Source organism: Gymnoscopelus braueri, assembly GCF_963280865.1.
Source record: "Gymnoscopelus braueri genome assembly, chromosome: 22".
In the NCBI taxonomy this organism is placed as follows: domain Eukaryota; kingdom Metazoa; phylum Chordata; class Actinopteri; order Myctophiformes; family Myctophidae; genus Gymnoscopelus; species Gymnoscopelus braueri.
In genome coordinates, this window is record NC_137624.1 from 6604035 (window position 1) to 6676123 (window position 72089).

The 72089-nt window shown below is 42.0% G+C and overlaps 1 protein-coding gene across 1 annotated transcript; it reads left to right on the forward strand.

Moving 5' to 3' along the window:
* Positions 1–3513: 3513 nt before the first annotated feature.
* On the forward strand, positions 3514–45910 carry grin3bb (glutamate receptor, ionotropic, N-methyl-D-aspartate 3Bb; the record flags this gene model as incomplete). Its single annotated transcript, XM_080420137.1, has 15 exons — positions 3514–3966; positions 20405–20861; positions 21823–22045; positions 22752–23039; positions 23596–23865; positions 24689–25049; positions 26426–26641; positions 31826–31971; positions 33823–33938; positions 34983–35134; positions 37808–37972; positions 39670–39737; positions 40260–40407; positions 45371–45399; positions 45796–45910. 15 exons carry the CDS (start codon positions 3514–3516, stop codon positions 45908–45910), a joined length of 3207 nt encoding a protein of 1068 aa, XP_080276263.1.
* Between the last annotated feature and the right edge of the window lie 26179 nt (positions 45911–72089).

The window sequence follows — 72089 nt, forward strand, 5'->3', positions numbered from 1 at the left end:
AATTCTATTATAAATCCTATTCCATAATCCCAGAAGGATTCATTATAGAGGGGTCAATGTAATGCCTATGATTTATGAACCATCTCTCTCTCTCTCTCTCTCTCTCTCTCTCTCTCTCTCTCTCTCTCTCTCTCTCTCTCTCTCTCTCTCTCTCTCTCTCTCTCTCTCTCTCTCTCTCTCTCTCTCTCTCTCTCTCTCTCTCTCTCTCTCTCTCTCTCTCTCTCTCTCACCAGGTCAGGTCTGTTGGTCCAATGGCTTCTCGCTTAAGTGTGTGCCTTAGAACATCAAGGTTGCCAGTTCAAGCCTCACTTGATGCAGACTTCATTTAAGTTGCATTGCACACAACATGATTGTGTCAATTAATGCAAGTGCAATTGTTAAAGATAACCTGAAATGCTTATTTGAGAGTATGTCTTTTCAATGTATGACATACTTCATTCTGAAAATAGCCGATTTACAATCTCAAAACTTTTCAGATAGCAACGTGTTTCTGAGCTTGTAGATCGGCTGCTTTCACTGGTTCACTTTTATCTTCAACAGACAACCTCAGCCTAGACAAAGCTATAGCACTATAGGTAGTGTTGCAGCCTGTCAATCCGAAGGTTGAGGGTTAGATTCCTGTTAATGGCAATAGGTTGAGACGTCCAATCAATCCATTCTGCTTCCATCTTTCTCTCTCTTCAATCTATTATGTTTCCATGTCTCTCTCTCTTCAATCTATTCAGTTTCCATGTCTCTCTCTCCGCCCTTAGATTGTCCGCAATTTTGAGCAGTTTGAAAAACACTTAAACCCAGGATTTTTCAGTTATTTGCGTGAAATGGTATCATCTGTCTGACCTCCGTTTTCACTGGATCAGGTTGGTCCAATGGCTTCCCACTTAAGTGAATGTTTCACAACATCAAGGCTGCCGGTTGAAGCCTCACTTGGTGGAGACTTCATTTAAAGTGCATTGCAAACAACAAGACTGTATTAATGAATACATATGCAATTGATAAAGATAACATGAAATGCTTATCTGAGAAGGTAAGTTTTTGCAATGTATGACATACTTCATTCTGAAAATAGCCGATCTACAATCTGAAAACTTTTCAGATAGCAACGTGTTTCTGAGCTTGTAGATCGGCTGCTTTCACTGGTTCACTTTTATCTTCAACAGACAACCTCAGCCTGGACAAAGCTATAGCACTATAGGTAGTGTTGCAGCCTTTCAATCCGAAGGTTGAGGGTTCGATTCCTGTTAATGGCAATAGGTTGAGATGTCCAATCAATCCATTCTGCTTCCATCTCCCTCTCTCTTCAATCTATTATGTTTCCATGTCTCTCTCTCTCTTCAATCTATTCTGTTTCCATGTCTCTCTCTCTCTCTCTTCAATCTATTCCGTTTCCATGTCTCTCTCTTCAATCTATTCCGTTTCCATGTCTCTCTCTCCCTCTCTTGCGGAGCGGCCATAGCCAGGCCAGCAAATGCGTCGATGAAATGAAATTTGTCCCTGAGCAAGACTCTTAACCCCTAATTGCTCACAGGCCCTCATTGGAAACAAGACCGCAAGGACTTTCATGAACGGACCTGTTAAAGGAATAATCCTTATCCTTATCTCTTCAATCTATTCCGTTTCCATGTGTCTCTCTCTCTCTTATTGTGCATATTACTTATAGTTTTGTCTCTCTTTTAATGTATGACATACTTCATTGTGAAAATAGCCGATCTACAATCTCACAACTTTTCAGATAGCAACGTTTTGTGAGCTTGTAGATCGGCTACTTTCACTAGTTTTCGTTCCGAGGAGACACAAAAATGCCTTTATTGGTAAATGGTTTGTGAACCAGTGATCTAGAGTAGTTCGGGACACAGAGGCCTGGTTCAAAATGGACGTAAATACTTATAAATATCAACAGACACTATCAGGGAAGCCATATATCTAGCTCAATGAGAAGAAAGGCAGTCTTGGAGTCCGTAGGTCGCTGGTTCGATCCCTGTCCGCGACAATGTATTGAGGTGATCATGATTTGGCAGCCTTGGGTTTACACATTGTGTTTCTTGAGGATAGGCTTAGGCGTTGTTTTACTGAGGTTAGGGTTAGTGAGGGTTTAAAATGCTCATTTGTTAATTGCATGGTCTTCTTTCTCTCAAGTTCATTCTTCTATGTTTCTATGGCTTATTGTGCATATTACTTATCATTGCTTCTTTCTTTTTTCTTTCTGCATTCCCTGGCCCCGCTTATCGCTGCTTGCAGCTATATTTATTATTATTATTATTGTGACGCCCTCCCACTCTGTCTACCAGTGCTAGTCTGTTGTGGATGCCTGGTAGGTGGAGCTGGGAGGCCATCAGCTCTGATCTGGAGCACCTGAGCCTATTGCTCTGAGGGCTTTAAAATCAGTCCTCTTTCTGTCAGAGTCTCTCTCCTCTCTCCACAGTTTGTTTGTTAACCTACCTTGGTTTACACCTTACAACATTCACACTGCACATACACTCGCACCCATACGCTGCTTACACACTGATGATCATTCATATTTACTGACATGTTATGTTTGCTGTTGTTTATTTAGTTTATCTTTAAGTAAAGACATTTTATATACTTTTAACCCTGCCTGTGTCTCACTTTTGTTGCAACCCTGAGTCAGGTTGTAACAATATTATGAATCATTCATGTGTGTGTTTAGGCTATTGTACTATTTGGAGTAAGAGTATATTAGGGTACAGTACCTGATTTGATCTATTAATATATTAATTTAATTGATTGATTGAATACTATATTAGTCAGAAATGTAAACAGCACGTGGTACAGTAAAACATTAAGGCTAAAAGGATAACACCAAAAAATCCTGGGGACTTGTTTCCATTGTCGACCTACGCATTCAATTCATCAACATATCGTTGCTGTCCGGCAGGAATCAGCTAACTCCATTTTTCCGCTTTTGTATTTTTTTTCACCCTTTACATCTGTGTGTTGGTAAAAAACAACCTGCAATGAAATTAAAACATTAACAAGCTGCCAGCTGTTCTTATCAATGATGAACAAAACCTCCTAACTCCACTTTTTGTTTTGTTTTTTTCATTTCCTGAAAAATGAAAATTTTGGAGTTAACTGGTTCCTGCCGGACAGCAGAGATATACAGCATATACAGAAAGGTCTTGATTGTTTATAGTCATAGTACTGGGAGCTGAAATAATCTAAATATTTAAAACCTGTGTGTGATGCGCCACTTTGGTGGCATGACTAAAATGATCCATCCATTCATTAATTCGGGGGGGGGGGGGAGAGAGAGAGAGAGAGAGAGAGAGGGAGGGGACACACACACACACGCGCGTGCGCGCCTCTCATTCTGACTCCTTCGCTCCTCTAATCTGCAGCGCTGCACTCACTACACCAAAGCCATCGAGCAGCAGAAGGAAAAGAAATCGAGATGAATTTAAATTCTATCATGGTGACAGGAGAGATGACTTGCAATGTCATTCAATGATACTTAAAGTTTGATGTGAATGTAATGCCAACTGGCGTCCGGGAGAGATGGATTCAAATTATTTCGTGTCCTCCACATGTTGCCTGGGATTCCAACTCCTTCTGCAGAGCCTCATCCATCCGTCTCACCTCCACCCGGAGCCCTGCGTCCTGGCTCAGAGGAGGACCGTGCACGCGGTGCGCGTCGGTGCGCTGCTCCCCAGCCGCAATTCCGCCCCGGTGCGAGCCGCGCTGAGCCGAGCCCTGGCCGGGATCCGACAGGACCAGAGTGACCTCTTGCCCTTTAACTTGAGCTTGGAGCTCCTGGCCCGCCAGCCCGCCAGCGGCGACCCTCAGTCCGTGTTCAGGTGTGTGTGTCAGGGACTGGTGGTCCAGCGGGTCCACGCTCTGTTGGCTTTCCCGCAGAACCAAGACGAGCTGCTACAGGTGGACCTCATGGCTTCCGTTCTGGAGATCCCATTCATCAGCATCGTTGAACATGGCGAGCCGCTCAGCACCCAGGTAGGAACCGTGCCTCTGTTCAGTTCCAACTGTGTAAACAAGCAAAGCACAGGAAAAGAGGGGAAGTCCGCACACCGTTTCGACCGTAACTGGTCTTCATCAGGTCTTCAGACCTGATGAAGACCAGTTACGGTCGAAACGTTGCCTAACAATAAATAAACTCTTCTACTGGGAGCTTAAACGGTGCTTAAATGATCCCCTCTTTTCCTAATGTACATATTGTTGTCCAGCATCCGATTAATTGTTTTAGGATGTGCGTGCTTACCACCTCGTTCCTAACAAACAAATCACACCCAGTGTGAAGTAAGCGGTGCCTTTGATGACTCTTATCGCTGAGTCTCTACTGCCTTATGCTCCCGTATCACTAACTCCCTACTGCCTTATGCTGCTGGGAGAGTCAAACTGTTTGACTCTGAGGAAGTCAAAACGTCAGTCACCCCTGCAACATAATAAATACGGGTAGACCCAGTCGAGTGCTCCAGTATTTTATTTGGGTAATCTCTCCTGAAGTGCCCCGGTATTTTTCTCTCTTATTCAAGTTGTCCCTGTTGAGCACCGAGCCCCTCTACCGCTAACTGGTTGAGACGCGTTGGACTTCTCTTTGTAACTTCATTCTAATTAAGGCTCTGTTCCATTTGCAATAGTGTAGCACATGTAACACTTTTCTTTGCTGAGGCCAGAGTAGAGGGAATCACAGCAATCTATGAGCGTGATGAGATTAAGCATGAATGACCTTTTCAGGATCTGGGGCCGACAGGAAGGTCTTCATTCAAAAAATGCGGGATGTAGAGCTGCGTGTCATTAGCATAACAGTGGTACTTAATGTGATAACAATAAAGGGCCCAAAATATATCCCTGCGGAACACCACATGTGAAGAGCAGTGGTGGAAAAAGTACTTACATGTGTTACTTGAGTAAAAGTATCAATACTGCGATGTAGAAGTACTCTGTTACAAGTAAAAGTCCGGAATTCAACACAGAGTTGAGAAAGCAGCAGTGGACAGTCCTCCAGAACTCTGGGATCTGGAGATAGCTTATTTATGAAATGGTGAAGGAACCCTTCACATCTTTCTGAAGAGGCTTCTAGTGGCTGAATGGCCGTGAGCTAAAGACAGTTTGCTTTAAATAACACCCTGGGGTTATGGGAGTGTGAGGTAATGCGCTTTGAAAAAAGTTGCATCTGGCATCCTTAACAGCAGACTCTAACATGGTTGTGTGAAGAAGTGAGCTTCTCCCATTGTCGTTCGGCCTTCCTGCATTGCAAAGTACTCAAATGTTTTACTTAAGTAAAAGCATCAATACTGCAATGTAGAAGTACTCTGTTACAAGTAAATGTCCGGAAATGAAAATTGAGTAAAAGTACAAAAGTATTGGTATCAAAATGTACTTAAAGTAAAAGTACAAAAATGTTTGAAAATAGCAGATCTACAAGCTCACAACGCCGTCCCATTTTCAAATAGCCTAGGTCTAAAGTGGTTAAAGAGGTGGTGCCATGGTTTTGCACTTTTTCTGTTTTTCATGTGTCTGTGAGGTTGATAGAACTCCATTAAGCCCCCTGGTGGTGTTTTTATGGTATTTTATATCTTCTCCGACTATTTTGAGTTTCTTCCTGGAGGCTGAAACCTTGAGGGTCAAACGTGCCAATAGAAAAACAGCACTTTAATGAGACAGTAAAATTATACCCTCCCCCTCATCATCATAACACAACAGGTGTGGGCATGAGGAGGAGGAGGGACTAGTACAGGTGGGTGGTGCTAAGGTGGTGGAGGAGGTGCTAAGGTGAGAACCAAGTATACTTAATGAACTGGAGGCGTGTCCACATAAAAACATAATTTTAACACTTTCTGTACACTTTTTTGAAAAAAATCTTCCTCCTAGTATAACCATAATACCTGATGATTATGTTTTAGGGGGGGGGGGGGGGGATCACTGAAAATCACGGCACCTCGTCTGTAATGTATGTTTTATAATGTAATAATCTGCAAAGTAACTAGTAACTAAAGTTTTCAAATAATTGTAGTGAAGTAAAAGTACAATATTTGCCTCTGAGATGTAGTGGAGTAGAATTAAAAGTATAGACAATTGAAAATACTGCAGTAAAGTACCTCAAAATTGTACTTAAGTACAGTACTTGAGTAAATGTACTTTACACCACTGATGAAGTGGGGAATTGAAAGGAATGACTGGAGATCCCTGTTGACAGCGCTGACTGGAATTGGAGATGCCTGTACGTGGCTTGGGAGGGTCTGAAAAAGCAAGGCTTTATGGTTTGAGGGCGGGCATTCTAACATGTCCAGATTGTCCAGACACCATGAGAGAGAGCACTAGGTCAAGAGTGTGTCACATTAAGTAGGTAGGACTATTTACATGCTGTACAACATACATGCTGTACAACCAGCAACTCCTATGGTGAGTTGCAATTGCAGCAGTCTAACTGGGATAAAATGAGAGCATGAATGACTTTATCCTGGCCTGGGAGGAAAGATTACATTTTGGCAATCTGCATGTGCTACCTTTTTCATTTTCTTCTGAAAATGCTCAGTGGATTTTAGGTTTAGAAGTCCACTTAGAATCCCATTGTTTCAAAGCAACCTCCTTTTCCAACTCAATTATCACGCTTAAACATTTCTCTGAGTTTTACAAGGGAATATAGCTCATGAATAAAACATCAGTTAGTTGACTCTACGGTTTGAGGGTCACTATCTATAATAGGGTTAAATATGTCTGATTAACAGTCAGCTTAATAAGACATGTTTGTCTGGTTTGACCTGGTGTTGGATAGTAGAGACAAACTCATTTGTTTGTTCAAATCAAGGGGTTCTCTACCTTTTCTGAGCACTGAACCCCTTCTGTCTCAAGTTCAACTGAAGTACCCACAACGATAAAAAAAAATGCAACAATACAAATAAATGTTAATTGCAGTTTGAAAAGGTAGGGAAGAAAGCACGTAGTGAAGAATCAGAAGTCTCAGTCTCACTTTAGACTCCGTCTCTCGCTCTTATTACACTTATTATTATTAAGTCATTACAACCACATTTTTGTACAGAATAAAAACATATATAAAAACAAACCCTCACAATTTTTCGAACCACCTGCTGTACCGTATATTGTACTGTACTAAAGGAATGTTATATCATATCGTTGCTGTCAGGCAGAAATCTTCTACCTCAGAGAGAAGAGAGAGAGAGAGAGAGAGAGAGAGAGAGAGAGAGAGAGAGAGAGAGAGAGAGAGAGAGAGAGAGAGAGAGAGAGAGAGAGAGAGAGAGAGAGAGAGAGAGAGAGAGAGAGAGAGAGAGATTAGAAAGAGGCTTACAGGACAAGGAAGATAAAAATACATTATTGTGTGAAAGTCTCTTCATAACTCTGCAATTTATGTTTCTTTATAAAGAAGTAAATATACACGTATAATAGCTCCTTAAAAATTGTGAATATGTCTTGAAGCCGTAAGGGCCCAAAATATCATAAAGGCTCTGAGAAGCCAGGGATCCAGGAGGCAGATGTCTACATAAGATAAGATAACATTTTATTGATCCCTGGGGGAATTCCCATGTGTGGAGCTTCCTGCTATATTATGCAGTATGTCTGATGTTTTAGAAATGTAACCGTTTTGAACCAGTGCTACTTTTGACAGCACATTTTGATTTAGTTTTAATCCGTTGAATAAAATGTCTTTAGTTTAGTCATATTTTAGCCATCTGAAACACGGGACAAGCGTGTCGGGTAATTTCTGTGTTTTTAATCCATTTCGAATAGGCTCTTTGCACAACAGCCATATTATGACTTCCTTCACAGGTGTTACCAATGATACTAATGAAGGCCCTGTTCCATTTTAGTGTAGCACAGTTCTCAGACGTTTTAATTTCCACGACCCCCATAACTCTGAGAGTACAAATGAAACAGTGGTTGAAATGGTTCCATTTGTACACTCTCGTTACACACCCGTAAGGGTCCATTTGGAACCCCCTCAAGGAACAGTTAGGGTCCCTGGACCACAATTTTAGAACCACTGGTGTAGCAAAGTGTTTCCAGTGAGCCAATATGAACAATATCAGCACCCTGACTCTGTTCCACCAGAATGGACCAGAGCCTTCATTAGTATCATTGGCAACACCTGTGAATTTATTCACAATATGGCTGCTGTTCATAGAGCCTATTGGCCATTTACTTAATTTGTAAAGTAGTAATTCCACAGCAAATGACCAACCATATTTCAACAAACACTGACGTTCTCTTATAAATAGTCCGGTGTGAATTAGCATTTCATTCATTTGGGATAAGCAAGGATTTTGTTTTCTCTGCACCTTTTGTCTGATAGTTTGGATAGTCAGAATGAAAATGGCTCACCTAGAGAGTAGAATCCAATCTGGTCTTATCAGAAGTAATTTTTAAGAGCATGACCCAATGAGATGTCATTTGCAATGTCAGTTGCAAGGAGTTGCATTGGTGTGGTTGACCTTAAAACTGTTTTGTTGCAAGGAGTTGCGACTAGTTGTATTTATAATGTTCTATAAAAAACATAATGTAACTAGAAAAAGTGCTTCTCGGAGCACAGGTCTCCGCCTGGTCAGGTAGGTTCTTGTGCACCAGCAATGTTCGGAAAATGAAAAATCCGACGGATCCATCTTAATCACTTGACTATAGAGATACTGTGTACCGATTTGCGTGATGTTTGGACAAAATCTGTAGGAGTACAGTGCCAGTGGCGCTATAACAGGCCCTGGTGAAACATTTGGGGCAGAGGTTCTGCTCTGGCATCCAGGGAGTGTGTGTGCACAATGTTTGCTGCGATCAAGCTAACGCCACAGGAGATTAGCTGTCCACAGACAGAAGGAGGGACGGACACACACAGACACACACACGGACGGACGGACAGGGAGCAAAACATAGTCTCGGCCATGCCTTACGGCCTGACGGAGACAAAAACTCATGGTATTTTTCCTCTTTAAAACCTTAAATAATGTGTTTTCATTGTGATACGAATCAATAGGAACTAGGAAGTATACTTTAGTTCCATTGATCTAGATCAAGCTGGAACAAAATCGATTGATTGATCATTAAAAAAGATATTTAAACATTTGGCTGCCGTGTTAAGTGGTCAGATAGGTGGGCCACGGATGCTTTTGAGATTTTCAAGTTGGCCCTGATCTAGTAAAGTTTGGGAACGGCTGGGCTAAACCTTGACAATTAGATTTAGTTATATTTAGAAAATATTTAGTTGCTGTATTTACATGAATCAGCACTATCTCCTACTATAAATGCGCAAACTCTCTGTCCATCTGTCTGTCTGTTTGTCTGCCTGTAGTTAACGTATCTCGAGAAACGTCAGACCGACCGACTTCTAACTTGGAGCGCACGTCGCAGAGGACCTGAGGGAGCGACGTGCCTGGCGCCGAGTCAGTCGGATAGCCGGTTGTCTAGAATCGCCAATTTGATACTCCCATAGATAGGCATAAACGGAGAGCCAGTTCTCCAGAGCCGCCGACCCAACCCTTATGCCCATATAGGCATACCGATATATGAGAAAAGAAACTCACCATGCGGATCACTGAGAACCTGAGGGTGTGATGTGGGAAGTCGGTGGATCAGCGGATCTCCCATAAATATTGATAAAACCACAAATCCCCATATGTGGAGAATGCATCATCAATATAACGTCATATACTGATCTATATCCCTAGAATCCATATTTTGGCCTGATACAGGACTCCATATAGGGGAACAATAGTTACACAGTGTAACTATTGTTAAGGCCCCAGGGGGCCACACGTGGTCCCTGGTGTGGCTATTCTGATCAGTCCCCTGAACAATGTTTTTACCACGTTTGGTGCGGATCGGATCAACGGTGCATCTGTGGCCCCTGGGCACCCTGATGTAGCCCCTGGGGGCCACACATGGTCCATACTAGTGTGGCTATTCTGATGGCGCAGTCCCCTGAACAATGTTTGTACCAAGTTTGGTACAGATCGGAGCAAGGGTGCGCCTCGCAAGCTACATTTGTCAACCCACCTTCAAGGCAATTTTAATATAGAACGACAAAGTGTAAATCTCTGAGAGAGAGAGAGAGAGAGAGAGAGAGAGAGAGAGAGAGAGAGAGAGGCCCTGAAAATAGCACAGAGATGTCTTCAGCTGCTGTCCATGGTCCTGAAATAACTACAGCTGCTGTCCATGGTACTGAATTAACTGTAGCTGATATCCATGGTCCTGACATAACTACAGCTGCTGTCCATGGTCCTGAAGTAACTGCAGCTGCTATCCATGTTACTGAAGTAACTATAGCTGCTGTCCATGGTTCTGAAGTAACTGTCACTACAGTTGCTGTCCATGGTCCTGAAGTAACTGTTACTACAGCTGCTGTACATTGGACTTGAAGTATTTATTTTCCTGTGTGCGGCCGTGAGGGCTCAACTCGAACCGCACTAACTACAGCCTTTCTCTTCCTGGAAACGGCCCCTCACACATTTCAAGGACAATATCAGTCACCAGAACCAAGGACGTGTCTTTTCAATGAGTCTAACTTGATTGAATATGGTTTACATAGGAGGTGTCTGATAAAATGAATATAACATTTCTAAGTATTGAATCAAGCAACTTCAAACTTGATGAATTCTTTTCACGTCTGAGTAGACGTGAAAATGAGCCCAGAAGTGTTTTAAAGAAGTGAATACCCCTTTAACCCATTAAGGCCTGGGATTTTAGATTTTACGCTTTGGCTATTCAAAAATAGCAGATATACAAGCTCATAGCGTAGATCTGCTATTTTTTTTTAATCGTGAAAATGTGTGCAAATCTCTGAATATATATATTTTTAAAGCGAACATTTTTAACATTCTTTTTCTTCTGGGAGTCCCTGAAACAAAATATTTTGAGATGGGGGTCGGCGGCCAAATACATATCATTTTGGGGGTCCTTGACATGAAAACGTTTGAGAACCACTGACATAGAAACAAACATCTTTCAGAATACTGTTGGGATTTAGAGGGCATTTGTAGAATCGGCTTCAGGTCTTAAATGAGTTAAGTAAAATACCTGAGTACTATCTTCCACCAACGACTCGGATCAGATAGAACTAATCAGCCGTGCTCCTGCTGCACCATTTCACTGTAGCTTGTACAGAGATCTGAGACGGAACATTCCAATCTGAGTGGAATCACACTGTCGTCCTCATCACAGCTGTTAGCTCTGATGAGGACGATAGAGCCTAAAAGTCTGACAGCCAAGTAGCGCTCATTAGTTTCAGATGTTATGGATAATAACTGGATAATAGCTGGATGATTCACCCCTAACGTACGTCAACCTGCAACGCCATCCACCTCTCTCTCTCTCTCTCTCTCTCTCTCTCTCTCTCTCTCTCTCGCTCTCTCTCTCTCTCTGCTTCAGTTTTGTCACATTACAAGTTTACAGAGTGGGTGAAATAATTTTTTGTACTACCTCCCAGTGCTGTGCTGTTTTAAAAATAATCTTCAGAATAGACAAAGAAACACAGTAAGGCAAGGCACGTTTATTTCTATGTAAAAATGGTTCGAGCAAAAGGACACATTACAAAAGGACAGTTGGACACTGAGCGCTTCCTCCCCGCATTTAGTTCTTCATTGAGTCTGGGGACATAATAAAGCAGACCTGTCCCACTTGACCTGAGAGGTCTGGATGGTTCAAAAGATCAGATCATACACGTAATTTGGCCCTAAGCCATTCAATGCTTTATAAACCAACCAGTACTATCTTGAAATAGATTATTTGACAGGGAGCCAGTGTGAAGATCTGTGGCCTTGTGGTTAGAGTGTCCGCCCGGAGACTGGGAGGTCGAGGTTCAATCCCTGGCCGAGTCACACCAAAGACCATTCTGTTGTTAAGCTGTGACGTTGCGCCCCGTCAGAACAACTTCCGGGTCCAAGTGTGTGTTTTGCCAATATGCGCAGTGCTGTGTCCCTTGCTGTTTTAACAGATCTGAGACTGAAATAACGACGAAGTGTCATTCTACCACTTCCCTGGCAACGACAAAGAGAAGAGGAAATCGTTATTTTATATATATCTATATATAAATATATATAAATATAAAAAATAAATATTATAATGTTAATCATAATAATACATAAATATGTACATAAATATTTTAGCCTACTTTTTTTTACTGTCTATGATATTAGCATTAAGACCCTTATTAACCCTCAATGGTTCATTTCTGAAAAAGGAGGTTATTGTAAAAAGATTTACGGGTTCCGACATGTTTGTTTACAATGAAGAGTGGACGGCGCTTGGTGCCTCTTGGACCCGGAAGTGACGTCGGACTACAAAATGACGTCAGACTTAAAAAACGAATACTACACTATAGACATACTCAAGCTACAGAAACAGGAGATAGGCTCCTGACCTAAGGGCCACATGGGCTCGGCAAGGCTACAGTTTAAAGATCTAAGAACTGGAGGGATCTGCTCCCCTTTCTTGGTATTAGTAAGGACTCGAGCATGCAGCGGCATTTTGAATCAACTGCAGTCGGCTGATTAATCATTTTAGGGAGACCTGTAAAGACAGAGTTTACAGTTGTTAGCTCTACTGAAAATAAAGGCATTGACAGGTCTTTTTTTCCTCTAAATCCTGCTGAGCCATAAGTCTTTTAATCCATGACTTAATTGTCTGAGTCCATGACTGCACCAAGATGTCTGGCTTGGCTTGTGTTTTTTAACATTACTCATTGAAGCCGAGCAGTGACTTTTAATCATGGCCTTCCTTGGCTGAAGAGAGACAATTCTGGCACATCCAATTATTTGTTCAATGCATTTACTCAGTGGTAATTGTATTGGACCGCCGTCCCCTGGTGATGTGGTTATGTAAATGTGATCAATAGTGTCCCTCAACCAGTGGTGGAAAAAAAGTACTCAAATGTTTTACTTGAGGAAAAGTATCAATACTGCAATGTAGAAGTACTCTGTTATTAGTAAAAGTCCGGAATTAAAAATGTACTTGAGTGAAAGTACAAAAATATCGGCATCAAAATGTACTTAAAGGACCAAAAGTAAAAGTACTAGAATGTTTGAAAATAGCAGATCTACAAGCTCACAACGCATCGCGACATGTTGTGAGCTTGTAGATCGGCTATTTTCAAATAGCCTAGTTATAAAATAGGGCTAAAGTGGTTAATGTATGTTTCTTAATCTCATAATTTATATCTGAAAAGTAACTAGTAACTAAAGTTTTTAAATAATTGTAGTGGAGTAAAAGTACAGTATTTGCCTCCTGAGATCGGAGTATAAGTAAAAGTATTGACAATTGGAAATAATCCAGTAAAGTAAAAGTACCTCAAAATTGTACTTAAGTACAGTACTTGAGTAAATGTACTTAGTTACTTTACAACACTGCCCTCAACAGAGATTCCATATGCCAACTGGTTCTCAACGTTCAGTCCGGGGACCACCGGGGGTCCAAATGTACCCTTACAGGTTTGTAACTCTGAGAGTGCACACATGTGGGTCCATTTGGTTGCATTTGTACACTCTGAGTTAAATTAAGACTTTTACGGTGTAGAGGGGTCCCAGAAATAACGATAATACCCAAAGAAAAAGGTATGAAATGCCTGTTTAAAAAAAGGTATGAAATGCCATTTATAAAACCGGGGGTTCTTGAAATGAAAAAGGTTGGGAATCACTGAAACTATACCGCAAACCCAGTCTACAATGCAAAATCCTCAGTGCTTATTTAACTCAGAGAGCACACAAATGGTCCATTTGGTTCCAATTGTACACTCTCAGAGTTACAGGGTCCATTTAGAGCGTTGGTTGTCCCTGGACTCGACATTGAGAACCAGTGCCTTACCAGTGGTGTGTTCTAGTTTTTTTTTCAGAGGGCATACTATAAATATTCCCTCCCATGCATGACACGTGCACGCGCATGGTCGTCGAATTAAATAATAGCTCTATTGTTAAGTAGTTAATGTGTGAATTACTCCAATGGCCAGCGGTCATTATCACTTCAAGACAATAGCCACATAAGCCCTAACCTCAGACGCCACATTATCACACGAAAAAGGCAATTTGAACTGAGGTTTACAGTATTGCAGCCCCCCAGCCCCTCCTCCTGCGTATCAGACTTTTCCTTGGACGGTTTCTGGATGGCTACGCTTGGCTATGAAAATTATCTGCAGGTCACACTACGTAGCATATTGCGTAACACGGTAGAACACACCACTGTGCCTTACCCAATACCTCAACCCCTGAGAGCCTAGGTACCGACATAGTACCGACATAGGCATAGTAACAGTTACTCAAACCTAGACAGGCTGCACAAAAACTCCAGGAGTAAGTCAGGCCAGGCCTTAGATGATAATAGAATGACGAATATAAGATAATAAAAACAATCGCAAAGAAAAACACAATCAGTATACAGGGGAAAAAAGACAAAGGCTTAAACTTGCAGTAAATATGTGTTTGTTAAAGTGTTAAATAGCTCTATTTTGATAATCATTGCTATAGAGTGTTTGTTCAGTAATGTCCCTGTCTCTCCAGCTCTTTAGTAAACAGAAAATGCTTTTTCAGGTTGGGATATACATTCTACCCAATCAGGAGAGAAAACTCACATAGCAGGATACAGTATATAAACAAGTGCATTTGGAAGTGACAATACAAGGAGTGAGTAGACACAATTGGAACTCGAACACTATTTGTTTATATGTTTGTGACACTAAACAAATGCTTTCATGTCAGCCAACACGGTCGTCTGCCAGGTCTTCTTAGGCCGGCCAGTGGGTCTTGTCCCCTCTAAGTTAATCAACATTACTTTCTTCACCCAATCATTCTCTCCCTTCCTCACTACGTGTCCATACCATTGCAGTCTGCCTCTCCTCATCACATCCGCGATGGCCTCCGCTCCCGTCTTCTGTCTCGGGGTCTCCCCGGACCCCACTTTGAGATCCACTGCCCCCAGAGGACCACAATGGAAACAAGCCTCCAGGCTTCATTGTGCTTTTTATCCTTTTGAATTCATTTTCAATAAAGTGTTTAATCAATCAATCAAACCATATTACTCTTGACACAATGCTTTGAAAACGCAAGGGATCGTCTCTGAATCCAACCTCAAGATCAATTAAGGAATCCTTGTTCTCATCTATTGATCCAGCGCTGTTGACTTCCTTTGATCCTATGTACCTTTCTGAAACCGTCCCGATCACCTCTTTTATCTTTGTCCCCAGCAGTGGTGGAGAGTACATTTACTCAAGTACGGTACCTAAGATAGTACCTAAGAAGTCACTGTCTACTTGCTCTGTGTCTCAGAGGAGGGCTGTGGACAGTTAAGAAACCTACCTACCAGTGACATCATCGGTAGCCTGGTTTGGCCATTGCAAACAAGATTAATATTATTTTTAATGCTGAATTTCAACATGCTAACTTTCCAGGAAGAGAACTTATGGCTGTAGTTTCTACTAGCTTGGAATCCCCACTGATTATGTCATTGGTAGGCAGGTTTCTGAACGGTCCACAGCCCACCAATATGAGACACAGTGTAACTAAGTAGACAGAAATGGTGCCATCTTATAATGAACATGAGTGAAGACGAATGAAGACCAATTTGATAAAGATATGGTTGAAAATGGGCGAAGTGCTCCTTTAACATAAACAGACTCAAAACAGAAATGCACGCGGCCCACCCATCTGGCGTTCCGGCTTTTTCCAGTGGGGACCTGATCCGCAAAACGTTGGGAACCCCTGATCTAAGTCTTTCTCAGCCACAACGCAATTTGCATTTCTTTGGTGACTTCCCCACAAGGAGTGAGCATTAACCCCTTAAAACCGGGAACGCATCTGTGTCATTTTAGATTTCTTTGGCTATTTAGAAAATAGCAGATCTAAAAGCTCAAAGCGCAGCACCGAATGCCGCGCTATGAGCTTGTAGATCTGCTATTTGTTTTTAATCGTGAAGATTTGTGCAAATCTTTGAATATATATATTTTTTAACATTTGTAACTCAAATCTTATTTGGTCCCTGGAACAAAATATTTGACAAAATGTTCCCTTTAAATAGTATATATTCAAAGATTTGCACAAATTCTCAAGATTTTTCAATAGCCGATCTACAAGCTCATAGCGCGGCAGTCAGTGCAGCGCTATGAGCTTGTAGAACTGCTATTTTTGAATAGCCAAAGTATATAAAATAATGGTTATAGCTCAAATCTAAAATGACACAGATGCGTTCCCGGATTGAATGGTTTAAAACCTACCCAGATGACAGGGGTGCCAGCCTCACTGAGCTCAAACAGAATTAGAGGCTTACTCGGATTATGGAAACGGACTAAATTTTTATTTTGACCTTAGAACTCCACACTTTCACCATTAAGCATCCAAACGAAACCTCGGACTCACTGATCTTCTAATGAATCCCTGATTTGAAATCAAAAGTATAGCCCACACACCTGACCTCTCGTTCGCTTCCAGCGTTCGCGCGTCTTACTTGTTTGAAATCAAAGTTATAGCCCACACACCTGACCTCTCAGGTCCAATAAAGTACCTTTACTCAAGTGCTGAAAACCAAAACCAAAAAGCTGCACAAATAGGCCTAATAAGTCCAAAAACGAACAAAACACAGTCAAAGTCCAAGGGCTGAGGGCATGACATACTAGTTACTTTGCAGAATTTGATTATTATTACACACCATACATTAATCACCTTTCATACCAATTTCATACTTCATATCATAATAAACATATAATAATAAAATAACCACAACAACATGGCTCCATTGATCACTGATCAGGCACCAGTGGTACCTGCAAAACCCAAACCTAAGCATATGCTTATAATTGAAGTGCTTGACTACAGTGACCAGTATTGATTGCACATCCACATAAAAGGTCTCCTGTATCACATACATCACAAAGCGGTCAACCAGATTTTGAAGTCAATTAACGTCGCTCAGGAAGCTCTCGGAAGCCTCTCCTTCCCTGACTTTTCCTACATATGCCATATATAAACCTGCATCTTTGAAATTCGAATCTGTTTTTCTGCAAACAAAATATGACCACTTGATACCAATACTTACGTGAATGTCTGGTCACACCGACATGTCTCACACTGGCGTGTTAGCCTTGATGACCATGCAGTCTTATGCAAAGGTTTAAATGTAATTTAGATGGCATATTATTTAGACAGATGCCAGGCACTTGCATATAGTAAACATTGTGTGAGTAAAATTACCTCACTAATTTTGATAGCCAATTACATGGAAACGGTTTAGAATATGATGAAGCTGTGTGACGCTCATTGCCATTATGACTCCCAAGATTATGTACATTTAATTTGGTGAAAATTGGTAAAGAAAAAGTGTCATTTGTCACATTTGTGGCACCCCCTATGGATACATCAAATTTGGGGCAGATCGGACGTCCGGACGATGTATTCATGCTTCTTTTTGGGTTGAAAAATACGCCCACTGACAAACGTTGGAAGCCAGTTGTATAGCAATCATGAATAGTAATAATAAAAAGAAAAAAGAAAGAAAGAAGAAGAAGAAGAAGAAGAAGAAGAAGAAGAAGAAGACATTTAGGGGATGTCTATATGCTTTTAGCTACATCTTAAGGCATACATGGGCACCTTCACTTAATGCAGCCTGCAGGTTAATATCGGAATACTGATATATGATTGATTTCAGCTGTTCCAATTCCAAACATGACATAATTACTTCAGTCTATATTAGTAGTAGCTTAATGACTAGTATTACAATTCTATTGTATTTTTTATGTCCAATGTATTTGTATTTAAGTTCATAAAGTTAACATAAGTATAACTAATTGCATATGAAATTAAATAAAAATGTTACTTTTCAGGATTCCAATTAAAACAATTGCACAAGAAAAAAAATCAAAATTCCAATTCAAAAATAGCAAAAATAGCAGATCTACAAGCTCAAAACGTGTCGCACTTTTGAGCTTGTAGATCTGCTATTTTTTGCTACTTTTGTGTGACATAGAATGGCCCGACAGTAAATGCAATGTGGCCCTCTGGAGTGAGTGTGGAAATATAGTGGCCCTCTCCATCATCAAAGTTGCCCACCCCTGTCTTAAACATGGGAGACATACAGAAGGGTGTGAAGTTATGTGAAACTAAAGGATTGCAGATTACCCCCATTACATACAGTCTGCCTCCTGAACACAAAAGGGAGATTTCTTCTCACCTTGAGCAGCAGTAATTCAAATGAATGGCAATGAATGGTGGGATCGAGGTCTGGCAGAGGATTAGAGAGAACAAATCATCTCTGGTTCCATTTGAATAGGGTTGTTGTTCTAAAAATAGACAGACTGGTGATGGAAGCACTACATCAGAGCTCCCTTATTTGTTTTCATCATTGTATGATCCTTGTATAATTCAAGTTCAATGTTGGTGGTGTGTGTCAGTGGTTCTCAAACTTCAATGTCAAAGACCCTCAAATTAATATGAATTTGGTCATGGACCCCCATTTGAAAATATTTTGTGCCAGGAACCCCCAATGTTTGCATTTTTAAAAAATATTCAAAATTTGTCACATTTCTTTTCAAGATTATTTGAAGACAGCTGATCTACAAGCTTGTAGATCAGCTATTTTCAAAAGATTTTGACAAATCTTAAGTTTGTACTTACAAGTATATCTCTGCTGTCTGGCAGGAACCAGCTAACTCCAAAATGTTTATTTTTCAGGAAATGAAAAAAACTAAACAAAAATGGAGTTAGGAGGTTTTGTACATCATTGATAAGAACAGCTGAATGGACCTCCAAGCTCACAATGAGGTTGGAGGTCAAAAGAGGGTGGAGCCTGGAGTCAGCAAAACCAGCTAACTCCACCCCCCTTTGCTGGAGCTAGCTGGTTTACCATAAAGTTTGAGGATCCAATGGAGTTAGCTGCTTTTGTCAGAAGCACTTTTGTAATACTTTTCATTGCTTCACTATCTTTTTTACCAACACACAGACATAAAGGGTGTTCAATAGCACTGATTTATGGGGGAAAAAAAGCAAAAGCGGAAAAATTGAGTTAACTGGTTCCTGCCGGACAGCAACACATTTTTATCCTAATGCGTTTGTACTTTTAAAATCAAACATTTGAATACAGGACTTTTACTTGTAACAGAGACTCTCTACGTTGTGGTGTTGCTACTTTTACTTATGTAAAAATCGAAGTACTTCTTCCACCACTGTGTTTGGGCAGCAAGGACATTCTACCTTGTATGCAGTCTAATGGCTCTCAGGAGCAGAACACGTCAGATCCACTCGAGCACACAGACAGTTAAGGCCTTTATCTCTGGTGCATAGACTAACATTATGTTAATGCATCCTCATCAGAGTCGCTGGTGAAACATTCTAGCTGACAGAAGCCACCTTGCAGGGGAGTGAAAGCTGCTGTGTACTCAGTTATCCAAGACAGTCCACACCAATGATTCGCAACGCAACTAGTCGCAACTTAGCCTGCCCCTGCAGGGGGCAGTCTAATATCTGGCATAGAGGCATATCTGGCATAGAGGGGCGGATTCAAAATCTCTGGCGAAAACATCCGTGGGCTCCCATTGGTTCACCGATCTGTGCACCCTCACCCGCCCCGCGCCGCGCCCCTCCTCCTCCCCCAATGTGCAGCATTGAGAGCCCTGACGTCACAACATTTGGAGGGACGCCCACTGCATTCTGGTTGGTTGGGGAAATTGAAGGTTGACTCCCACTAAAGCCTTTGCATTAACCCGGGCCTGCACGTTATGCCCGGTCACTATAGTTTATAGACACCCGAGATGTTTCTTTTTTACTAAAACTGAATTGAATATCAATACAAGGCAACGGGGGGGGGGGGGGGGGGGGGGGTAGTGGACAGAGAGAGATTTGTGTCCACCTAGCAACAACAACCAATGGATGCGAAGAGGGGCGGGACCACTGATGGGACTTGACAAAGGGTGAACTGGCCCTCTTTTCTCTGTCAGTGTTGCCATGTCCGCTTATAATAAGCGACTTTGGGCTTGTTTTTCTGTAAAGTCGCTTGTAAATATTGGTAGTTGTGGGTTGCATTTTTTTGGGGCAGGGGCTTATTTGGGCTTGCCTCCTAATGTTGTTTGAACCAGTGGTTCTCAAACCTTTTCCTGTCACGGACCCCCAAATTAATATGTATATTTGTTCGTGGACCACCATCTGAAAATATTTTGTGCCAGGGACCCCTCATACAAGATTTGTGCTGTTAAAATGTTTCCAAATTGTTCCAAATATTGCAAAAACAATTAATTTTTTTCTTTGGAAATAGCAGATCAACAAGCTCGTTGTGAGCTTGTATATCGGCTATTTTCAAATAGCCGATGAATATAGGGCTCAAGAGGTTTTCTGGAGACCCTGTGTCTGTGTGTGTGTGTGATCTAATCGCTTTCTCAGCTCTCCATGCTAATTATTGTCTTCGCCACTGCTTTTCTCCAGCACACTCTAACATGTTGTCCTTGTGTCTGTGTCTTTTCCAGAACCGTTTCCATCTCCAGATGATGACAGCTGTTCCTCCATCAGCTCTCTCGTCTCTCCTCATGTCTGTGCTACAGAGGAGCGGCTGGACCGACGCCATGGCTGTGCTCTGCCAAGGCTGGCCAGAAGAGGGAGGCAGAGGACTGGCTCTGCTCCTGCAGCACTTCCTCAACCTTTACCAGGGTCCGGGGTCGGGGGTTAAAGGTCAAAGGTTAGGGCCAGACTGGCGACTGAGGGCACTACTGAACCTCACAAACCAGTCGACACACAACAGCTCCCAGATCCACCAGTTGCTGTCCCAACACCTCCCGGTTCACCGGAGCAATCCCAGTCGCCCCTCTGTCGTCCTGCTGCTCGGATCGGACCCCCAGTGCTCATCCTCGGTCCTGCGCAGTGCCCAGGACCTCGGTTTGACCCTCCCGTATGTCCAATGGATCCTGGCTCATCCTCTGAGTCCAGGTTATTATAGTTATATATTTCATTTGAGTTTTGATTTGTTTTTAAAGTGGGTTTGGTTTTATTTATTTTCATTAACTAACTAACCTTGTAGTTAGTTTTAGTGTTATTATTATTTGTATTAGTTTTTAATTAATAATATTATTTTAATTGTAATATCGATTAGTCAGAGGTTATATTCAAAAAGGAAATAAATAAAAATAAAATGGTCCTCACTAATGCTTATTATAAAACGCCACTATTTCTGGTTGCTCTCATTGGTTTGGTGGGTTGTGGACAGTTCAGAAACCTGCCTACCTGTGACATCATTGATGGGGATTCCAAGCTAATAGAAACTACAGCCATTCTCTTCCTGGAAAGTTATAGCATGCTGACATAGAAGCCACAATTTGCCCAGTGCCAGGATTTTGCAATTATCTTACCTTTTCAAGTAGTCACAGAATATTTATCTCCAGTATGATTGATCCCCTGATGGTTGCTAATCACAGAGGGTTTTCAGGTGTGGTTTAACAAATGTCAACGAGGTCATTGTGACCTCGTTGACATCTGTTGTTCGATGTTTGAAGATGGCATGTTTCACTCAAAAATACTTGGTATAACACAGGATTTTTTTCTCCGTTTATTATTTAACATTGAAGTGAATGGAGCAGCAACTATTTGGATAGCGTTATCTCCTACTTCCTTTGAGATTATATATATATATATATATTTTTTTTTATCGTCATTCCCATCCTTGGCAATGAATTAAAAAGTAATAAAAAGTAATACAATAATCATGTTTGAAATCTTGTTTGAAATGACCAAACCCGCCTGCCGATGATGTCACTGGTAGGTGTGTTTCTGAAACTCAGAGTGAGTAGACGGATATGGTGCCATCTTATAATGACCAATTATTTGAACATATAGGTTGAACATGGTTTAAATTCTCCATTAATTATAATAATCCTCTTGTCTGTGAGCCCAGAAACTCTGCAGTCTATCGGTGTGCCGCTGGGCCTCTTGGCGTACGGGGAAGTGGACAGGAAGCCCTTACGTTTCTACGTTGGTGATGCGTTGGATTTGATCGCTCGGGCGGTCGCCGCAGCAGCGTCTCTGAGACCAGATCTTGCGTTGCCCCAGAACACGAAGAACTGTTATGACAAACCCAACGCACACAAAGTGACATCATCTGGACAGTACCTGGCCAGGTAAGCATTAGAGGTGTGCCTCTTGTTATGGCAATATTGGACTGTTAAATATCGATCTATCATTTCATGATTGTATCATCATGAGGTTCCATTTGCTCCACGCCAACTGATGTGGGTGGCCAGGGGAGTAACTCCTTTTATGGGGAGATGGGGGGGCCCACACCCCACCTGTTTGTGTCTATTCCTGCTTATAAATGAGGATATAAAGTGACTGAGAGACAGAGGTAGGGAGACCTTTGGGAGGAGATGGGCTGAGTGAGAGGACATGCCAGGCTGAAGCCTTGTGAAGGGAATATTGCTGTTGGCTGGCTCGATACTCTTCCAGAATAAACTTGGATTTGATTTTTTTTAATTGTTTTATTCGCACAATAATAAACATTACAAAGGTAACATTATTAAAAAACAATACAGAAATAAGTGCAGGTGAGAAAAAGAAACCCATAAAGGGCTTATAAAGGGTTCTCACCTAAACAATAATAAACAAGTAGTTAAACATAATAATCAAGTTAAACATAATCAAACATAAGACATGACAAACAACAAATACCTAGTGTGCAAAAAGTAAAACCATAAAAAAAGAATAAACTTGGACATAATTATGTCTACAGACTGTCACAACGCACGCACACGTACACACACACGCGCACGCGCACGCACATACACACACAAACGATAACGATACGATGTGTCATCCGTGTTCTCCCAGGTTTCTGTCCAACGCCTCCTTCTCCGGTTTGACCGGAGCGGTCCGGGTCCAGCAGAACCTCTCCCTCATCGTGACCTCCCAGAGGTTCCACATCTGGAGGCTGAGGAGAGACGCCCTGGCCCAGCCCACCTGGGTCACTGTAGGACGCTGGGAGGCGGGCCGGCTGGAGCTGATGGAGGAGGAGGAGCGGCGGCGGGTGGGCGGATGGGGGGTCGGGGGGCGCCAGGAGGGAGCGGAAGGAAATTACGGGGGCAGAGGAAGAGGAGGCGGAGGAGGCGATGGGAGGAGGTAGGGCTGGGCAATTGAAGGTGCAATAAGTGATACTTGTTATTGTTGTTGTTGTTAAAATAATAATTAAAATAATTATGATAATAATACAAAAAAATATGTTTAACAGCTCTATATTGCTATAGACTCTATAGCAATGATTACTACCTAGCAGTGGTTCCCAAACTTTGTAAAAAAAAGTTCCCAGGGAGATGACCAAAGATACATTTGTCATCTCCCCGGGACCCAATCCAGAAATTGATAATGATCATAGTGAAAATAGCCAACCTACACGCTCACAAACTTAGAGATCTTGTGAGCTTGTAGATATATTATTTTCACTGTTTTTAGTGAAAGAATTTTACATTTTAGATTGTTTTTTTCTGAAATCAATTTGAAATGGTGGCGTACACAAAGATTGCAAACATAGCTGATCCACAACACATCGCATCGCGACATGTTGTGAGCTTGTGTATAATTGTTCATTAATCATAATCGAGGCAAAAGTTTGACATAACGGTGACATTGATTTGAAGTCTTATCACCCTATCGGTCCTAGGAGGAGGATGAGAAGGAGGTGGAAGGAGAGCATGCCTGTGGCAGGGACCAGGGTGAGGGTGGTGACCCTGGTAGAGCATCCGTTTGTGTTCACGCGGGCTGTGGACCAGGACGGAAGCTGTCCTGCGGGACGCTTCTGCCTGGACGCCGCTAGCAACAGCACGCACACCCTGGACACGCTGTTCCACCAGGTCTACATGGGAAACAGCAGCTTCATGGCCGACCATTACGGCAAGTGCTGCTACGGATACTGCATCGACCTGCTGGAGAAACTGGCCGAGGACCTGAGGTAAAACCATGAGATAAGATATAAGATAAGAGGAGACTAGGTTTAACCTTTATGTATACAGGGTAGGTATGCTCTTTTTCAGCAACGCTCAACACAGTCACATAGACACACATTAAAACCATGGGAGCTGACCAGTACAACCATACTGCTGGCCACTGAGCACCTCCACTGGAGTAGTTCAGTGCCTTGCTCAAGGGCACTTCAGCGGTGTTGGGGGAGGGATAGGTAGTGTTGCCATTCACTTCCGCACCCAGATTTTTCCTGCCGGTCCGGGAGATCGAAACAAGGAACCTTTCGCTCCTCTAACCTTTAGGCAAACTGTATCCTGGTGTCAAGCTTTCGACGATAACACAAGGTCACTCTGGCCTGCACTCACACACACACAGTAAACATGTTGGCTGACTGTTCCAAACACCAATTGTGTCAGTATCCTGGTCAGTATCCTGCTGTGAGTATCCTCGTCTCAGTATCATGGTCAGTATCCTGGTCAGTATCTGGTGTCTGTCAAGTACAGGCATAGAGGTAGCTCTATGTAGGATTGTGCATTTTGTAAACCTGTGGATATTGAGAACAAAATAATATCTTTCTAATAGTCAACAACAATACCATAAGTGTCATGTTCTTCCAGAAATAAGTTTAATGAATAATGCTCCAATGCCACGTTATCTACCTGCAAATACATTTTTGGTTGATAGTGATGTCAAGACGATTCGGTCTATATCCGTTGGGATGTAGAGTAGCAGTAGTAAAATGTTGCCTGGTGTGTTCTGTGTTGTTCTGTTTCGTGTAGTCTTTGAGCACATCATTTTTTATCTCGTCTTAGGTTCGAGTTTGAGCTGTACATTGTAGGCGATGGTAAATACGGAGCATTGAAGGCCGGCCGCTGGACGGGGTTGGTTGGAGACCTTCTCCATGGTGTGGCTGACTTGGCAGTCACCTCCTTCAGCATCAACTCTATCCGGAGCCGCGTCGTCGACTTCACCTCGCCCTTCTTCTCCACCAGCCTGGGCATCCTGGTGCGCACCAAGGACACGGCCGTGCCCATAGGGGCCTTCATGTGGCCACTGCACTGGTCCATGTGGGTGGGCATCTTTGTGGCCTTGCACATCACTGCACTCTTCCTCACTCTGTACGAGTGGAAGAGCCCCTTTGGAATGACGCCCCATGGACGCAACCGAGTTAAGGTGAATTTATTTAGTTTATATCTCCTTTTCTGGATCCCCCAACCTTTTCTGCACCAAGCGTTTGGTGGGCCCCCATCTGACCACTTATATCCCAGTGAGCCATAGTCGTCTATTAGACCTCCGTCTAAAACTAGGTTATAATTGGTCTAAAAGTGAAAGTTTTTTCAACGTCTATTCTTAGCCTAGACGTTGATTAGCTGTTTTTTAAGCGTCTATATTTAGACCGTCTATATTATAGACGTCATTTCAACGGCTATGATATAGACGGTCTATATATAGACGCTTAAAAAACAGCTAATCAACGTCTAGGCTAAGAATAGACGTTGAAAAAACTTTCACTTTTAGACCAATTATAACCCGGTTTTAGCCTAGACCTTAGACGTTTTTTAAACGTCTAATAGCCCGAAAAATGCTCAGTGGGATGGTGTTCAGATGGACCACTTATTAAGACTGCACTGTTTTGTGTGTGTGTGTTTGTTTTTGGTTTAGTTTTGTTATCTACACCTGGAATCACAGAACACTGTATAACCAACACATTCTCACAGATAAGCGTCAGTTATTGCCGCTCTGTCATTTTCACTCCCTAATGCGTCACTATCAGGGGCGGACTGGCCATTTGGCGTACCGGGGGTGGGCCGCTCGGCCAGTTTTTTATTTATTTATATTTTTGCTCCCGTTTTAGGACCACCCCGCGTTGACAAAACGGCCCGGGGGGTGGTGGGCCGATTCGGACCAAAATGCCAGGGCTGAATTTTGGTCCCAGTCCGGCCCTGGTCACTATTGAACTACAAAACTAAAAGGAGCTTCAAATACCACTCAAAAGGTCAGGTTAGATGGCTGACTCAGTGGCTTACCTAGTAGCAATGCCTGGCCAGTAATCACAACGTCCCATGATCGAGTCTCACCGAGGGAACATTCTATTTTTTTCTCTCTCCGCATAGTTTTTGTAAGGTTAGGGTTAGGATTAAGGTTAGGTTTAGGCATATTTTTATGAGGTTTGGGTTAGGGTTAGGTTTAGTTATATTCTTGTGACGTTATGGTTAGGATTGGGTTAGGTTTAGGCATAGTTTGTCAACATGCGACGTCGCCATGGCGTCCTGTCATGTCAAAACTTGACTTTCAGGGCTACTGACAGAGCTGCAAAATGTGACACTTTGGGAGTGAGAACAGGTTGGCATAACATGTGTAAGGTAAACCACACTGGAAAAAATCAAACGGTAAAGAGAAACATGTGAAGGTTAGGCAAAAATCTGAGATATTCTACATATTTACTAACCCTAAACTGAGGGATCATATGACTGAGGGAACATACACATGCCCGCTCATTACGATACTTTTTGTAGAATAAACGTAACACTATATGTTTCTTATTAAAGGTGTTCTCATATTCGTCAGCCCTCAACCTGTGCTGGGCCATCCTGTTTGGACGCACCGTATCGGCCAAAACGCCCAAGTGCTGGACGGGCCGCTTCCTCATGAACCTGTGGGCCATCTTCTGCCTGCTAGTTCTGTCCAGCTACACAGCCAACTTGGCTGCTGTCATGGTTGGGGAGAAGTCCTTTGAAGAGGTGACAGGCATCCATGATGCTAAGGTGACACTGTGTCTTTTTTTTACAGATTTTTTTGTAAGTTTAAAAACTCAGAACACATTGTGAGCTTGTTGAAGGAATAGTTTGTGTGTGTCTGTGTGTATGTGTGTGTGTGTGGGGGGGGGGGGGGAGTACGTGCGTGCGTGCGTGCGTGTGTGTGTGTGTGTGTGTGTGTGTGTGTGTGTGTGTGTGTGTGTGTGTGTGTGACGCCATCACAAGCGTATTGTTGCTGTCGGGATGCTTGGAGCTTAAGGTGCAGGCCTTACAATCCTCTCTTTGTCTTCATCCTTTGTTTCAGCAGAGCTGACTGCAGGCTGTGCTGAGCGATCACTAATTCCTGTATAATTATGCTGTACATTGTTTCACTTGCGTCACTATCAGTTGAATGTTGCTGAAAGTTTAGCAACAGCGTTTGCATTCTCCATGATACTGCTATATGTAAACAGTCGTGAGACATGTTTGTGATGGTAGGACATCAAAAGTGGAAGACAATGAGACATCGGCCAACAAAATGTTAATGCCTCGTTTTGCATGCAAATACTGTTTGTCCACCCCCAAAAGAGCCTCTAAACCAGGGCTTTCAAACTCATTTTAGATTGGGGGGTTGGCATCATAAAAGGTAGAATGTTTTTATTTTTCTGAAAATCATCTTGAGGGCTGGATTGGTCTTCCAATGGATCCAATGTAGTTACATTTTGTTTTATAAAAATAAAATATAAAAACGGTTCTTTCAATGGATCCAATGTCGTTAGACGTGTCATAAGCTCGTGTCATAAGCTCCTGCAAATACTTTTCATTGGTTAAATATGTATAACCAATGGATTCGGCTTGCATTTTAAAGTTATAGAATAACTTTACACAGGTAGCCTACAGTTCAGTACCAAGGTATTTCAACAGATAGATAGTCCTAGATAGTCACTGCTCACCAGACCTTGAACTTTTAATCATAGCCTGCCGTCCTTTCTACCTACCACGCGACTTCATCATTGTGATTGTAGCCGTTGTTTACATTCATCCTGGAGCTAATAAGGACACAGCTATGAGGGAATTACACCAGGCTATCAGTGCACAAGAAAATCGTCACCCGGACTGCGCAGCCATCTGCCTAGGCGACTTCAACCGGACATACTTAAAAAAGGTCTTTCCCAAATTCCACCAGCATGTCACCTGCAGTACCCGTGGTGACAATATTCTTGACCACTGCTACACGCCCTTCAAGGATGGATACAAAGCTCTCCACCGCCCACCGCTAGGAAGCTCTGACCACTACGCCATCCAGCTGCTACCTGCCTACAAACAGAGGCTAAAAAGGGAGCCGGTCGTTGAGAAGGAAATCCGAATCTGGTCTGAGGACACAGACGCTATGCTACAATCCTGCTTCTACCAGACTGACTGGGGGATGTTTAAGAACGCCGCTGGGAATAACATCAACGAACTCTCAGACTCAGTCACTGGCTTTATCAGTAAGTGCATAGATGACATAGTCCCAAAAAAGACAGTTCGGATCTATCCCAATCAGAAACCATGGATGGACAGCGGAGTACGTGCACATATGCATGAACGGGATGCTGGTTTCAAATCTGGCGACGTGGAAACGCGCAACACGACGCGCGCAGCCCTAAACAGCGCCATCAGGAAGGCGAAAAAGGCCTACACAAAAAAGATGCAAGACCAACTCAGCAATGGCGACATCAGGAGCACATGGCAGGCGGTACACACCTTGACAGACTGCAAAACAAGAACCAGAAGCGAGGTGAACCCGCCTGCCTCCCTCCCCAACGAACTGAACACTTTCTAGGGCCGGTTTGAGATCAGCCCCAACCGCGGCAGCCAAGCGGGGCCATCAGCAGCACCAGCAGAGGAGAACCCTCTAACCATCTCGGAGAGAGAAGTGCGTACAGCCTTCGCACGGGTCAACATCCACAAGGCAGCCGGACCTGATGGGATTCCAGGCCGGGTCCTTAAGGCATGTGCAGACCAGCTGGCGGGTGTCTTCGCTGACATCTTTAACCTCTCCCTCTCCCAGGCTGTGGTCCCTGCAGGGTTCAAAATGTAAACCATTGTGCCCATTCCCAAAAAGGCCAAAGTGACATGCCTGAACGACTGGAGACCTGTCGCTCTCACCCCGATCGTCAGCAAGTGCTTAGAGAAACTGGTGAGGGAATACATCAGCTCCACGCTACCTGCCTCGCTGGATCCGTGGCAGTATGCATACCGCAAAAACAGATCCACCGATGACGCTATTGCCATGGCTCTCCACACCGTCCTCTCGCACATGGACAACAAGCTGCTGAAGGACAAATATGTACTGTGGCAACCCAGGGGTAGTGGTGGTAAGATTCACAATAAAATAGGAAACACAGAGTCAGATGTGGTATAACTTAAAGGGTCTTTATTCAAAAAGGTTCCGGGAAAAGGGGTGATGGGTCAAAACGCAAACTTAGGAGACTTCTCGTCTTGGGGCTGTGGTTCTCAGCCTATGCTACACACGAGGGGCTCTGCTGTCCTGTGGGCAGAGCAGAGAGAGAACAGTGACTATGGATTCCATTGGGGGGGGAAACCCTGCTTTCCCCCTCTGTGTTGGAGCTCAGGTGGCCTAGGTGGGGGGAGGGAGAGAGAGACACCAGGTGAGCCATAAGATTATGAGGACATCAAGTTCATCCAACAGTCTTCCATAGTTCATATCCAACAGTTCAGAATCATGAAAACTCACTTGCACTGACGTCCTTCCACTCACGACCGAAAGTGTGTTGCCTGCTTGCTGTCTGGCTCCAACTGACTAACCAGCTGCCTGGGAGCTGGTGACTTAAGTACTCAGCTGGCTGATTGTTAGATGGGCTGCAGGTGTGACCACAGCCAGCTACCTACTGGCTGCAGGACCTGGACAGGAAAGTATACGCCCTCTATTACCTGGCCCAGCCTGGGCTTGACTGACATCTGAGGCAGAGCTTCCCCTGGTTTGCCACAGTACGTATGCTGTTCGTGGACTACAGCTCAGCATTCAACACCATTGTCCCAGCAATACTTGACAAAAAGCTCAGAGACCTAGGGCTACACCCAAGCATGTGCGACTGGATACAGGACTTCTTGTCCAACCGACATCAGGTGGTGAGAATGGGCAGCATCACATCCGACCCCCTGACCCTCAACACCGGAGCACCCCAGGGATGCGTGCTGAGCCCTCTCCTCTACTCCCTGTACACGTATGACTGCATAGCCACACATGTCTCCAACACCATCATAAAGTATGCGGACGACACGACAGTGATAGGCCGAATCGTCAACAACGACGAGTCTGACTATAGAGAGGAGATCAACTCACTGGCACTCTGGTGCCGGGAGAACAACCTCGCTCTTAACGTCGACAAGACCAAAGAACTGATCGTGGACTTCAGGAGGCAGCGGAGAGACCATGCGCCCATCCTCATCGACGGTGCTGCAGTGGAAAGGGTCAGCGAGTTCAAGTTCCTCGGAGTACACATCGAGGAGGACCTCAAATGGGAGACGCACACCACACATGTGAGGAAAAAGGCTCAGCAGCGACAGTACTGGCTCCGCCGCCTGAAGAAGCTCGGAGTAGGACATCGCATCCTCAGGCTGTATTACAACAGTTCTGTTGAAGGCATCCTAACAGGCTGTGTCACGGCCTGGTACGGGAACTGCACTGCCCGAGAAAAGATCAGCCTACAGCGAGTAGTGCGATCGGCAGAGCGAATAATGGGAGGCGAGCTCCCAGCGCTCCAGGAACTGTACAAAAAGCGGTGCGTGGTCAAAGCCAAGCGCATCATCAAGGACAAGCACCACCCAAGTCACAAACTGTTCAAACCCCTACAACGACCGCGACCGGGCAAGGGGCTCTACCGCAGTATCAAGAGTTCCACCACCAGGTTCTGGTGCAGTTTTAATCCGGCTGCTGTCAGAATGCTGAATGAGGCATAAGCCTTGTTCAGCAGCCTGACAACAGGCGGTACTGTCCAGCTGGTCGCAGACTTTTCTGGCTCTTCCTGAACACACCTGTGGATTATACCAGGGACAAATGACTTGGACTTAGCTCCCCCTCGGACACACCTGTGGACTACACCAGGTACAAATGACTTTTTGTTGCACTCCCTCATGGAGCTACTTGCGGATTATACTAGGGTCAGTCCACCTTAGGTGGACACGCACTGACCTTTTGCACCTTAATCCCATGTATAACGCACTGACTTTTTTTGTCTTTTTTTATTGTGCTCTTTTTTCTTTCTTTTTTTTTCTTAAGCACCTTAACGTCCATAAGTATATCATGCACAGTATAAGTATAACATGCACAGTATACATACATTGCTGCTATGCTCAGGCACCTTAGTTTTTGGGCGGTGAAACCGCCCCTATAAGTGAGATTTGGAAAAATGTACATTTTCCTGCGCTGTGATCCGGGCCCAGGAAATTAGTAGAATTATCCTGCGCTGTGATTGGCCAATCACAGTCTATTCAGGACTGTGATTGGCCAGTGTCACATGACACATGTGCATAGCCCTATATAAGCAACCATAACTTGAAAAAAACCAAATATTGGTTTTTTTCAAGTTATGGTTTCGTCCATCATAAAGAGTGTTTCAATAAATGTATTTATCTTTTGTACATGATTGGTTGACTCCATTCAGTATTGTGATTAGCTAGCAAGACACCGCCCACTTCACACAGGGTGTGATTTTTTATTATCTCAGGTACTTTGTAAATATGTAGATAACTTGTCTGGCCTTCTGTTGTTCTCTTGTTTTGATCTCCTTCCCACTTGCCCCCCACCCCTCTTCTTCGCCCCCCCCCCCCCCTCTTCTTTCTATGGAAATTAACGTTGCGATGGGAACGATGTACAAAAACGAATTTCACCCACTTTTTACCTTGTAAACCTGTGATGTGACAATAAACCTGATTCTGATTCTGATTCTGACAGCATGACATTATGACTCATCATGAAATTACCACATCCACACATTGGTTTCCGGCTAGTGTCACATTGGAGCAGTATTATTCATCAACCGTTTCTGGAAGAACAGGTCACTTATGATATTGTTATTGACTATTATAAATATAGTATCTTGTTCTAGATATCCACAGGTTGACAAACTAGACATAGATAATGTTCTGGACAGTTTATGAACTGTTTTCTAATGCCTTTCGCTTTTTTCCCCTCTCCTGTTTGTGCAGCTTCAGCACCCATCTGGTGGCTTTCGTTTTGGTACAGTTAAGGAGAGCAGCGCCGAGGATTATATGAAGAAAAGTTTACCAGAGATGCACGAGTACATGAAACGCTTCAACGAGCCCACCACTCCACATGGTGTTGCCACTCTTAAGTAAGAAAAGCCATTCCAAGATCTATTTAACTATATATCGTTACTGTCGGGTGGAAACCTTGTACCTCCCAAGCTGTTACTTTTCAGGGAAAAACTACTTCCATCCGTGCACTTCCAATGGATCCAATAGTTACATTTAGTCATAAGCTCTTGCTGATACTTTTCATTGGTTAGATATTTATAAAACCCACAGACACACTAAACGACTTTTCACTCTCGCTATTTTCTCCAAATAGCGAAAATAGCAGATCTACAAGCCCACAATGCATCACGATCCGACACGTTGTGAGCGTGTTGATCAGCTATTTTCACTACTTTGGCGCAACACGTTAATGGAAAAACATAAAAAGTAGAAATATGCTGAAGGTTTCTGCTCTACAACAACGATATGGTAATGGCAAGCTTAAAGGGTTAGTTCAGATTTTTTGAGTATTTTCTGTAGGAAATACTTACCATTAAGGTAGTGGTTGCAAAGGTATTAATTGATTGCCCGAGTCCCGTGGTCAGAGTTATGGTCCGGTTCTGATAAATATGAAGTAGTTCCGGTAGATTAGCAGATTTGGTGGGGGCCGCTCATTAACACATTGGGTGCCAGAATTTTATAATAACAGATTACGTTCGGTGCCAGAAATCTCACGTTGCGCTGCGTTATGCTGTTTAAATCTGTAGACTCCATGACGAGCGATCCATGAAAAAAAATGCATGCGTGTAGGTTGTGCGATGCTCCTGGCTAAAGCCTGAAACAACATGATGTCTCATGCGAGTCACCATTGCAGAGCGATCGCGCATCGAGAATGACTTGTTTTGCCCACTGTAAAAAGTTAAGGAGATACAGAGGTTTTTAGCAAGGAGATAGAATGGAAGCGGATGGGAGCGCGATTTTTTGGCACGGTGATCCATCTGTCCCTTACTTCTTAGAGTGTTCATGGGTGATTCCAGGGCTGCGCTAGCCCCCCCCCCCTTGTGGAAAAAACGAAAAAAACAAAACCGTATATATACTGTACGTTTTTTAGGATTGTTGGCACTCTGCGGGTGTATTTGCAAAACCTTTGGCACTCAATGTGTTAAAAATAAATTAATTTAAAAAACTAGCGTCATTTGTATTGTTGACCTACCATATAGAGCAGGTTTCGTTCAATTTTGACCCCTCTGTCACATGGTACTAATGTTTGTGTCCAGAATCACTACGCCGCGGCAGCCTACTCACGCACAAAATATATGACACAAAAAATAGTACCATGTGACAGAGGGGTCGAAATTGAACGAAACCTGCTCTATATGGTAGAAATAGGTCAACAATACAAATGACGCTAGATTTTTAAATTAATTTATTTTTAATGAGCGGCCCCCACCAAATCTACTAATCTACCGGAACTACTTCATATTCATCAGAACCGGACCATAACTCTGACCACGGGACTTGGGCAATCAATTAATACCTTTGCAACCATTAATGGTAAGTATTTCCTACAGAAAATACTAAAAAAATCTGAACTAACCCTTTAAGGCAAAGAGCATCAGCCAGGTTCACCCTGGGATACATTTTTGTGTATTATTCTAAGTCAAAAGTCCAATTCTAATTACTTCCCAAAAACGCAAACACTCTCTTATCAGTGCACTGTGTGTACAGTCCATCGATCCCATAGCCCGGGGGGACGGGACCGCCGGCTGACGCTGTGATTGGTTAAACCAAAACACAGACCTGTTTCTGACCTAAACTTTGCAAAAAAGTTGGCAATAAAGCGATTTCATGACGTCTTTAACAATTCTATTTAGTCATAATCTTTAATAAAATCTAATAATACTATATAAGTAATATCTAGTAGAATAATGTGTGTCTATGTGTTGAAGGACAGATCCTCCTCATCTCGATGCGTTCATCATGGACAAAGCACTGTTGGACTATGAAGTTTCCATCGACGCAGACTGTAAACTGGCTACTGTTGGAAAACCGTTTGCTATAGAAGGTAAGGCCTCACAAAAATCGTGATATGATATTTTGGCATCAGCATGCAATGGGCGATTTGGCATATACTCGTGACATCAGACCATACATGGGAATAAAAGGGACAAGGACTTTCCATATATGGATATATCTGTCACATCGCCAGTGGCACGTAGGTGTCGAACTCCAGAGGTTCGAATTTCTAGTGATGCAAAATGTATTTTTTCAGTTGACGCATTTAGAGCATTAGGCGTGTTTGCCGTTTTTGCAAGTGTGGCCACAGTTTCGGACAGCGGAGGGTCTGTCCAAAGGACAGATTCCCTCAGTAGGCTAATCAATAAAGCTAAAGATTATCGGATATTGGTGAATTCCAGAATAATCTTGTTTACCTCTGAAGAGGTGAGTGAGCAATTGTTCAGTAGAAAGGACTTATATAATATCCATTCCAAGTTGTATTCACCTTTGGTCGTGAGGTTTCACTTTGCAAACTAACGCTAATCTACACGTTGTCAAGTGGGTGCGTACCGACCTGGTACCGACGCGTTGTTAGCTTGTAGATCACTGACTCACAAATAGGGCTGCACATTTTACAAACACAAATCTTGCATGGGGGTGGGTCCTTGGCACAAAATCTTTTTAGATGGGGGTCAGTTTTCACCCCAGATGTCTCAAGTTTTCAAATATTTCCATTTGCTTCCTCTATCGGTGTCCCTTCAGATGTATGCATTTTATTTTATAATATTGAATGTGAAAAGGCCTTTTGTGATGATGAATGCTGCAGATTCAATCCGTGTTTTCTGGAGAAGCTCCATATGGTCAAAAAGTTGGAGAAATAAATAATTTACATTGTTTGCACTAATAAGTTCATCAGTAGGCCTAATGCATAATGTAATAAGAATGCACTGTTTATTAGTAGTCTGCATCTACACCCAGAATCACAGCGTGTAAGGTAAAACCTCCTGGAAACTACGAGAAACAAGGTTGATTTGAACATGCAAATAGTCGGTAATCGGATATAGCTCACTCATACTAAGTACTTTAGAGTATAGTGTTGTTTATTTTTCAGGTTATGGGATCGGGCTGCCCCAGAACTCTGCTCTAACGTCCAACATCTCAGAGTTCATCAGCAGATATAAGTCACATGGTTTTATGGACATGCTTCACGACAAATGGTACAAAGTAGTTCCCTGTGGAAAGAGAATGTTCGCTGTCACAGAGGTGAGTCGCAGTGTGTGTGTGTGTGTGTGTGTGTGTGTGTGTGTGTGTGTGTGTGTGCGTGCGTGCGTGCGTGCGTGCGTGCGTGCGTGCGTGTGTGTTCAAGTTTGAACACATTACTTGGTGGTTATTGTGTGGGTGAAATGGGTGGGTGGGCACTCTTTCCCTTCACAGTAGACTATCCATTAGACACACAGGCAGTAGATTATACATCAGACACCATATCCATTCAGACAGTAGACTACACATTAGACACATCCATTCAGACTGTAGACTATACATTCAGACAGTAGACCATACATTCAGACAGTATACTACACATTAGACACATCCATTCAGTAGACTATACATTCAGACAGTAGACCATACATTCAGACAGTAGACTACACATTAGACACATCCATTCACACTGTACACTATACATTCAGACAGTAGACCATACATTCAGACAGTATACTACACATTAGACACATCCATTCAGACTGTAGACTATACATTCAGACAGTAGACTACACATTAGACACATCCATTCAGACTGTACACTATACATTCAGACAGTAGACCATACATTCAGACAGTATACTACACATTAGACAACTGGAAGAAACGTCAGGCAGACCCTAGGCTCTAGGGTGGCGGCCTTCTGCCTCGACCGTGTCGGGGGGAAAGAAGAGAGAGAGAGAGGGAGAGACAGAGGAGAGACAGAAAGAGATACAAGTAGTAACAATAACAATAGTAGCAAATATAATAGTGTAAGATAGTATATGGTAATATAATATAGTACAACAATAATGTGTATGCAGTATATAATGGTATAATATAAGAATATTATCAGACAGTAGGCCATACATTCAGACCGTAGGCCATACATTCAGACAGTAGGCCATACATTCAGACCGTAGGCCATACATTCAGACAGTAGGCCATACATTCAGACCGTAGGCCATACATTCAGACAGTAGGCCATACATTCAGACCGTAGGCCATACATTCAGACAGTAGGCCATACATTCAGACAGTAGGCCATACATTCACACCGTAGGCCATACATTCAGACCGTAGGCCATACATTCAGACAGTAGGCCATACATTCAGACAGTATGCCATACATTCACACCGTAGGCCATACATTCAGACAGTAGGCCATACATTCAGACAGTAGGCCATACATTCAGACCGTAGGCCATACATTCAGACCGTAGGCCATACATTCAGACCGTAGGCCATACATTCAGACAGTATACTACACATTAGACACATCCATTCAGACTGTAGACTATACATTCAGACAGTAGACTACACATTAGACACATCCATTCAGACTGTACACTATACATTCAGACAGTAGACCATACATTCAGACAGTATACTACACATTAGACACATCCATTCAGACTGTAGACTATACATTCAGACAGTAGACCATACATTCAGACAGTATACTACACATTAGACACATCCATTCAGACAGTAGGCCATCCATTCAGATAGTAGGCCATACATTCAGACAGTAGGCCATACATTCAATTCAATTCAATTCAATTTTATTAAAGTGTCAAATCACAACAAGTTGTCTCAAGACACTTTACATGTAAAGCAGAGACCCGACAGTCCCACCCTGAGCAAGCAATTTTGCGACAGTGGCAACGAAAAACTCCCGCTTAACTGGAAGAAACGTCAGGCAGACCCTAGGCTCTAGGGTGGCGGCCTTCTGCCTCGACCGTGTCGGGGGAAAGAAGAGAGAGAGAGGGAGAGACAGAGGAGAGACAGAAAGAGATACAAGTAGTAACAATAACAATAGTAGCAAATATAATGGTGTAAGATAGTATATGGTAATATAATATAGTACAACAATAATGTGTATGCAGTATATAATGGTATAATATAAGAATATTATCAGACAGTAGGCCATACATTCAGACCGTAGGCCATACATTCAGACAGTAGGCCATACATTCAGACCGTAGGCCATACATTCAGACAGTAGGCCATACATTCAGACAGTAGGCCATACATTCAGACAGTAGGCCATACATTCAGACAGTAGGCCATACATTCAGACAGTAGGCCATACATTCAGACCGTAGGCCATACATTCAGACCGTAGGCCATACATTCAGACCGTAGGCCATACATTCAGACCGAGCATGTCATAAGTGAACATTTGGAACATTCTTTTTTTTTAAATTTATATTATGATAAATATCATCATGGGCATGTTATCGTGACATGATCCCCCTGGGTTCCCCAGCAGCAGGCTGTTGCGTTAATGACTCCGGAATTTAGAGGACTGCCTGCGTTTGCGCTGTGCCGGATTATCCTTATGTCATTGCCTTCCAGACTTACCCGTGTTCTTTCGAGTTTATGTTTCAGTCCTTGTCTCCTGTGTTTTTACACTGTGAGGTGTACCGTGGTTCTATTGTTTATAAGCAAAGACCCCTCGTTTTGCCTAACTCAGTTGTCTCTCCATTTCTGGGTCCTACCATATTATCCCCGGGTCCTGAGCGTGATACACATGCCGAGTTTGAAGTCGGTCGGGCAGACAAACTCAGATTTCGTGCTTTTATATTATTATTATTATTTATTATTATTAACAACATCTTGTTTTTCCTCCACCTCTTCTCTCTCTCTCTCTCTCTCTCTCGCTCTTCTCCTCCCTGCTCTCCTGCTCTCCAGAAGTTGCAGATGGGGATTCTTCATTTCTCCGGGTTGTTTGTGTTGCTGTGTGCTGGGGTCACAGGAGCATCGCTAACGCTGCTAGGAGAACACGTCTTCTATCGTCTCATTCTCCCTCACATCCAGAGGAGACCGAAGCTGAAATACTGGCTTCACATCAGCCAGGTAAGACGAGGCGTGTGTGTGTGTGTGTGTGCGTGTGTGCGTGCGTGCGTGCGTGCGTGCGTGCGTGCGTGCGTGCGTGCGTGCGTGCATGCTTGCCAGGCAGTGGTGGAAAAAGTACTCATATGTTTTACTTAAGTAAAAGTATCAATACTGCAATGTATTGACTTGTATAAAAATTGACTTGAGTAAAAGTACAAAAGTATTGGTATCAAAATGTACTTAAAGTAAAAATACTAAAATGATTGAAATATCATCAGGTCACAACGCGTCGCGATGCGACACGTTGTGACCTTGTAGATCGGCTATTTTCAAATAGCCTAGGTATAGAATAGGGCTAAAGTGGTTAATGTGTGTTTTATAACATAATAATTGTCTCCGCCAGGCCGAAAGGCATGGCGAGAGAGTATGTTTTACCCCCTGTCCGTCCGTCCGTCCGTGTGTCCGTCTGTCCATGTGTCCGTGTGTCCGTGTGTCTGTGTGTCCATCTGTCTGCGAGCGGCTAATCTCCGGCACCGTTGGTCCGGTCGCTGCGAAACTGTGCGGACACACTCTCTGGATGCCAATTCAGAACCTCTGCCCCAAATTTTTTACATGGCCCTGTTATAGCGCCACCAGGAGGCCGATTTGTGCAAAATCATTTTTTTTATATTACTCCTACAGATTTTATCCAAACATCACGCAAATCAGTACACAGTATCTCTATAGTCATGTGATCAACACGGATCTGTCTGATTTTCCATATTCCATCCTGATTGGCTAAGGTTGGCTTCCAAAGTTTGCAGGATTGGTCCATTTTGAACTAAATGCCTCAAATCATGAACGCAGCTTGCTATTTCCGTGAAATTTCACACGCACATTCCCACTTGGCCGAGAAAGAAATGCCACTTGAGAATTTTCAAATCAGCCTCACGGTGGCGCTATAAAAGGCCAAATTGCGTTTTTAACTGTAACTGCACTGATCTGCGTGAAACTTTGCACGCATACTCCCTAGAGGCCAAGGAAAAACATCTGCCCTGCATTTTTCACATTAGCCTTTATAGCGCCACCAGGGGGCCGACTTATGTAAAACACATATTTTGAGATTAAGCCTTCAGATTTTATCCAAATTTCACGCAAATCGGTACACATGATCTCTATAGTCATGTAATCAAGATGGATCTCTTTGATTTTTCATATTCCATCCTGGTTGGCTAACATTGACATCTAAAGTTTGCAGGAGTGGCCCGTTTTGAACAAAATGCCGCAAATCATGAACGCAGCGTCTGATTGCGGTAGAACTTTGCACGTATATTCGCACTACGTTGAAGAACAAACGCCACCCTTTTAACATTGCCCTATTATAGAGCCACCACGAGGCGGATTTTTCTTTTTTCCAAACATCATGCAAATCAGTACACTCTATAGTGAAGTGATCAAGATGGTTCCGTACGATTTTTTATATTGCATCCTGATTGGCAAATTCCGAAAATTGCTGGCCCACAATAACCTACCTGACCTGGCGGAGACCTGTGCTCAGAGGAGCACTTTTTCTAGTTTATATCTGCAAAGTAACTAGTAACTAAAGTTTTCAAATAATTGTAGTGGAGTAAAAGTACAATATTTGCCTCTGAGATGTATTGGAGTAGAAGTGAGGGGTGCGGACTCCAGGTTAGGAGACACTGCTGAAAGAAACGCTAACTCTGTTCTGTGTTTGACAGAAAATCCATCGGGTTCTCAACATGACATATGACGACGTGAAAAGGAAGAGAGCAGACCAAGAGAAAAGGTGCAAACTCATGTACACACAGGGTTGGGATGCATGGATATCGTCGCTGTCGGGTGGAAGCCTTGTATGTCCAAAACCGTTGCTCTTCAATTCCATTTTAGTATAATGGAAAAAAAATCAGTTATTATTTAGTGCTTGTTAATACCTTTCAAAGGTTATACATGAATACAACCCACAGACATAATTAACCACTTTCACTTTAAACATTTTTTGAAAATAGCGAAAACATCTACTTCTACTTCTGGAGGAACATGTCACCCATTTTCAACCATATCTTTGTATACTTGGTCCTCACTATTAATAATATAATAATATAAGATGGCACCATTTTCGTCTACTCTACTCACTCGTGTCTCATTGGTGGGTTGTGGACAGTTCAGAAGTACACAGACTGATGGTACCAAGTTATAATCAACCGTTAGTGAAGGCCAATTACATGAAGATAGGTTGAAAATGGGTAAAGTGGTCCTTTAAGACGGCTGTGATGTCTGATTACGTTTCCCTTTAACCCCCCTCCCGCAGCTGTAAAGTTCAGAAATTCGAGGTCCATCCCCCTCCCCCCGGCCCCTCCCCCAGCAGGCTCATCAGGCAGGTGGAACAACGCTGCGTCCACAAGGCTCCGTGTCAAAATGCAGACGCTGAACACACGAGAGCTCCCAGCGCCGACAAGGTCGTTATGGTTTTTCATTTGTTTTCATTTTTAATTTCATTTTCACTCTTTGTCTTCTATTTCGGCTCACTTAATATCAATTTCACCGTTCTGTATATAAACACAAAACACGTCCCCTCCACCATACAGGTTAGAGAGAGAGAGAGAGAGAGAGAGAGAGAGAGAGAGAGAGAGAGAGAGAGAGAGAGAGAGAGAGAGAGAGAGAGAGAGAGAGAGAGAGAGAGAGAGAGAGAGAGAGAGAGAGAGAGAGAGAGAGATGAGAGAGAGAGAGATATATCAACATTATAAATGTACATGCAGGATTAGATTTTTTTTTAATGCCTTTTGCCTTAATTCAATGTCTGTGATGCATACGGGTAGTAGTGATGAGCGGGCCGACCCGTAACCCGCGGGTCCCGCAGGTCAACCCACGGCGCGGGTGGTCGAGTCAGGATTTCAGAGGCAATTATGCGGGCTGCGAGGTGAGCGGGTCAGCGCTCTCACACGCAAAAAAAAACTAAAACCCTATTTTGAACAACATGCTTGTTTATTTAGCCCATGACAATGTTGTGCTACTGTAGACATTTAAAGCGACTTTGGGTACTTAAAAGAGCGCTATATAAATCTGAGCTATTATGATTTGTCATCATGATTTGTGTGCATGGGGATCTCATCTTAAACAAGCTCAGTGCTTAATGAGTCTTCCAGTTTAGTAGACCTTGTATTGTGAATTTGTACTTCCGTCTCATGTTTTACTAAATAAAGTACATCAATCAATCAATCAATCAATCAATCAATCAATGATGATGATTATCTTTTTTTTTCCCACCGCGGGTCGCGGGGCGGGTTGAGCCATAGATTAATATATGGGTTCGCGGGGCGGGTTGAGGCGGGTTGGGTTCCGTGGCGGGGCGGGTCATGAAAAAACCCGACCCGCACATCACTAAGGGGTAGAGTTCCAAAAACCATTGCCCTGTAGGCCTACTTGACTGTATTTCTCATTACATTAGTTCTAGGCAGTGACACTGTGAATCGACCCATTACTATAATCATTTTGTTCTTTTCTTCAAACAAATATTCCTAAAGAATAACGCCAGATTTGCAGTCTACCAAAAGCCATGGCATACTTTGATGAAAGAGTATGTATTGGATCTAGTACTGCTCTTAAGGGCAAGACGTGCTGCCTTATTCTGGGCTATTTGTTATTCACGCAGGTCCTTTTTTTAGCTGCACTGGACCACACAGCTGGACAGTAGTCAAGATGGGGATAGCGCTAGTAGTGTCCGGATAACCTGGACAGCAGATGTTGGTGTTAAAAACTCTGCACATCTCCTGATCACCGTCTTAGTTCTGTTTTCAGTATGAGTAGAAGGAACAGGGTGGTGAAAGACTCGCACACCACATTTATTTTTTTACCTGCTCAACCGTGATACAGTGCTCAAAGTGCATGAGTGATAGGGGGACAAAGAGGACTCTCTGCGATCTGTTGGACAAGTATCTTTTTTATCCACCTTACCGCAGAAAATGAGAAATCATAACAGAGGAGAACCCACAAGTATCTTATTGTATACCTCCATCAGACAGTCATCAATTATCTGTGTCAGTTCTGTTACATGCTGAAAGCTCGTCTTTGTAGGCATGTTGAAAGTCAGTATTTAATTTGTTTTTCAGAGAAGTAGGACTGGATTTGATTGAAGGCAATTTTCAATGAGTTTTAGCTAACTGGCAGAATGCTTATATGGTGGCTGTTAACCCCTGTGATGTTTGTTTTTGTATTGTTTTGGTATTGAGTCAGTAATAAGACAGTAGGGAGTCATTCATATGGGAGCATAAGGCAGTAGGGAGTCCGTAATAATGAAGCGCAGGCTGTAGGGAGTCAGTAATAAGGGAGCATAAGGCAGTAGGCTATAGAGCAGTGTTTTTTTTTAGCTCAAGACCCAATAGAGAAATCAGATGTTTGCCCGGAATCCAAACTAGTTACAATAGCAGCTCTACAAGCTCACAACGCGTTGCAAGCTTGCAGGTCTGCTATTTTCACAACTTCTTAAACATTTGTTTTCTAATGTAGGGAATTTCTTTGATTATTTTTATTTTATTCATGAAATTATTTTTGAAAAATGTTTGAATTTGTTTTCAACTCATGAAAATGTGTGCAATTTTGTGGAAATCTTTAGAAAATATTATAAAATAATGGAAGCACAAGGAAGCACAATAAACTCATCAAAGGGCACAGCTTACTGTGTGTGATTATATCATTATTTTCAATTATTAATTAGTTAACTATAATAACACTGGCTCCAACCACCTCCTCCAACCTGTAGGGACCTCCTTCCCTCGGGGGTGTGTGAGAATGGAGGATCCAGCATGGAGGAGCCCACCTCCTGCTCCTCAGTGTCTCCTCCCAGGTTAGTATCGTTTAGCATTTTCCATTGAGTTTTTATTTTTTATTTCAAGTAGACTTTTTGTTTTCAATTTCAGTTAATTTTAAGTCGTTTTTAAAGCGGGTTCACTATTTTACAGCATAGTTTTTATCAGTTTTTTTGTGTTTTTGGTAATATGGGGTAGCCAGGGTCGAAATTCAAAAATACATCGGCCTATTGACAAAGACCGAGACCTAAAGAAGAGGCAGTTTTAGTTTTGTAGACACACACTAGCCTGGAATCCAGACTGATTTGCTCCGTTCGGCTGACTTATTTTTTTTCTCACTTCTCAGTCTGGCCCATGGCCCTATTTGACTCATATTTCACCCAATTACGTAAGTCAGGGAAGTGACTCAAATTTTTCATTTAATTTCACTGCAAGTGTCTGCCTGCTTCGCTTCACTCTGCTGTTGTTGCAGCAGACAGAGTGGGGGCCGGGGAGTTACATTTTCGGGGGACAGAAGCATGCAGTCCTGAGCCCTTCCAGCAGCAGCAAACATGTCTTTTGTTTTAAAACATGTGGCATCTTCAACTTTTATTTTAAAAGCTTTTTTCTCCCTCTGCTTTTCAGCACCCCCCTTATGTTTTTTCGAGGTGTCCTTTTCTCTCTGCATTTGTGATCGTCTGACTGAGAAATTTGTTTGAATGAACTCGTAGCGTGAAACACACAGGTATGGGAGGGTGTGGGGGGGGGGGGGGGGGGCGGGGGGGGGGGGGGTGCGCTCTTCCGGTGTCGAGCAAGCAGTGGCGGAGGCAGGATCTCTTTATAAGTAAAGACCTCTACACACTGTACGATATTTGAAATGGTCGGCGAAGTGAACAGATCGTTAAGCATTTCACATTGCTCGAGTTTCTCTCTTGAAATCGGGCTAAATATATCGTTGTGATTCTCGCACGATTGATTGGTCTGCGACAGGGGTTCACTGATTGCAAGATATTTCACCACAATGTGATCCCGACCCAATACATACATTTTTTTTTATTCCAAACGTCTCACGAAAACGTGAAAGGCTCCCGTGATATATGCGTGAGACCGAGACAGGACGCTAATGATTGACATTAAATAATTCTCAATTTCTCTCTCTCTCCCTCTCTGAAACAAACGTTTGAAAAGTCAACCAGTGTTGCCGTGTCCGCTTATTATAAGCGAGTTGCTTGTAAAAAATATTGGTGGTTGCGTTTCTTTTTAGCTTATTTCCAAAGTGTAGTTGCTTATTTGGCTTTATTTCTTAATGTTGCTTTTTTTCTTTGAAATATAGCTGCAACGCGTTGTGAGCTTGTAGATCGGCTATTTTTATTTGTATATAGGTTTAAAGTGCTCATGCAGCCTATAGTCGCTTTTGTTGGGCTTGTTTTCCTAGACCTGGTTGCTTATTTCTCGCGCAAAACCTGGCAATACTGTTCAGAGACACATACCTGCGTCACACACACACACACACACACACACACACACATCACACACACACACACACACACACACACACACACACACACACACACACACACACACACCACACACACACAGCTCTTCTCTCTCTCTCTCTCTCTCTGTCTGCAAGCCCTATTCCCTCTCTAATAATAAACAGCCCCATCGTTGAGCAGGCTCGCTCACTCTATCAATCTGTTTTATCATGTTTATCTAATACAGGACTGGACTGTCTGTAGTCTGTACGGTAATATTGCGGTTCTATGCGGGAGGACTAGCCACAGACCGTGTGCGTGGCTGTAATGTGCTCTCATTGGCTGTAGCACGGCTCTCATCAGATCCGACAAACCCAAATATCCAACATGCTAGAAAAGTAAAAATTATCGGGAACCGCTCGCCGACCGCAATTTATCGGGGTGTTTCTTCTCGGAGTACCTTACACACTGCGCGATCAACACCTCGCCGAGGAACACCCGATCTGGACTGAGATCGGTGGTTTTCTCGGCGATCACCAAAAAATATCCCGAGAGCCAAATCAGGTCAAATATCGTACAGTGTGTAGAGGCTATAAGGCCTGGCAAATACGTCGTAGGCGCTCGGAAAGGTTTATTTTAGGAGCGCTTGCACACCTCCCTTGTACCCCGACATGACAGATGCTCCATCACAGTAGCAGCAAAGCCCAACAGAGTTTTTGATCTAACTCGAGGTGTTCAATAATTTCCTAAATCTTTTTTGTGATGCCCCGTGCAGTCAAATCCGCGGTGTCAATAAATCCTACTTCCCGCTCTTTGATGAGTCCTCCATCCATGAATCGAAAACAAACTGCAACTAGTTCCCGTTTGGAAAGATCATTATACTCATCCGCAAGTATTGCAAACTATTGTCCACTGAGTTCAACCTTTATCTTACCAAGCAGGACTGATGCTGCAGCCTCAAGCAGCTCGTCCTGAATGTGGTTTAGGCGGTGGCGACCGTTTAGGCATCCTTGTGTCGATGAGCTTGCTCTGGACAAACTTTTTTTTTACGCCGGTGCCATTGCTGTTTCTCTGCTGTCTCAAGAATCAAAAATGAATGAAGAGAAAGATGCCAGGACATTGTGTTTGTGGTGTTTATATTGTGTGCATATGTCATGACGTAGAAAACCGGTTCTGTGAATGAGGCACACAGGTAGACACATTTCACACTCAAGTGTGAAAAGGGATTCTGAGAATACACATTGGCTCAAAAGACTCAACATCCTCCAGACACGCAGGACGTAGAGAGAGAATGGATGTGTATTAAGCTGTTTGTCGGCCTTAAGTATAGGGGGCGATATTCATAGTGAATATACACAAAAAGTTGTCTGGCGGAGGGAAGGCACAGTGTATTCGAGCGAGGTAAGGCACGGTGCCTACAGTGCGTTCGCCACTGCGAGCAAGTAACGTGATTGGGCCATCACGCAGCCCTCCCCAACTCCTCCCTTTTTTTGTTTGTTTTTTGTGTTTGTTTCTCTCTCTTTCAATTCTAGTTTGGTTTATTTTTGTTAGTTTTAGCTAACTATAATAACCTTGGTCTCCATCCCAGGCCAGGAGAGCTGGAGGAGCTGCAGGAGAACATTGAACACATCAGGGATCAGTTGCGGAGCGCTCTGGAGAGGAGGGCTGAGATCCACACCTTCCTGGACACTGCTGGACATTAGCCCATTGCGACCTGTGGCCCATTCTACAAAATGCCTTCTAAATCAATAGTTCTCAAACGTTTTTGTGCCAAGGACCCCCAAAATGATATGTATTTGGCCGCAAACGCCCCAATCTGAAAATGTTTAGTGCCAGGGACTCCCAGAAGAGAAGTTTGTGTTAAACACAACAAAAATAGCAAATGTACAAGCTTGCAGTGCGGCACAAAGTGACTTTTACTCCAGTACATTTCAAACACAAATATTGTATATACAAATATTGTATTTTGACTCCACTACAATTCTAGGAATGGAAAACATACATTATGAATTTACCACTTTAGCCCTATTTAAAGTATAGTGAAAATAGCAGATCTACAAGCTCACAACAAGTGACAATGTGATGCGTTGTGAGCTTGTAGATCTGCATTTTTCACATTTCTGGAAAGTTCTTTGACATTTTGGGGGGAAAATGCCAACACTTTAATACAGCAATGTATTGATATTAAAAAGAAAATATACTTTGTGATTTGTACTAAATACTTACGGTAAGTAGTATTTTTCAAAGCAAATACACCATGTTTTAACTCAAGTACAACTTTGCCAGAGCAACTTTAACCTAGTTGAGTAATATTTCACCATGATCTATACTTTTAACTAAAATATTAGGGTTGAGCACTTTGTCTACCAGTATGTCTGGACATTGGCAAGAAGGCAGGACTTATTTCCCTTTTGTTTTGCCTTCCCTGACATCGGCATCAATTTCTTTTACCTTTTCAATTTTTTCAAAAATACCTTATCTACAAGTTTGCACTTTTTGAATAGGCCTTAAGTGGTTCAATAAAATAAAGTTCAGTTCATGTATGTTTTACATTTACTTGTTGCTTGTTCATTGTACAATTAAAGTTAAACATTCTGTTCATATATTGAAGTTTTAATATATTTAATTAAAAAAATATTTATCAATCAAGAATGTATTCATTTGTTTGCTTATACGTACAATTTTCTGAAATAGAATATCTTATAAAATCTTAGTTGCACTTTTTTCCTCGAGACATTATTGGTTAAAATGTAATAATAATCCAACAGGGGCGAGCTAAAGAAATGGCATCGGCATAATGCGCCAGCATCTGGCCTATTCATTATGTGTAAGATTTTCTTTCGTAGTAGCTGTAGTAGCGACAATACTAGTAGATGGAAACCAGACAACTGTTGGTTGACTGTACCCCCACATAGACCTTCAAATCACTGCTGCTCAAACACAAGAATTCTAAAAGCACAAAGTACATACCTGATTACTTCACCAAGTCCAGAGGAGAGACATTCAGCCTCCCCCCGCCCCATTCTTTTCATCTTTACTTCAATAGTGATCAACTTTGCCCTGAGTTATGACACCAGCTAATATGTCATTCTTTTCAGCAAACATTTTTGTCATTCAACAGTAAAAAATATTAACAATCAAACCAAAATCAGAGATCAAGATGACTACGCAATGGTGCGGGACCACACTATGATACATTCAGTCATGTTTGCACTACACTGGGAAGCATTTGCCAGATCGTTGATCACTGAAGAGAATGACCTGGACTGGACTGCATATCTGTGCTTAACATCAATGCACAGCTACTAGGTGCCCTGTCAGAAAAGGATGTGGAGAAGGCATAGAAAAACGCCAGATGCAGAAAGCAATGCTCTGGCACTGCAAAGAACATTGTGTCTTGACCATAGAAATGCATGACGGGTGCTGGCAGCTCAAAATAGGATTTCTGTGGTCACGGCTGGCTCTGTGCTGGTGCGTGAAAGGTGGAAAATCACTGATCTAAATGAATAAATTAACGAATGGAGTGATACGGTCTGGAGCTGTAGATAGCAGAGACACGGACATCAGAATGAATGGATGGATGAATGAATGAATGAATGGTGGATGGATGGATGGATGGATGGATGGATGGATGGATGGATGAAGCAGTGAGAGTCTGGGGCTGCAGATAACAGTCACTGATCTAAATGAATGAGTGAGTGAGTGAGTGAGTGAGTGAGTGAGTGAGTGAGTGAGTGAGTGAGTGAGTGAATGAATGAATGAATGAATGAATGAATGAATGAATGAATGAATGAATGAATGAAGCAATAGTGAGAAAGTCTAGAGCTGCAGATAACGGATACACTGATCTAAATTAATAAATTAATGAAGCTATGAGACCGTCTGGCTGTAGATAACAGAGACACATACTGTATCTGTAGACTCTGCCCGAAGGGAAAGACATCAAAGACTTTATCCTGGAGTAACCCAGCATGTGTGTCAGACAGCTAGCATATAATGTACATTGAACAAGTTTGTGGCAACGGAGCACAGAAGACCCAACCGTGGCAGCTTTCAAGAGAAAGATGTCATAGAAGAAACTGCATGGAATCCTATCCTCCATGAAGGCACTGGTTCTCCGACATTTTCATGTCAGGAACCCCCATAAGAGAAGTCTTGTGTTATTATTATTATTATTAGGGGGCCAAGCACGTCAGTGCATAGGCACCCTTTTGTTTCTGTTGGTTTTATTAATTATTATTCTTACGCTGTTACACAGTCGTTTTTTATACTCTGCAGTATGGTAGAGGGTCATGAAAGTCTACCGACCAAACGAAACTCACAACCATTGGCAAAAGGGTGGCGCTATAGCACAATTGACAAACGCAAACTTTGAACAGGTATAACTCATTCCCCGTTTGACCTACAGCCATGACACGTCTCCTCATGAGGAACAAATTGGGTACTGTGACCTATGACCTCTGACAGAGGTTTGTACGTGAAAAGATTAAGCCTCCACGAGCCAATGAATATTGCAGTTTTATGAAAATTATTCATCTGCCCCTAACTACATGAATGCAGAGTCACATTTCTACTTTGCAATATGGTGGAGTCATGCCAAATAACGCTGAAACGCATCTTATTCCAATTGGCTGTAGGGCCTTGTTTGCCGTGCAGCCAGGAAACTCACATACATGCTTCTTCATGAGTAACAGATCAGTCACTTTGACCAGTAAGCTCCACAGCCTCCGCCATTTTAAGTAGTTTGGAATACACATAAAGCCGTACTTCTCCTGGAATCTTTTAGCAATCTGCTTAACATACTACACACAATCTATGGACCATTATCCAAGATCCCAGTTGAAGAGAAGTTTGTACGAGAAAAAATTAAACCCCCATGAGCCAATGAATATTGTAGAGGCCATGCGGCTTCATAAACAAGATTTAATTGGATATAAACATATCCAATTTGATTGTGTATGTGTTGTGCACACAGATTACGTGTTAAAGACTGTGTATCATTGTAGAGTACAGTGCTCAACATTGGCTTGCAGTTATTGCACTTAGCCAAAATGCAATAATAATATTAGGCTTGTCAATGAGGATGGAAAATAAAGTTTTCATTTTGGGGAGAACAGGGAATCTACTCTACAGGGAATTACACTCTCTCGCTCTCTCTTTCTCTCTCTCTCTCTCTCTCTCTCTCAGGCTGTATGTTTCCACGCTTAATTTAAATTGCAGCACAGAAGTCATTACTTTTTTAATTAATGAAGGTCCACTTTTTAAAGACAACATGAAATGGTGTTATGACAGTATTTATTTTCAATTTTGTTACGTTGTGAAAGGGGCATGATGCATGACAGAAGGTAAAATGTTACTTTTCTGCAAACTTAAACAGGGCTGTTGTAGCTGAATGAATAGTGAGGATGCCTGGGAAACAGAAGGTCTCGTGTTCGAATTCAGGCCCTGGCTAAACCGACTGGCCAGGAATAGTGATTAAAAGCTATAGCCTAATTACAATAGTACAATTGTGTCTGTTGAGTAAATGAAATAGAGAAATTGGCAAACTTTTGTCATGATAACTGCCATTTTAACAATTATAAGCAAGATAATAAAGACATGCATTTTAATATCTACAATCCCTCAGAACTCTGCTCAGCTGTTTCCAATGCTCATTTATTGATTTAATGTTTTTTGCATATTGCATACAGCATTGCTTGGCCCCCATATTGCTGCTTGCAGCTATTTTTATTATTATTGTAATGTTGTCTGTTTTGGTAGTGTTATGTTTTTGGTATTGTCCTGTTGTGCAATGTACTGTATTTTGTCTTAACACAATTAAAGGTAAAAGAAAATCAAAAACTACTATATATCATAAGACATGGAGATACTGGTAAGACAGTATACATTATGTGTGCTGTATGTGTATTTTAATGTTAAATGTTTTAATTCCACTATGTACATCCTATTGTGACACAATAACTTTAGTCTGATAAAACACAAGAATCATAAAACACTCACTCACTCACTCACTCACTCACTCACTCACTCACTCATGAAATCTGTTTAGATGGTTGATTCCTACCAGTTAGATGTTAACTGGTAAGAATAATTGTCCTACCACAACAATATATTTGTATTATAAATTAATATGTTTGAGGGTTTAAAATCCATCAAGGCAGAGTTTGTGCCCAGCAGCAACGACGACGACGCAACGCAAAGAATAATGCTCACTTCTGGTCAGACGAAGGAGGCAGCCCACTGTGCCTAGAGCCTCAAGTGTCGCCAACACCTGCGGCAACATCTCACCAGCCACCCTAAGCCCCCAAGAGACAGTGGGGGCAGTAACCTGCCACTTGGACACAGGCCGGGGTCTGATCAGCCTCGGTCGGGTCGCCTGGAGGAGGGTGTCTGTTGCCAGACCCGAAACACCCAAGTGACTCCAGGACACTGATGATGTGTCCAAGTTTGTGCATCAGTTGATGTTTTATTAACAAAAATTACATATCTTGTTTTTAATTTGCTTTAGATTTGTTTTTTAATAGATTAATTAGATATATGAATAGTGAACATGGCCCCTGGAACACACATTCATCAGCTGGTGAGTTTCAATGCAAATATTATGGACATTTTAGAGTGCTAATTACATTAATTGAAAGCGGATTAGGCATATCAGTTTTAATATCAGTATCAACAGTGAACATTCAAACACGCATCCATTACACAATATTATGAACTTGGCAGTGAAGACACAACAGGATTCAAGATTCAAGATTTTTATTGTTTCGTCTAGTAATAGTAAACATTGTGTTTTGGTTCCTCACACATGTTAGCAGCAATAATAAACAGTAAGAAAGAACAATGATAAAGGGAGAATAGAATGCATGTGCAAATACATGTGCAAATACAAAAAAATAAGTCCATGTCTTCATAAGAACAATTACACACTTTTCTAAATTCTAAACAAAATGAAGGCTGAAAAGGCATGTATAAACACTGTTCATTAAAAGAAGCAATGAAACAATGCATTTTGTTTTTGTTACACAAACGATAGGTCACAGTATGTTCCATTTAGTGCAACCACAAGCCTTCGTCCTCCACACATTATAGCTGTAGAATACCGACGCTCCGGTTTGCTCTTGAAAATCTCTATAAATACTCCAAACCTTCAATTAGTTCTCTCTCAAACTCGAGGAGAAACAGGTTGTGTAACACTGTACTTCTACTTGCAGTTTTTATTATTTTGACTCTAGAAATTAGCAGTTTAACAGCACATCTTGATCGTCATTGGTAGTGTAGCCTTTTACATTGCTCTTCTCATGCTTCTGACAAGCCTCATCCATGTTTTTCTGTTTTTTAAAATCAGTGTCTGAATTTGTCATCCCCGTTTATCGCAAAATGCCGCCACATCTTACAAAACACAGCATCGTGACTACTGCTGTATTTGATGAACATGATCAAACCCGCCATACCATGCGGAGGAAAAGCTCCTGGGAGTCTGGCAGAATAATGTAGCTGGGAAGCTCTTTAGTATGGGCTGGGCCAACGGCTCGTCTATAGAGGACAGGTCTGATGGAGCCGCCGCCACGCCGGTGTGGGAATCTGCTTTCAGTGCCTTGCCCGTGGTCACCGGCCAGGAACGGGGTGAAGCACAGGACGAGGTGACCTTGGTGACGGAGGCCCTGGTGTCATCGGGAGAACTGGTTCCTTGTGGTGGAACTTCCCCAGAGCTCTGTGGCACAGAGGAGAAAGTGATCTGAGGGGTGGAGGACAGGGTTATTATCGTTAATTAAAACTAATTAAATAACGAAAACAAAACATAAACTAAAATAAACATACAAATATGGCTTTACAAAAACAGTCTTTGTCAAGTCTTTGTCAATATTGCATACATGAGTCTAATATTCCACAGACGCCAGGTTCTGTGAGAGAAACAAGCAACCAGCGTCGTCTCGTTCTGCACGAACGATAGCTCATGCGCGACTTTCAGTGCATGTTTGAGTATCATGAGACTCCACGATGAGCAGTAGTAGAGAAAAAACTAACTTTGCATCGTTTATAATAGACGATTTTCACTCTTACACAGGCTCCCATTATGCCACGGAGGGGGTCGCCAGACTGCATGACAGGGGACTCTCTGGAATAACTCAACGTCCATTTCAATGATGGTGAGTGATTAGCGACACATCAAAGATAACACTTAAAATGTCCAGATCTCTCCTTTAAAAATAAATTAAACTAAGCCTTAAACATATAAAATATACTAAACTATCAAACCCACTTTGAAAACTAGTTAATTGTAAACAAAATGAACAAATAAACACTAGTGAAAACATGTAAAAGTATAACAACCTTGGTGGAGGTCCTGGTATCATCAGAAGAAGTGTCTGGTGTAGAAGCTGAGGTCAGCAGTGTAGATGAAGGAGGCCTAGCAGAGGTGAAACTCAACATGTTCTGGATGAATGTCTTCTTTCCCTGTGGTTGACTCATTGTGGTTAGCTGTAGTGATGACACAACCACTGCTCTGTGTTGTTTATATACAGTGTGTGAGGATGTTGTTGAAGACCTTATGCAAAGCAGGTGGGTGTGGTCTTGTCTATTGTTATCATTAAGTACCTGTCCTACACAGCCAGATTCCATTCCCCAAAGTTCGGTCACTCGCTCACTCTCCTCGCTTCCTCCACTCGCGCCTAAGCCCCGCCCCTGCGAGGAGCCGAGGATTATTTGCGAGGACGAGTGGCCGACCAGCTGGCCTCAAAGGATCGGACTGCACTTAGCGCGTCATTTCAAAGCGACGGCAAATTCCGCGATCACTTATGACGTCTCAAACAGCTGGACCAGAGCCGTGGATGAAAATATACATGCATAGAATAATATGCAGGTATAGAATAATACAGAATAGAATAGACAATTCATCAATGTGGATGGCCACATTGTTATCTTTATAGTTAACATTTTGTGCAAAGCCATTTATTCCTGAAATAGTGAACAAAGCGCCAGGATGAGCAAACTTACATTTATGAATTAAATCCTGACCCGTCCCTCTTTTTGCTCGTACAGTCCCCAGACCCCCCACCCCCCGCAGCAGTCCCGCACGGCACTGCTGCGTATAACAGCCACCGTATATTACAGAGTATGTCTGACTCTGAATTACATCATTCATGCAGGTTGGCCATACGTCCTCTTTTACCCGGACATATACTCTTTTGGGGGGCTGTCTGGGGGGGTTTTATAAAATCCTTCAAATGTCCGGGGTTTTGAGAGTTTGGGTGATATCCCCCCACTTCTGGGACGAAGAAAAAAGAAAAAAACTCAGACGATTTTGTGATTTTGCTTGATATTGTTTGATAGCGAAATAAATCATGACTGATAGACATGAAAGAAGACCCTTCACAGCAAATTGAGAATTTTAAAATTTAAGAATCGGTTCAGAATTGAATGAGTATGGCTATAGTTAAATAGCGTAAAGTGTCCTCTTTTTGGGGAATTCAGAATATAGTCACCCTATATTCAGTCTATATATAAATACAATACATTATTTTAAACATAATCTTTGTCACAGTAATTTATAGTAGTCCATGCACTGCATTGAGGCATGCACGGAGAGAAATGAACTATCAGCTTTTGAGACAGTATAAGTGTGCACAATATATTACAATGTATATAATTGTATTATACTTTATATCATACAAAGCAATAAAGCCAGTGGCTTGTTGAGTCTTTTCAGTTAATTTACACTGTGTGTGTGTGTGTGTGTGTGTGTGTGTGTGTGTGTGTGTGTGTGTGTGTGTGTGTGTGTGTGTGTGTGTGTGTGTGTGTGTGTGTGAGATGGGCAACGAGTGATCGGCGGGGGCGAGGGGGGGGGGGGGGCAGCCGGTGTTTTCGGGGCATGGTTTCGGGTTTCAAGCATTGTGGTCGAGCCTACACTTGATGCATAGACATATAAAGGTAGACGCCTCCTCTGGCTCTGAAGCGTCGGCATCTCTGACGCACTTCCGCTTCCTCTATGCTTCCGGGGGGCAGCTGGAAATGTCCTTGTGCGTCACAAAAGGGGGCGTTTAGTAGGCCAATCAGAGGCAGGTAGGGGCGGGACAACTAGATTCTGACAAGTCCTGGGAAAGACGCGCTGTGGTTGGCCAGTAGTCAACACGCTGTGATTGGCCAGTGCCCGTTCCCCCCGGAAATATGGCGGCCACCATTCCAAACGGGTCGCTCCAACGAACTGCAGAGGCCAATGAGGTATCTAGGTTTCTATATCTATGCACTTGATGTACACTCGCTAAATGCGGAAGTAGAGAGCCTCCTCGGCTCCTCCACTCGACTCCACTCGCCTCCTCCAAGAAGCAACTGAGTAATTGGAATTTAGCACATCCGGTTTGGAGTCGGAGTGACCGAGTGGGAGTGAGCGAGTGGCCGAGATTTTCGGGTTTGGAATCTGGCTTTAAGACCCCAGACAGTGATGGGTGTAGTGGGGAGGGGGGGTATCATTTAACCATTGGTGGACAAAGTACAGATTTCTCCTCTAGTTAACCAAGTTAAAATACTGAAGAAATTGCTTTAAAATATATTCAAGAGTAAACGTATAGATATTCCTGGTCAAATAATTACTTTCAAGTGAAGGATGCTTAGTATCGGAATTAAATATATACTTTTTGAATCTAGCATTCAAAAGTAATTGCTTTTAAATACACACAATTATGGTGTTGGTGTTTCCAGCATAGTTTAGGCCTACATGCAGCATTCCCTTTGTAAAATATTAAAAACATAGGCTGTAATCAGGGTGGAAAATCTCCTTAGTGGACACAGCACCATAAAGTAAATAGATTAATACAACAATGAGAATAAAAACAATTAACCAAATAAACCCTGTTTACTGGAGTCCCCCGGTTAAAAAGGATAAAAGCAGTGACAGTCAATACAACTGGTACCGTAGTAGTAGTTTTAACTATTCATTGTATGAATTGCATAATTGAGAACAACATTACGATAAAGCAGCGAGGTGAAACAGCTTTATAAAGCTGTTTTTTGGTAGATAATGTCTCATAACTATATACAGTGATTAATCTTAATGCAAAATACATCTAAAGAAATGAGAGTGAAACTGAACACCCAACCATTAGTTAAAGTTGTACAATGCAGAATCCCAAATAACGATTTTTAGCAACCTCTGCTGGTCACTACCGTCACTGCATACAATTTCCGTAATCCTCGATTACCCAGAATTCCATTCGTTTTCACCGGAAGCCGGAAGCGTTTCAAAAAGCGATCTTTTAATTGTTTTATACTATCTACGGATCGTTTCTCTTAGCCAGTGGAGCATTAGTTACCATGAGCTGTGCTTTCTTTTTCTGTTCTTTTTCGATCTTCCAATCCTACATTCTCTTAACATCAGCGTGAGGTTCCTTTTTGCTATTACCGCGGTAGTTCCTGGCCAAACAGGAAACCGTTGCGGTAGTTCCTGGGGACGTCGGCCACGACGTCATGACGTTGGCCAGGAACGTCATTTTCCCGGGAAAGTCCCCCCAGTCCACGTTCAATAGAAAATATATAAATAAAAGGCTTCCGGGGGTGAAATTCATGGAGTGGGTGTTGTGAAACTTTTGCCACTGACAAAAGATATACAATTTAACTTTAGTTTTGTTGAAAACGTTACCTAGTATTACTTTAAATACAGAGAGAAAAACTTCTTAAATAATTCCTTGATGTAAAAGAAAAACAAACGAGCCTATCTATTTGTAAAAGTTTCATTTTAGTCTCAGTTGTCATAATAACATGTAAAGGCAGTCTAATGGTAACATGCTGGATGTGGTGTTCATTGGTCAATTTATCAGAGCCATAAGTTATCCTTTGTCTTTTACATTCTTGCATTCACTTAGGATGGTATGTTAATCACACCAATCTGCTCCATTGTGGACAAGATGCATGCATCTTTATTTCCAGGCATGCTGTATGTTGTGTTAATGACTCAATGAATCAAAGCAATGTACTCCATTGTTGAGTTAATTGTTACTCTCCTGAAAGCAGGAGGATGTTGTGCATGTGCAATATTACGTATGGATGCAGAAAAGACAACCATAGTAGATGACTGAACAGCTGGACTTTTGCTACAGTACAGTACATGTACTTTTTGTCCTCTCTATTATTATAACTTTTTGTATTGCATCTGCTGCACTTATATTCTGTTATTGGTCGTTATATTTAGGCGCTTTTATTGAAGAGTTACTTTTAATGTTCATGTGTCCATTTAGCTGTTAATGGTAATGTATTGCACATGAACTATACTGTTGACCTAACCTGGCTCCGCCAGATGCAAAAAGCTTGCTTCACACATACATTTGTTTCACAGCTTGGGGAACCTGTAGGCTAATGACCATTCAGGTCAGAGTTACAGCTAACATTTAAATTAAAACTGTTTAAAATGAGTTGTTGCCTCTTTCCTTTCCTGGCTGTGCCCTGCGTTGGCTCCCACAGTGTCAGTTTGTTTACCACCAGTTCCAGATGCCTAACGCTGTGCCCTGCGAGCCTCAAGCTTCTCTCTCTGACCTTGTCTGTGAACCATGGTCGGCCCCCGCAAAGGTCCCCGTCTCTGATGTGGTCCTCCCATATGACACATAGTGCCATTCGTAGCACTTTCCTGTTCTAATTAATCATTGACTATTGATAATACTTGCACTCTTAAATAATAACAATCTTTGCATTGAAAAGTGGCAACTGATTAACATGTGCTCCAGGGGCCACATTCATAAAACATCTAAGGACCTAGTATAGAGCCATGTGGGACCCCAGTCAAAATAATATTGGGTTTAAGTGTTTAATGAGGTCAGTGTGGTGTTGTGTAAATGAAATAGAGAAATTGGCAAACTTTTGTCATGATAACTGACATTTTAACAAGATTTTGTAATCTGTCATTATAAGCAAGATAATAAAGACATGCATTTTAATATTTACAATCCCTCAGAACTCTGCTCAGCTGTTTTCAATGCTAATTTATTAATTTCTTGTTTTTTGCATATTGCATACAGCATTGCTTGGCCCCCATATTGCTGCTTGCGGCTATTTTTATTATTATTGTAATGTTTTGTCTGTTTTGGTAGTGTTGTGTTTTTGGTATTGTCCTGTTGTGCGATGTACTGTATTTTGTCTTGACACAATTAAAGGTAAAAGCTAGTTTCTTCCAACTCCGACTCCTCGCCAAGGTTAAGGCCTATCTAGGTTCACACTGGCTTAGAGCAATCATCTGTCAGGCGCCTACAGCTGGTCCAAAATGCTGCGGCTCGCCTTCTCACCGGCACAAAAAGACGTGAGCACATCAGTCCTGTCCTGGCCTCACTTCACTAGCTCCCTGTCAATTTTAGAATTAATTTTAAGGTCCTTTTATTTGCTTTTAAATCTCAAAACGGGCATGCTCCACTATACCTCGCTGAGCTCATACATTCCAGCCAGGGCCCTAAGGTCCGCTGATCAGTCCCTACTGATCGTCCCAAAGACCAATAAAAGGACCAGGGGTGGCCGCGCTTTTGCTGCTGCCGCCCCCACGCTTTGGAACGACCTCCCTCTCCCCATCCGTTCTGCCCAGTCCATTGGGGTTTTTAGATCCCTCCTAAAAACCCACTTATTCTCTTTGGCTTTTAATTGTCCTTGATCCGCTGCTATTGTGTCCTAATAATGCACTGTATTTGTCTGTGCGCCAATGGGCGCTTATTGATGCGTTGATGCTTCGTTTGACTCAACCCTGTACAGCACTTTGGTCAGCTTCTGTTGTTTTAAATGTGCTTTATAAATAAAGTTTGATTGATTGATTGATTGAACATAAATAAATATTTCAAATGTGTGTGTTTGCGTGTGTGTGTGTGTGTGTGTGTGTGTGTGTGTGTGTGGGGGGGGGGGGGGGGGGCTCATGTGTGTGTGTGTGTGTGTGGGGCTCATGAAAGTTATGGTGTTATAATAATGACAAATAAAAATAACCTGTTCATGAAATATAATCAAAGGAAAATAAAATATGTCACTGAGCAACATTTTGTTATTGTTTTGTCTTGCATACAAGTATATAATAGTGAACATTGTGTTTTGGTTCCTCACACATGTTAGCAGCAATAATAAACAGTAACAAAGAAATAATGATAAAGGAAGAATAGAATGCAAAAAAAAGAGGTCCATGTCTTCATAAGCACAATTACACTCTTACATTCTAAACAAATGAAGGCTGAAAAGGCATTTATAAACACTTTCATTAAAAGAAGCAAGGCAACTAAAAATGTTGTTTTTGTTACACAAACGATAGGTCATAGTATATGTTCCATTTTGTGCAACCAAAAGCCTGCATCCTCCACACATTATATCTGTAGAATACAGAGACGCCCAGGTTTGCTCTTGAAAACCTCTATAATTGCATCATAGTCCAAACCTTCAGTTAGATCTCTCTCAAACTGGAGGAGACACAGGTTGTTTAGCACTGTGCTTCTGCTTGCCATTTTGATTATTTTGACGCTAGAAAATAGCCGTTTAACAGCACATCTTGTCATTGGTAGTGTAACCAGTGCCTTTAAGAAAGAATGGACACCTGGGAAAAAGTCCTCTTTACACGTGTCCATTACCTCGATTAGGCTCCCAAAGGTCATTCCTCTGCTTTCTTCTATGGCAAGATGTTGCACAAATTGGGAAAGCTCTGCTTCTGTCACTTTTACGCCTAAAAGCTTGCCAGAGAGATTTAGACTATTTGTCATTTCCTTTAGATCATTGACACAGGGTGTTGTTAGGAAAAGTTCCACTGATTTCATGAAACCATGTGTGTCATTTTGGAACATGGCATTCAACTCATTAAGTTGATAGTCTACGATCTGGTTTAACATGATGCGCAAATCATTGTCGCACGTGACTCTTGTTCGCTTTCCCAGTGAACTAGTTACAACACCAACCCAGGAAGAAGGAACGAAGTGCTTTCGGGTTCGCACAGCTACATCCCAATTGTCAAAGTCATTAAACTTCAATATATCATTTGTTTTTGCCAGGATGCTCAGATATCCGTGGCGGCAGCTGTCCTTTGACCTCAAATCTGACAGGGATTGCTTGAGAGCTCCAATTAAACATTCAGTGTCTAACACCCCTTTGTTGGTAGACTGCAGGCTCCGGGTCGCTTGATCAGAAATACTAAACAGGTTTGCAAAGAGGACAAGAAGGAAAACAAATGACTTTGTTTGTATCTTTTCAAACAATGCGCTTGCTTTTACCCTACTCTGGTCGTCCTCCCCGTCGATAAAGTCATGCAACGCCTCCAGCACGACGTCATAGAGTTTAAGTACTTTTTTAACCGACCTTGAACTCCACTGTGCGTCACATCCTGGTTCAAGTTTAAGGGGTTTGCGGTCGGGGTACATAAGACTCTGTATCTCAAGGAAACGGGCGTGTTGCTGGCAGCCAGTCATAAGAGTTAACAGTGAATTCAGAATATAGAAGAAATTGGCTGCATCAGCTGACGTGCACGCAACAGACCCCAGGATTTGATTGAGACTATGTGAGTGACAATGCATGTAAGTAGCGTTAGGGAATGTGCGCTTTAGAATGGCCTGAACGTTATGACCAGACATTACAGAGGCCCTGTTGAACCCCAGCCCAACACACAAGTCTCTGTCCAGCTCAAAAGGTCGCACAAGTCCCAGGATTTTCTCTGCGATGAATTCCGCCGTCATCTCCCCCACCTCCACAAATCCTACGGCTCTCTCCTTGATAGCCCCCCTGTACACATAGCGTAAGCTGACAGCCACCACAAATTCCCTTTCGGAAATGTCATTGCATTCATCGGCAAGTATTGCGTAGTACGTGTTATCAGATTCGTGCAATTCTTTCTTCATGTGATGTAGCAACAATGTAGACGCAGCATCAAGGAGATCATCTTGAATATCAGGAGTGAGCATTGTAGCGTCTAGGCTTGCTTTTAGTTCTGGATCACAGTTGCACCAGTGATTAATTAACTCTTTGAAATTACATGTGTCCTCGTCATCACCTGAATCATCAGTCTCTCCATGTCCATGTATTGGCAGTCCCTGCTTTGCACAGATGAGAACAGTGTGCAGCACAGCTTTGATATGTTTTTTCGCCATTAATCCAGCGTTCATCCCTTCTGTGTTTGTCAACTGGTTTAGGATTGTGCCACGGTCACTTGTGGCGACTCTTTTGTAGCCACTGTACTTTTGTAATGCTGTTTGATGTACATTGCTCTTCTCATGCTTCTGACAAGCATCACCCATATTTTTCCAGTATTTAAATCCCTGTCTGAATTTGTCCTCCCCGTTTATCGCAAAATGCTGACACATCTTGCAAAACACAGCATCGTGACTGACGCTGTACTCGATGAACTCAAACCTGCCATACCAGGCGGAGGAGAAGCTCCTGGGCTTCTGGCCGAATAATGTAGCTGGGAAGCTCTTTAGTATGGGCTGGGCTGCCGGCTCGTCTATAGAGGACAGGTCTGATGGAGCAGCCGCCATGCCGGTGTGGGAATCTGCCTTCAGTGCCTTGGCCGTGGTCACCGGCGAGGAACGTGGTGAAGCACAGGACGAGGTGACCTTGGTGACGGAGGCCCGGGTATCATCAGGAGAACTGGTTCCTTGTGGTGGAACTTCCCCAGAGCTCTGTGGCACAGAGGAGGCAGTGATCTGAGGGGTGGAGGACAGGGATATTATTGTTAATTAAAACAATTGAAATAACGAAAACAAAACATTTTAGTAAACTAAAATGAACATCAAAATATGGCTTTACAAAAACAAACGATAACTAACTGAAACGGTGTTTACAAAACTAACAAAAACGAACTAGAATCATAGAGCAATATTGCATACATGAGTCTAATATTTTGGTTGGACATATAAAACATGTCTTCAAAATTGTCAAGCATCTTCAAAAATAGCAAAAATAACCACAATTTACATGTTTTTTCCCCTGGCTTTTTAAATCTCAGCCCTGACTAGCCCAGATAACACAAAACTGAGACTATGCTAGACTAAATCTCAGACTTAAAAACAAAAACGAGCTAGTTCTATGCCCTGTTGTCAAACATTGTCAAGCATCTTCAAAAATAGCCATAATTTACTATATTTCCCCCGAGCTTTTTTAATCTCTAGACTACCCCATATAATACATAACTGAAACTAACAACAAATAACCCAGCCCAGCCTTAAAAATAAACTAAACTAAGCCTTAAACATATTAAATATACTAAACTATCAAACCCACTTTGAAATAGTCAAAACTAAACTGAGATGTGAACAAAAATTAACAAATAAACACTAGTGAAAACATGTAAAAGTATAATAACCTTGGTGGAGGTCCTGGTATCATCAGAAGAAGTGACCGGTGTAGAAGCTGAGGTCAGCAGTGTAGATGAAGGAGGCCTAGCAGCAGCAGAGGTGAAACTCAACATGTTCTGGATGAATGTCTTCTTTCCCTGTGGTTGACTCATTGTGGTTAGCTCAGCTGTAGTGATGACACAACCACTGCTCTGTGTTGTTTATATACAGTGTGTGAGGATGTTGTTGAAGACCTTATGCAAAGCAGGTGGGTGTGGTCTTGTCTATTGTTATCATTGAGTACCTGTCCTACACACTAAGACCCCAGTGATGGGTGTAGTGGGGAGGGGGGGCATCATTTAACCATTGGTGGACAAAGTACAGATTTCTCCTCTAGTAACCAAGTTAAAATACTGAAGAAATTGCTTTAAAATACAGTAAATGCTTAAGAATTCAAGAGTAAACGTATAGATATTCGTGGTCAAATAATTACTTTGAAGGATGCTTAGTATCGGAATTGCTTTAAATATATACTTTTTGAATATAGCATTCAAAAATAATTGCTTTTAAATACACACAATTATGGTGTTGGTGTTTCCAGCATAGTTTAGGCCTACATGCAGCATTCCCTTTGTAAACTATTAAAAACGTAGGCTGTAATCAGGGTGGAAAATCTCCTTAGTGGACACAGCACCATAAAGTAAATAGATTAATACAACTATTCATTGTATGAATTGCATAATTGAGAACAACATTACGATAAAGCAGCGAGGTGAAACAGCTTTATAAAGCTGTTTTTTGGTAGATAATGTCTCATAACTATATACAGTGATTATTCTTAATGCAGAATACATCTAAAGAAATGAGAGTGAAACTGAACACCCAACCATTAAATAGTTAAATACAGAGAGAAAAACTTCTTAAATAATGCCTTGATGTAAAAGAAAAACAAACGAGCCTATCTATTTGTAAAAGTTTCATTTTAGTCTCAGTTGTCATAATAACATGTAAAGGCAGTCTAATGGTAACATGCTGGATGTGGTGTTCATTGGTCAATTTATCAGAGCCATAAGTTATCCTTTGTCTTTCACATTCTTGCATTCACTTAGGATGGTATGTTAATCACACCAATCTGCTCCATTGTGGACAAGATGCATGCATCTTTATTTCCAGGCATGCTGTATGTTGTGTTAATGACTCAATGAATCAAAGCAATGTACTCCATTGTTGAGTTAATTGTTACTCTCCTGAAAGCAGGAGGATGTGTAAACACATCTTCATCCAGGTACGCGCACACACACACACACACACACACACACACACACACACACACACACACACACACACACACACACACACACACACACACACAAATATATTCTAATGTCTGATATCTGATACCCTCATTTTAAAGATGTTTAATGATAGGAAATTAATTATCATCAATTAAAAGAAAAACATATAGTACACTTCTCAAATTATTAAGGTGCAAAGTAGGCCTACAAATTAACAGGACAACGTTTTGATGAAGGTAATCTTTGTCAGGTCCTGACCATGCCATAAGTTGACAGAGGAAGTAGCCGATATCTCAGATCTGTATGACAGTGATATGACTGCCACCACAACATTGAGGTAAATACATGTGCAATATTACGTATGGATGCAGAAAAAACAACCATAGTAGATGACTGAACAGCTGGACTTTTGCTACAGTACAGTACATGTACTTTTTGTCCTCTCTATTATTATAACTTTTTGTATTGCATCTGCTGCACTTATATTCTGTTATTGGTCGTTATATTTAGGCGCTTTTATTGAAGAGTTACTTTTAATGTTCATGTGTCCATTTAGCTGTTAATGGTAATGTATTGCACATGAACTATACTGTTGACCTAACCTGGCTCCGCCAGATGCAAGAAGCTTGCTTCACACATACATTTGTTTCACAGCTTGGGGAACCTGTAGGCTAATGACCATTCAGGTCAGAGTTACAGCTAACATTTAAATTAAAACTGTTTAAAATGAGTTGTTGCCTCTTTCCTTTCCTGGCTGTGCCCTGCGTTGGCTCCCACAGTGTCAGTTTGTTTACCACCAGTTCCAGATGCCTAACGCTGTGCCCTGCGAGCCTCATGCTTCTCTCTCTGACTTTGTCTGTGAACCATGGTCGGCCCCCGCAAAGGTCCCCGTCTCTGATGTGGTCCTCCCATATTTAGCACTTTCCTGTTCTAATTAATCATTGACTATTGATAATACTTGCACTCTTAAATAATAACAATCTTTACATTGAAAAGTGGCAACTGATTAACATGTGCTCCAGGGGCCACATTCATAAAACATCTAAGGACCTAGTATAGAGCCATGTGGGACCCCAGTCAAAATAATATAGGGTTCAAGTGTTTAATGAAGTCATTGTGGTGTTTTTGAGTTGCAGTGGGATCCATGTCTGTGAACAATGTGCACCAACATTCAGGGCTGAGAGATAGGAGGGGTGCTTTTGTAAAATAGCTTTGTAAATAAATAAAAACAAATGCTGACCCTCCTCATTGGTAGAGCAGTTTTTTCATACTTCTTTCTATCCCTATTACAGTAGTAATGTGTGCATGGACCGACCCGCCCTTTCTTATCCAGAGGAGAGTATCCTGTATCTTGTCATTTCATCAAAGTAATCTAGCCTTACTGATCACATTTTAACCATTCAATTGCATGTATAATGTAGTTACTTTCTATTTGTAATAAAGTACGTCCTATTTTTGCACAACTTGCCTCTTGTAAATTGTTCCTGTGAGGAGAGAGAGTTGGTCACATTACATCTTGTAACCACACTCAGGCTGTTCTTCCCAAATATACATAGTATTTTTGCATCCCCAAATGCCTCATCTTTAATGCTTAAGTACTGCACTGGTATATATCTTAGGTGAGAACAGTCAATGGTGGTACTTTACCATTAGGGAGGGCATGTGAGAACAACTCTCCCACTGCCCAATGTATGTTGTTTATTTCTCAGCAATGTAAGGGTATTCAAGTGTAAACAAAGTTTTTTGGTCTATATCTTTACCATTCACGTGTAATTCAGTCAGTAAAGTAGTGCACAATGATGGCTGATGATGGCTCATTGTCATTAAAAGCAAGTCATTGTTTTGCCTGTAAAGACCATAGTGTAAAGATTGTGTCTTGTTGGTCATGGCTTGTTCTATAGGTTTACCATTTTCGGAGAGTTTTAGACCAACGAAAAGTATTAAAGAGCTTGTGATTAATAACTAGACACGGATCCATTGAAACTTCGGTTCTATTTTTTCCATTTCCAGATACATAAAAGGTTTCTACCCGACAGGGCTGACAGCGATGATACAATATAAACACAAACATTTCTACTACATGGGAATGAATGTGTGTGCGTGTGTGTCACAACACGTGACATTATATTTCACTGTAAACGTGAGGGTGGTATGGGTGTTCCCAATTTTGAATGGACATACAGTTATTGCTATGAGGCTCTCCCATTTGTTAAATATGCTGAACAATGATGACCAGTACTTTATGTGAGAGAGCTTGAACGTTCATCTCTGTTCCTGGACCTAAAACGACGTAAGGTCCCCCTGGCATGTGGCTTGGATCCTAGCTTCCTAGGCTTCAGGAGGAAACTTAGTGGAGAGCTAGACAGTCGCTTCCCCGGCTTCGGTGTGTGGGTAGGGTCTAACTCTGAGGAGATGGCTGTCTCAGAGGACTTTATAACTGACCCCAGTATCTCTGTCAGAGCATCTATGACTGTGTGTGGAACAGAACACCAACTCCCACTGACTATTGCCCGAAGTCACCTCTTATGGGCACAACAGCAAAGGCAGCGCCAACACTGGACTGAGCTGAGGCTGCAAGTGAAGGCTGCATGTCTCCCTGCTGTGGACCATTCTGTCTCTCACTCTGTGTTAAAAGTGCATTGTTGTATTTACTCTGAAAGCGAGGTTGCCGGTTTTACCATCTAAACTTGACCTCTCCATCTGGTTTCCAGGCAACCATGCTACTCACTGTACATACATCATAGTCATGAACAAATGGCTGAAACCATGTCCCACATCTTAAATGGGTGCCATGTATACAGGGGACTCTACATAAGTAGGCATGACAGAATAGTGGATTTGATATCAAAATATATCTCTTCTATTTCAGGTCCTCCATCATGCTGTATAACCATTCTAATGTGAAGCCGAGCATATTTAGCCTGTGTAATGATGATTCTGTGTTCTCTAACATTTCAGCTAATACCCCTGATGTCTTTGTTGTTAATGAAAACCATAGGGAGGTGTTCATTCTCGAGGTCGGCTGTACTTTTGATTACAGCTTAGAGGAAGCCTTCCTAACCAAAGTGTTAAAATATCATCAGCTAAAGCAGACCATCTCTCAGCTAGACTACAGATGTAAACTTTAAAAAAAAATCTTTGGTATCCTAGGGCGTGTTTTTGGTATTGTCCTGTTGTGCAATGTACTGTATTTTGTCTTGACACAATTAAAGGTAAAAGAAAATCAAAAACTGCTATATATCATAAGACCTGGAGATACTGGTAAGACAGTATACATTATGTGTGCTGCTGTATGTGTATTTTAATGTTAAATGTTTTAATTACACTATGTACATCCTATTGTGACACACACAATACATTTAGTCTGATAAAACACAAGAATCTTACACTCACTCACTCACTCACTCACTCACTCACTCACTCACTCACTCACTGAAATCTGTTCTGATGGTTGATTCCTACCAGTTAGATGTTAACTGGTAAGAATAATTGTCCTAATAATACGACCACACCAATATGTTTGTATTATAAATGAATATGTTTGAGGGTTTAAAATCCATCAAGGCAGAGTTTGTGCCCAGCCTAGAGCCTCTTAGTGTCGCCAACACCTGCGGCAACATCTCACCAGCCACCCTAAGCCCCCAAAAGACAGTGGGGGCAGTAACATGCCACTTGGACACAGGCCGGGGTCTGATCAGCCTCGGTCGGGTCACCTGGAGGAGGGTGTCTGCTGCCAGACACGAAACAGCCGATGACTCCAGGACCCCGATGATGTATCCAAGTTTGTGCATCAGTAGATGTTTTATTAACAAAAATTCCATATCTTGTTTTTAATTTGAGTTTCAATGCAAATATTATGGACATTTTAGAGTGCTAATTACATTAATTGAAAGCGGATTAGGCATATAAGTTTTAATGTCAGTATCAACAGTGAACATTCCCGCAGTTGTGTCACAATTCAAACACGCATCCATTACAGAATATTATGAACTTGGCAGTGAAGACACACAACAGGATTCAAGATTCAAGATTTTTATTGTTTCGTCTAGTAATAGTAAACATGTGTTTTTTAGTTCCTCACACATGTTAGCAGCAATAATAAACAGTAACAAAGAAATAATGATAAAGGAAGAATAGAATGCAAAAAAAAGAGGTCCATGTCTTCATAAGCACAATTACACTCTTACATTCTAAACAAATGAAGGCTGAAAAGGCATTTATAAACACTTTCATTAAAAGAAGCAAGGCAACTAAAAATGTTGTTTTTGTTACACAAACGATAGGTCATAGTATATGTTCCATTTTGTGCAACCAAAAGCCTGCATCCTCCACACATTATATCTGTAGAATACAGAGACGCCCAGGTTTGCTCTTGAAAACCTCTATAATTGCATCATAGTCCAAACCTTCAGTTAGATCTCTCTCAAACTGGAGGAGACACAGGTTGTTTAGCACTGTGCTTCTGCTTGCCATTTTGATTATTTTGACGCTAGAAAATAGCCGTTTAACAGCACATCTTGTCATTGGTAGTGTAACCAGTGCCTTTAAGAAAGAATGGACACCTGGGAAAAAGTCCTCTTTACACGTGTCCATTACCTCGATTAGGCTCCCAAAGGTCATTCCTCTGCTTTCTTCTATGGCAAGATGTTGCACAAATTGGGAAAGCTCTGCTTCTGTCACTTTTACGCCTAAAAGCTTGCCAGAGAGATTTAGACTATTTGTCATTTCCTTTAGATCATTGACACAGGGTGTTGTTAGGAAAAGTTCCACTGATTTCATGAAACCATGTGTGTCATTTTGGAACATGGCATTCAACTCATTAAGTTGATAGTCTACGATCTGGTTTAACATGATGCGCAAATCATTGTCGCACGTGACTCTTGTTCGCTTTCCCAGTGAACTAGTTACAACACCAACCCAGGAAGAAGGAACGAAGTGCTTTCGGGTTCGCACAGCTACATCCCAATTGTCAAAGTCATTAAACTTCAATATATCATTTGTTTTTGCCAGGATGCTCAGATATCCGTGGCGGCAGCTGTCCTTTGACCTCAAATCTGACAGGGATTGCTTGAGAGCTCCAATTAAACATTCAGTGTCTAACACCCCTTTGTTGGTAGACTGCAGGCTCCGGGTCGCTTGATCAGAAATACTAAACAGGTTTGCAAAGAGGACAAGAAGGAAAACAAATGACTTTGTTTGTATCTTTTCAAACAATGCGCTTGCTTTTACCCTACTCTGGTCGTCCTCCCCGTCGATAAAGTCATGCAACGCCTCCAGCACGACGTCATAGAGTTTAAGTACTTTTTTAACCGACCTTGAACTCCACTGTGCGTCACATCCTGGTTCAAGTTTAAGGGGTTTGCGGTCGGGGTACATAAGACTCTGTATCTCAAGGAAACGGGCGTGTTGCTGGCAGCCAGTCATAAGAGTTAACAGTGAATTCAGAATATAGAAGAAATTGGCTGCATCAGCTGACGTGCACGCAACAGACCCCAGGATTTGATTGAGACTATGTGAGTGACAATGCATGTAAGTAGCGTTAGGGAATGTGCGCTTTAGAATGGCCTGAACGTTATGACCAGACATTACAGAGGCCCTGTTGAACCCCAGCCCAACACACAAGTCTCTGTCCAGCTCAAAAGGTCGCACAAGTCCCAGGATTTTCTCTGCGATGAATTCCGCCGTCATCTCCCCCACCTCCACAAATCCTACGGCTCTCTCCTTGATAGCCCCCCTGTACACATAGCGTAAGCTGACAGCCACCACAAATTCCCTTTCGGAAATGTCATTGCATTCATCGGCAAGTATTGCGTAGTACGTGTTATCAGATTCGTGCAATTCTTTCTTCATGTGATGTAGCAACAATGTAGACGCAGCATCAAGGAGATCATCTTGAATATCAGGAGTGAGCATTGTAGCGTCTAGGCTTGCTTTTAGTTCTGGATCACAGTTGCACCAGTGATTAATTAACTCTTTGAAATTACATGTGTCCTCGTCATCACCTGAATCATCAGTCTCTCCATGTCCATGTATTGGCAGTCCCTGCTTTGCACAGATGAGAACAGTGTGCAGCACAGCTTTGATATGTTTTTTCGCCATTAATCCAGCGTTCATCCCTTCTGTGTTTGTCAACTGGTTTAGGATTGTGCCACGGTCACTTGTGGCGACTCTTTTGTAGCCACTGTACTTTTGTAATGCTGTTTGATGTACATTGCTCTTCTCATGCTTCTGACAAGCATCACCCATATTTTTCCAGTATTTAAATCCCTGTCTGAATTTGTCCTCCCCGTTTATCGCAAAATGCTGACACATCTTGCAAAACACAGCATCGTGACTGACGCTGTACTCGATGAACTCAAACCTGCCATACCAGGCGGAGGAGAAGCTCCTGGGCTTCTGGCCGAATAATGTAGCTGGGAAGCTCTTTAGTATGGGCTGGGCTGCCGGCTCGTCTATAGAGGACAGGTCTGATGGAGCAGCCGCCATGCCGGTGTGGGAATCTGCCTTCAGTGCCTTGGCCGTGGTCACCGGCGAGGAACGTGGTGAAGCACAGGACGAGGTGACCTTGGTGACGGAGGCCCGGGTATCATCAGGAGAACTGGTTCCTTGTGGTGGAACTTCCCCAGAGCTCTGTGGCACAGAGGAGGCAGTGATCTGAGGGGTGGAGGACAGGGATATTATTGTTAATTAAAACAATTGAAATAACGAAAACAAAACATTTTAGTAAACTAAAATGAACATCAAAATATGGCTTTACAAAAACAAACGATAACTAACTGAAACGGTGTTTACAAAACTAACAAAAACGAACTAGAATCATAGAGCAATATTGCATACATGAGTCTAATATTTTGGTTGGACATATAAAACATGTCTTCAAAATTGTCAAGCATCTTCAAAAATAGCAAAAATAACCACAATTTACATGTTTTTTCCCCTGGCTTTTTAAATCTCAGCCCTGACTAGCCCAGATAACACAAAACTGAGACTATGCTAGACTAAATCTCAGACTTAAAAACAAAAACGAGCTAGTTCTATGCCCTGTTGTCAAACATTGTCAAGCATCTTCAAAAATAGCCATAATTTACTATATTTCCCCCGAGCTTTTTTAATCTCTAGACTACCCCATATAATACATAACTGAAACTAACAACAAATAACCCAGCCCAGCCTTAAAAATAAACTAAACTAAGCCTTAAACATATTAAATATACTAAACTATCAAACCCACTTTGAAATAGTCAAAACTAAACTGAGATGTGAACAAAAATTAACAAATAAACACTAGTGAAAACATGTAAAAGTATAATAACCTTGGTGGAGGTCCTGGTATCATCAGAAGAAGTGACCGGTGTAGAAGCTGAGGTCAGCAGTGTAGATGAAGGAGGCCTAGCAGCAGCAGAGGTGAAACTCAACATGTTCTGGATGAATGTCTTCTTTCCCTGTGGTTGACTCATTGTGGTTAGCTCAGCTGTAGTGATGACACAACCACTGCTCTGTGTTGTTTATATACAGTGTGTGAGGATGTTGTTGAAGACCTTATGCAAAGCAGGTGGGTGTGGTCTTGTCTATTGTTATCATTGAGTACCTGTCCTACACACTAAGACCCCAGTGATGGGTGTAGTGGGGAGGGGGGGCATCATTTAACCATTGGTGGACAAAGTACAGATTTCTCCTCTAGTAACCAAGTTAAAATACTGAAGAAATTGCTTTAAAATACAGTAAATGCTTAAGAATTCAAGAGTAAACGTATAGATATTCGTGGTCAAATAATTACTTTGAAGGATGCTTAGTATCGGAATTGCTTTAAATATATACTTTTTGAATATAGCATTCAAAAATAATTGCTTTTAAATACACACAATTATGGTGTTGGTGTTTCCAGCATAGTTTAGGCCTACATGCAGCATTCCCTTTGTAAACTATTAAAAACGTAGGCTGTAATCAGGGTGGAAAATCTCCTTAGTGGACACAGCACCATAAAGTAAATAGATTAATACAACTATTCATTGTATGAATTGCATAATTGAGAACAACATTACGATAAAGCAGCGAGGTGAAACAGCTTTATAAAGCTGTTTTTTGGTAGATAATGTCTCATAACTATATACAGTGATTATTCTTAATGCAGAATACATCTAAAGAAATGAGAGTGAAACTGAACACCCAACCATTAAATAGTTAAATACAGAGAGAAAAACTTCTTAAATAATGCCTTGATGTAAAAGAAAAACAAACGAGCCTATCTATTTGTAAAAGTTTCATTTTAGTCTCAGTTGTCATAATAACATGTAAAGGCAGTCTAATGGTAACATGCTGGATGTGGTGTTCATTGGTCAATTTATCAGAGCCATAAGTTATCCTTTGTCTTTCACATTCTTGCATTCACTTAGGATGGTATGTTAATCACACCAATCTGCTCCATTGTGGACAAGATGCATGCATCTTTATTTCCAGGCATGCTGTATGTTGTGTTAATGACTCAATGAATCAAAGCAATGTACTCCATTGTTGAGTTAATTGTTACTCTCCTGAAAGCAGGAGGATGTGTAAACACATCTTCATCCAGGTACGCGCACACACACACACACACACACACACACACACACACACACACACACACACACACACACACACACACACACACACACACACACAAATATATTCTAATGTCTGATATCTGATACCCTCATTTTAAAGATGTTTAATGATAGGAAATTAATTATCATCAATTAAAAGAAAAACATATAGTACACTTCTCAAATTATTAAGGTGCAAAGTAGGCCTACAAATTAACAGGACAACGTTTTGATGAAGGTAATCTTTGTCAGGTCCTGACCATGCCATAAGTTGACAGAGGAAGTAGCCGATATCTCAGATCTGTATGACAGTGATATGACTGCCACCACAACATTGAGGTAAATACATGTGCAATATTACGTATGGATGCAGAAAAAACAACCATAGTAGATGACTGAACAGCTGGACTTTTGCTACAGTACAGTACATGTACTTTTTGTCCTCTCTATTATTATAACTTTTTGTATTGCATCTGCTGCACTTATATTCTGTTATTGGTCGTTATATTTAGGCGCTTTTATTGAAGAGTTACTTTTAATGTTCATGTGTCCATTTAGCTGTTAATGGTAATGTATTGCACATGAACTATACTGTTGACCTAACCTGGCTCCGCCAGATGCAAGAAGCTTGCTTCACACATACATTTGTTTCACAGCTTGGGGAACCTGTAGGCTAATGACCATTCAGGTCAGAGTTACAGCTAACATTTAAATTAAAACTGTTTAAAATGAGTTGTTGCCTCTTTC